The sequence below is a fragment of the Siniperca chuatsi genome, linkage group LG12 (genome assembly GCF_020085105.1).
Source record: "Siniperca chuatsi isolate FFG_IHB_CAS linkage group LG12, ASM2008510v1, whole genome shotgun sequence".
NCBI lineage: Eukaryota > Metazoa > Chordata > Actinopteri > Centrarchiformes > Sinipercidae > Siniperca > Siniperca chuatsi.
In genome coordinates, this window is record NC_058053.1 from 10,336,706 (window position 1) to 10,408,794 (window position 72,089).

General features: G+C 39.4%; 1 protein-coding gene across 1 annotated transcript; it reads left to right on the forward strand.

Moving 5' to 3' along the window:
* The first annotated feature begins 31,971 nt into the window (after positions 1 to 31,971).
* stx19 (syntaxin 19) lies at positions 31,972 to 38,841 on the forward strand. Its single transcript, XM_044217870.1, has 5 exons — positions 31,972 to 32,187; positions 35,319 to 35,627; positions 35,975 to 36,211; positions 36,558 to 36,770; positions 37,677 to 38,841. The coding sequence occupies exons 2-5, from the start codon at positions 35,406 to 35,408 to the stop codon at positions 37,911 to 37,913; spliced, it is 909 nt and encodes a 302-aa protein (XP_044073805.1). The 5' UTR covers positions 31,972 to 32,187; positions 35,319 to 35,405; the 3' UTR covers positions 37,914 to 38,841.
* The last annotated feature ends 33,248 nt before the right edge of the window (positions 38,842 to 72,089 follow it).

Genomic DNA, 72,089 nt, shown 5'->3' on the forward strand with positions numbered 1-72,089 from the left:
GTTAGATGGCTGGCATTTTCCTCTTTCTTGCCCTCAAAGCACAAATTGTAACATATTACATTTCTGCACATTTAAATTGAGTTATTTTCATGTAATTGTCATAACAGACCACATACAATTCTGTGCGGCCATCCATTTATTATACCCTCTTATTCCTGCGCGAGGTTAGTAGCAGATGTAAAAGGCTGGGTACACCCCAGACAGGCTGCCAGGATATAAGGCAAATACGTAAGATACACAATCACATTTACACCTGTGGAGAATTCCTCCAGTTTACCTGAGTTGTATGTCCTCAGACTGTGGAAGGAAATACATACAAACACAGGGGAGGAGAACATGCAAGCTCCATACAGAAAAGGTTCAAGATTCAAAACAGCTGCAGGAGTGAAGCAATAAACTTCTTGTTGTGAGGCAAGAGTACAAACCACTATAAGCTCTCAAGTCACCTCCATCCTTTCTAAAATGAATAATTAAAATATATACCCCCAGTAAAGTCATTTCTCTGGAGAAGTGCATTTAAGTACATGCAAACTGGTTGAAGTATTCCTCAGATTTTGAAATTCCGTTCTCCTGGGTGTAAACGGCATGCACTGGACTGAAACTTGAGAGGTAATTGGATAGCAGAGGGTTCCTAAAGGAGCTTGGGTATAATTTCTAATCAGCAGCAGACTCTCAAAAGATGGTCTCAAAAGAATCCAGGTGGACTCTTGAAAGCACATTTTCATGAGACCAACACAAATAATCTACTGAGCTTTTGCTTTTGAATGTAAGATTTTCAGATCATTTTGCCCTACGAGATGTTGTGAGTTGCTTCCACAAATCTGAGAATCTTATTTTTCATCTTCTTACCAATCACCACACAAGGTACCAATCATCTTACGATCTTATTAATGTGCCAGTATAATGTTCAGTGTATGCATAGCCCTAGCTTCTTTTCAGCTCTTAGTGGGCACCCCTATTTGTGTTTCTTAGTACTCCTTTTCAACCTCTTCTGTTTTCCTGGCCTGCTTTAATTTTGGAGTTTTAGGGCACAAAACAGAAAATAACAAAAGGCATCCCTTGAGCGAGAATGCTGAATTAGCAAGTTCCTCTACCTATGGCAAAGAGCTGTAAATGACTGTGTAAACTCTTGTGGAGTGCCTGTTTACCTGCCATTGTCTCAGGGGCACTGTCAAATCTAATCCAGCTTGAGCTTCGCCTGTCGTGTTCCTGCTTCAAGTTGGCTGAATGCAAATGAGTTCTGCTTCAAAGCTCATAGAAAGGGTGAATGTATGTAGAAACAAGTGCAGAGACAAATGCACAAGCCAGCCAACAATTAGCATACGTAAACGTGGTTGCTGGTTTTATATTTGTGATGTTGAGAAATGTTTGATCGGTTTTGACTGTCCGAGATGCCTCTTTTTCCTGCCTTGCAGCCTGTTTGGAGAGGCTGCCTAAGACTGTATGGTGCAGTATTGTCTCTTGAGTGGTAAAGAAGCTAAAAATGATGGATTCCCACATACAGAACTGAATGTGCTTTGCCCAGAGCAAAACTTATTTACTTAATCTACAATCTAATTTGTAAGAAGCAACGTTACCAAAGTAGCATTCAATATCATATTGAATATCCCCTGTCCCAGTGCAGACTCAATTGCTTCATTTGCAACCTAATTCACAGCAAGTATTGTTACTTTACTGCTGCTAGAAGTAATATTTTCATAGCCAAACACGTTTTCCACCGGGGAAATAGTGTGGAATTGGATGTTGCAAGTGGGAGAGAAGACTAATCAAGAAATGGATGTTTATCGACAAGCTCTCAGTGTTGGAGAAGAGCATCTGCTGCCAACCACAGAATCCACACATACAGTACATTGCTGGCCACGCTTGTCTCACACACATACACAAACCTGCGTACGCATTCAAGGCTGTTCCCCAGCTGTCGTATGCCCGAACATGCGCCAATTTATCATCGAGATAAATGCGAGTTTTCCTGGACAGTCATCAACCCGTCACCCCAACAAGACAGAGCCCATGGAAGTGACATCATTATTGAGTATCGGCTTGACTCACAGCAGAAGTGTTCACTGCAGGGGGACTGGAGCCTTTGCTGTCCTCTGTCATGCCTGTGGAAAAGTAGAGATCAGAGCGAAAACAGGAGTTTGATGGACAGTTTGATGAAGTAGCCCAGCCAGGGGGTTCCTAATGGAGATGTCCATCTGCTGCTTTATGCAAAGTGTTCCCTGAAAAAGCAGCAGGAGAGGGGGTGTGAATTATTGGAAAAGGACTGTTCAGGGAACATAATAGGGAGATATTGGGTTGGAAGCTTGTTTGTCAGACTGATGTTATGCCATTTTCAAATTGTTTCAAAGAGAGGGTTACAGTCTTTTCATTTTAACAATCTGCAATGTTCTGTAGTATAAATGTAACTTATTGTAATTTACTTTTTATCAACTTCATAAAGCTTTTCAATTCAAGTCAATGTTGAGGCAGTAGTAGGTATATTCCTATAGAAAACATTCTTCCTGTCCATGCAAAGTTTAAGTGATGTATGGTACACAGTTATGCATGAAAGACGAAAATGAATTCAAGTGTAAAAATGCCAGACCCTCTATAGACACATACCATGACTGAATATAAATAAAGACAGGCAGGTCCATAAATCTCTTTAGCAGAGAACCTCAGCCCTGTCCCTTTTATTTCCCACAGCCTTGACGAACAGCAATAATAGCTGCAAGACAGTGATCAATCTGCATTACATTTACAAACTACTAAAACAACACTCACCTTTTCTCCTTGCCGAACAGCTATTGCACTGTGGCTGAGCCGAGCATAGAAGGCATTAAACTAAAAGGTCAGCCCTCAGTTATTAGGCATGGCACTGTTTGCTAATAGCTCTGCCCGGAGAGGCAGCTATTGATCAGGACCCGTCCCTGCTCCAACAGTGAGGAATACACACATTTTGTTTGTTCTTCCTAATTGAGCAGGGTTCACCTTGCGGGTAGATCTCTTGTATCTTTACAGACACACATTTTGAAACGCAGCTGCATCCCCAATTAAATCCTTTACATGTGCACACATTTATGTGCAATAAAAGTACCATGGTGCAAGCACACATAAACACACAAATTGACACTGAACTCAAATGTAACATATGTAATCATGGAGTTCTGTGTGTATTGGACCTTAGGAGGACTTAAATAAATGCCATCATCTTATCAAAATATGTTGTATGTACGTGTGTGGCTCTTGTTGTGATTCAATTTTTGTTTAACATTTAAGGTGATAAACCCCATCCACAAAAAAGAAAATATATGATTAAGCTATTAGTACAATGTGCTCCTAAAGCTCTATAAATCAGAGAGAAATGCAAGACAGATGACAAGAGAAATTACAAGACTGACAGAGGCAGGCATATGTTTGTAAGGGACAAAGGCAGTTGGGAAGGTATCCAATCAGCAAACCTGCAAGTATGATTCGCCTCCAGCGTGCCGTGTGCTCCAAGTCTACATTTTTGCTGGAGAAAGTTGTCTCTGTGCCTGACAAAGAAGTTATGGGAGGGAGAGTAGACTTGTATGTGCACTCACAGCAGGGACATCAATCACATGTCAATCAGTCCAGCTAGTCCACCAGTCCACCAAATGGGCTTGTATGCAAGCAAGGTGGTCACACTTAGGAACCTTGCTGAACTGGACTTTACTCTCTCACAATCCTTGTGAATCAGTTTAATTTAATAGCTACAGAGGGAGTAGTTCATATGTGTAGGCTACTTGTGGAAGTGGAAACTACATTTAAAATTGACGTAATATACAATATATATATATATATATATATATATATATATATATATATATATATAAATAAATAAATAAATAAATAAGAGTTGAGAAAGCGGAAAATGGAAGCTTGAGTTTCCTTTAATTTCTGAAAGTCTTACGGGAAGCCTTTTATCTCCAGCCATGAGGCATGTGATGAATTGCTGCAGTTCCACTAAAGCCTTTGTTCTGTGGGAGGTCAATAACTCATCTATGATCACTGAGTGTGACCATCGTGATGCACTCTGATCAAGAGAGTAAGACTCTCTCGGTGATCAACTGCAAATCTGTCATCGCTATGCCGAATGACACAACCTTAAACAAATCTTCAACAGCGTGATGCCTTTCACACAGTTTCATCACCAATACTGTGCCTCGGCAAGGAAAGTTCTACAGGGTAGTTGCTCCACACATAAATCATTTTATAATTATGCATTGTATGCAAGGCCCTGGCATGTTGACAAATTAAGCAATCTGGAGAGGCAACGGTATGCAAGGGGTTTAAACGAACCACTAACAGATAACTTGGACCACAGCATGTTGTATGTTACCGTCAAAGGCCTGGGGATTATAAACAAGGCTTTTGATCATGAGGATACACTGACTACATCAAGTTCACAGTTTGGGATAACGTAATTATTTACTGCTAACTTTCACTCATTTGCATAGAAGGTTCAAGAAGACAATCATTAAACTGGGCTGGAGAGAGTTTGCACTTTGGGGTGAGCAAGAATTTAGTTGAATGTGGCAGTGACACACAAAACATTAGTTAAATTTGAGCAGTTTTGCACATTTTCCACTTCACAGTAGTCTATAGAGGTAATCAAATAGAAAAATAAATCCACCATCCAAGGTTTTCCTCATTAATGTTTTCAACAAGGTAATAAAGACTGCAGTGCTCAGATGTGTAAAAGATAACTCTCACCTTCTCATTGAAAAGAGTTAAAAGGAATAACAAATTATTACATTTATTCTTGACCTTTAAGAACAGTATATAACAGTAAGGGCTCACCCTTTCAGACAGGCTCTCCTGGAAGACATTCATAGTGTTGCACTCGTTTGTACAGATGGAAAGTGATAGAAATAGGTGTGCAAAGAATGACAAAGAGAGCTTGAGAAGGAGGTTCAAACTCTGCTTACTTTATCACCTCCGCTGAAATTGTCAGATGCAGCCCCCCTAATTCCAATGTTGGAAAGATGTGGGGAAAGAGGGGTTCAAAAGCTGTTTTGGATTACTGGACCCTTTACAGCATTGACTGGGAAGAGGCCAAAGTCATCGACTAGGAGCCCCCTCCGGTCCCCCCCTGACCATTTCGGTCACTTGAGTACACTTGAAAAAGACTGTGAAATGTCGTGGAAAGCAAGTAAGTGGACCTTTGAGGTTAGATTATTTTGGAAACAGTAAATTGTTTGTTTACAATTCAACCCTAATCAGGGCCCTTTTTATTATCAAGTTCTCTGATGCTATTTGCAATATAAATTATGGAAAGAAATAAGACCTTTGCTAAAGCCATAAGTGAATCTGTAGTCTTCACTGAACTAAAATTGTGTGTACATGTTATGATGTGCCGTTTTTGCTGTGGTCACTCTCCACGTCTCCACCATCAGTAAGATAGTGGAGATAAATGGGATTAGCATAGTATAAATCACTGTGCATCAAGACAAACTTCAACACCCCTTTCAAATTTGTCAAAAAGCATCTGAATGACGCTCAGGGTTTCAGCAGCAATATTTGATTCACAGAAGCATCAAGTCTTTTAATTTCATATATGCCTCATTACATCTAGTTAAAATCAAACCCTGCATGTCTTATTCTACATGTCAAAAAATATTTTGCTCTAGCAGGGCCTGAAAGACAGTGGAAGCCATCAAAAGAACCAGTCTGACTGTAACCAAGAATTCTAGCTGAAATACTAGAAATGTAAGTTTTGGAAAGTCTGACATTTTTAATGCACAACCTGTCTGTGTTTATGATATGAATCACTGAAATAATGAAAGAAACAAAATTGAATTGATTATTTACAGAAACTATCAAACGTGGTTGCATGTTTAGTTCTGATATCTATCCAGGGTTAGGGTTAATTTGACATTCAGGCATGGAGAACATCACACCAGGGATAAATATACTTCTTCACAGTTCTTTCATGGCACACACATGGAGGAGAGACAGAGGTGAGAGTTTGGAAAGAGAGTGTACGTGACAAAGAGTGATAGCCTAAAAAGGAAATGAGAGAGAGAGTACACAGAGAGAGAGCAGAGGCAGCACTGTGGAGCTTATTAGGATTGACTCCCCCACACTGCAGACACTTTAATAACTGTTCTTTATGTTATAATAACACAGGGCTGCCCTGCCATGGACGGTTTCAATTTCTCTGTCAGTGTCCATCATGTGCTAGGCAGACTAAGGGCCTTGTGCGGCCTAATCTCAGACAGAGTCAGATTGCCCTCAGCATGGCTTCGTTGGCTGTTAATGAGGCCATTTTCCTGAAGTGAGCACCACTCAGGGGGAACTAATCTCTGAGTGGTGTGAAGTGCAGGGTGCAGAGGGGGCAGAGAAAGGCACTGAGCATGAAAATAACTGCAAGACCACTTGTTTTTTAAGCTTTTTTATTTGCTGTCTTTTAGGGGATCTGAGGAAGGCAGATAACACCGAATCTCGAATGTTGCACACCAGCAGCCTGAAGCCACAGGCTGGTGTCATCATTAATGATGTACATAAAACCTCACAGGAATTCTTGACCACAAGAAACAAGGCAAATGGCTGGCTGAAGACGAGAAGAGTATGTTCATATATGATATATGTCACTGTGTCACAGCCTGTTATGGCCTCACCAGCCTGTAATCACCCACACCTGCTCCCAGTTACACTCCTGCTCTCAATTAGCCCCAATCACAGCCAGTATATAAGCACACCACTCACCTCATTCAGTGTCTGACTTCATTTGCGTATAGGACTTTGTGTACCATATAACAAAAGTGCTCTTTGTGTTAGTTTCCAGTGCTTTTCCCCTGTTTCCAGTGTGTCTCTGGTTTCCTGTGGCTTCTCCAGTCCTCATTGGTTCCTTCAGTCTCCTGTGGCTTCTCCAGTGGTTCCCCCAGTCTCAGTTTACTTCAGTGACCTCCCTACATCCACTACCCCTTTCCTAACACTCTCCTGGCTGTCATTAAATAAAGTTCATTCCTGTCACCCTCGGTGTCTCCCTCCTGTCTGTAAATCGTAACACACTGTGACAGGTTCTTATTTGTCCTATTGATTGGTTGCTGAACAACAAGAGGGTGGGTTTTATCTAATATGAGCCTGTCAGAGGCTCCTCTCCTTCTCCTCTATTGCCAAACAAAACAAAAAGTAAACAAAAGTTATGTTTCAGTGTTACTCGCCAACAGTTGACAATTGCATAAACACTGTTGCATGTTATGGCATTCAAGCCCAGTATTCTTACTTCTTCTATACATTCAGTGCCAATTCTGGAAGAAGCAGTATGCCCTACTGTACGTGTAGCAAGGCGGAGAGTAAGGGTGTGGAGTTTGCCGTGGTGGTGAATGAGACTTTCATGCAGGATATTGGAGTTTGCTTCCTATCACAAACCTACAATTAACATTAGCTTTTTTAATTAACCATAACCAAGATCTTTCCCCAGCGTTAGGGTTAACATTAGTGTTTTAGTTGCATAACCCTCACCGTACCTTAACCATACTGTAGTTACCATGTGCAGATATTGTAGAAAGCAAAAATGTAAAAACTTTGGCACGAGAATGTAATCTGAGGTTTTGCAGCATCATCCAATATCAATTGTTGTTTGGTGACATAGTTGGGCATTCTCTAACAGGTTTTGTTTGAATGTGGTATAAAAGTGGTGGCAGCACAATGACTTGAATTTCACATAACATTTCATTGAACATCTTCTAATAACCTTTAAGGTTTCTTTATTCCACTTTCTCACTGTAACTTATTTTCACTTGCACTCACACACACCACACACACATGCATATTCCCTCGCCTTTAACTCTAACCTCTACCTCTCCACAACTACATGCTTAACCCCAGCCCTTACCCTGACTTTGACCTAAACCTAATTCTAACTGTAACCCTGAAACCAATTACCTTCAAACAGCCCTTTGAAAAATTGAGGACTAGCCAAAATGTGCCCACTCTACAAAAACGTCCTCACTATCAAGGTCTAAATTGGTCCCCACAAAGTCAGAACTACAAGAGCACACACAAAGATTCACTCCCTGTATACCCCGCTACCCTAAATAATCTAAAACATTAAAAGCTTATTTCACTCTGCTCCCTGTCAATAGACATATTGGCAAATGAGTCTAATTTATTGGATTCACTTATGCTCTGAAATAATTTGGCTGTCTGCTGATGATTAATAGGCACTTTTAAGCATCTAGATTTCCTTTATTAAATTTACACCAAATTCATCTCCAGCAGCCTGAGCCCAATGTGGCTTTGTCAAATAATGTATTGACTGCAATATATAACACCATACACAAGTCTGAATATTAAAGACTGTAAATTGGTGAGTGGGAAGGAACATTAGAAAGACTTCCTGGAATGAGGATTTTATGTCCACACATTCACAGATAACAGTTTCATTGCAGATAAACTCACGGTAAAGTCTGGTGTTGTTTCTGACTCACTGCTTCACAAAACATAGACATGAATGATCTTGTTTAACTCCAGAAATGTTGCAGATGACTGAGGAATGTCAATGTTAAGAAGAGAAAATGACTCATTTTACCTAGAGATAATGTGATTTTGTCTTTTTGGAACTGTTATAAAGCTAAAGATAGAAGTCACAGCTAGTATTTAGAAATTTTGCCATTTCAATCATAAAAACCATCTAAAGGATTCATTGTTTTCTACTGACTTTTTTGTGAGGGTGGGGAATTCTGTAGACATTGTGGGAAAGTGTTGAACCATATAATTTAAAAATATCTCAGGTGCTAAAATAAGGCGTAATTAGGTGTCATCCTCTGGAAGCCATGAATATCTAAAAAAAAAAAAAAAAAGTGCCAATCTCTCCAGGAGATGTTGAGATATTTCACAGAATAAGTAAAAGCTCTGACTTGCTGGTGATGCTAGAGGAAGTAAGGGAATCATCAAAGTCAGAAACCTTCATCTTCTGAATGTATGTACAACATGTTATGGCAATCCTCTATCCAATATTTGTTGAGATATATCAGTTTGGACCAAAGTGGTGCAGACAGACATTGCCATCCCTTAAACCATTTTGCTAGCAGGGCTAAAAATAATAAAATCACATTAATTTATACTTGTTTGTGGAGTTCGATCTGAATGCATCAGAATTAAGGTTAGACTGATATGTAAATTGACTTAGATATCCGATAAAAGGCCAGCATCTGCAAACATACAGTCAGTTAGTCCCTCTTCCCTGCCCACACACATACACACACACACATGCTGTGACCCCATCATTAGCATTGTGACCTCTTACCCTCAGAGGGCACTGCAGTGCCCAGTCTCATTATAGCCACAAAATTCATTGGCACGTGTGCCAGGCAGCTTCCAGGACTCAGTTTGTGCAAAGAAGCTGTATACATCTGTAAATTGAAAGGTTTTCAGTCAGCTTTCCCAGGAAAAATATTCAGAAAAGATAGATCAGGGAAAAAAAGAAACAGCAGCTACAAACAGCATAGAGAAAGATAGGACATTAGCAGTGAGACATGATTATATACTGATGACATAGACCTTGGCAGGACAGGATGTGTCTTTGTGTGACAGATGAGAGTTTGTACACATTACTGGCCACTTGCTTCTACTGACCTGCTTCTGTGGTGTATTTTTGGAACTCTCATTTCCTGCCGCTTCCAAAAGGTTACCATCTACATTTAGGAAATGTGATTTTGATGAGGCATTTATTGGTGATGGTAGAGACAGGCTAAAGGGAGGATAGAAGTTGAGTTGAGAGAGTTGGCTGAGAAGATAAAGACTTCACAGTTAATCTCAGGTTATAGGAACAGTTAAAGAAGATAAACCTGAATTATACTTCGTATATGTGTGCAAACTATGGCCCATGTGCGGCTCGACGCATATGGCCCGTGAGTTATTTTAAAGTTAAAATATTTGGGTGCTGACTTTATTAAAATTCAGTTCCTACTGTGAACACTAGGTGTCAGTATCACTATATGTGTAGAGTGCTTGCACGCTTGCTCTATACCAAATAGGCTTTTTCAGATTGCTCAGATTAATAAGTAAATGATAACTATAACCAGAGTTACAATTGATAATTAGTAGGTTGAAGGATTTGGAGTTCAACATAGAAGAGGTTGGCACTCACTCTTGTGAAACATTAAAGAAACCAGCATAAGTATACACAAGCATTTATTTAAAAAGATATACAAAGCAAAAACACAAGAGTAACTCTAAATACACTAAACTACAGAACACAGGGTGTGTATGTGTGTGTGCGCGCAGGTCTGGGTGCGCACCAAAAGAAATGTGTGTATGTTTCTTTGTTCTGCCTCCATATGTCTCGTGTGCACGAGCATGATCCCATGTGGTCAGAAACAAAAGTAAAATGTAAAGCGGGAGCATTGAAGTTTCTCTCTGCCGTGTGTGTGGTTGTGTTCAAGCCAAATTAGAGGTGTACTGTATGTGGTCTGTTTAGGATAACAGGGGCAAGTTAAAAAGCAGTTAATTAGCATGCAAAGACTGTCTGTGTGGAGCATAACATAACTAACATCAAATTAGCGTGTGGCTACCAAATTAACCTAATAGATAAGCATGTCACAACAACAAAACCTCAGAAAAACACATTAGTACATGTACATCATTAACTAAACAGTCCTGTGCTTAGCCAAGTACACTGTTACACTATGCTATGCTCAGTTGTTATGTTACCCGTCCGTAGGAGGGAAAGAGAGCTGGCTTTGGTGCTGCTTTTAGCTGGCGATCAGTCTGTTGTAGATGAGCCAAGCTGGTTAGAATTGTGGTCCTGCCGTGGAAGCGTCTTTCGCTGTGCAGTGGCCGCCTGTAGAGATCAGAGGAGGCCGGTTGCTCCGCCTGTGGTTGTCCTTACAGTTTTGGACAGCAGAAAAGTGTAATGTCCAAATGTCAAAAATAGTAAAAAGCATTGTTTTTCTGTAAAATGATAGGGTCGAGACCTGAGGTATGTAAGGGTGTTACCTTTTTTATTCACGGTATGCTGGATGCAAGTGATGGCGGGTAATAAAGATGTACCTGAGGCTACTGATGATGAGGAATTTGTTTTGGTGCCATTTATGAATCAGAAAATGTAAAAGCAGAGCTGGGGCATGAGAATGATGAAGCTAGCTGAGACGACATGAGCTCTGAATGGGACAGTCAAGATACCGTGCAAGTAGTGGAAGTTAGAGAAGAGAAGTTAGGACAGATGATGGAACCTTATATAGCCTTGTTACCTCCACCCTGCTACTATAAATGCACAAGTAGTTTTCCTGACAGAATTTCCAACTTGGGAAGGCAGAAGATCTCTCAAGCATCGTACTTTTCTGGAAAACAACTATTGTGGCCAAAAGCTGATGGATGCTTTAAAAGTCTTTTCAGAAACAGAACCACTTAAGCTGGAATGCTGGACATTACACATCTGTCCATCCATGCTCAACCGCAAAACAATGGAGTGCGCACTACCGTGTTGCAATGACTGTGATTTGTGATTACTTGTGCTGACTAATTTGGGTTTGGTAGGTGCCAGTCTATGAGAAGTTATAGTAGCCTATGTGTAAGATAGTACAGTATGAACATAAAATATAAAAAGCTATGTTGAAATATATTGAGTGTCGAAAAAAAAATTCTGACATCTATAAATGATTGGAACAATTTCATAAATGAGGCAAAAATATATGCGTGTTTCTTATTGTTAATATTATGCTCCCAAAAGTGTACAAGCAATATGATTTTAAATCTTTGGCTTACTTTGCATTATATAAGTGCTGGATCACTAACAACTTGAGGTAAATATGTTTGTAAAAACAGCTTGCTTGCTCTTTGCTTTGGTCCAAACATTTATTATCATACATAAATGTATGTTCTCCAGAAGATGAAGCCTACTGATTTTGATCCCCTGACTTTTCCTCTAGTGCCACCATGAGGTTGGCATTTTTGGCTTTTAGTGAAATGTCTTGGTAACTATTGGATGGATTGCTATGAAATTTGGTACAGACATCCAAGGAGCCCAGAGGATGAATCCTACTGACTTTGGTAATGTCCTGGCTTTTCCTCTAGCACTCTTACCATAGCGCACATTTGAGGGTACTATATACAGGAGTGCATACATTTCAAACTCATTGAATGAAGGACATTAATTACTATATGTTTAATAGGGAGTGATTTTGGACACAGCCTTAGTCTTGTTACTGTCATTATCTCTCATCTGTTATAGTGGAGCGACTGTGCTTCCTGGTTCCACATTGACCTAACATACTTACAGCTGTTTGAACACAGATTTACATTGCAATAAACAGAGATGCATTTACTTACAGTTTTAACTTCCAATGCATGGTTTATATACTTTGATATTAATAATACTAATACAAATTGTTAATCAAATGAAACATTTACTACAGCCTCTCTCAGACCCTTGTATGTTTCTTGAAGAATCTTTTCACTTTGTTTTATGTGAGCACTCACATAATGGGGGCCTTAAACACACTTACATTCAACCACACCCACACAGTGTGAGATCATTGTTTTGCCCTGTAGGTGAGCGAAGGACAGTGTGCACCGGAGTGAACTTGCAGTTGATGAGAAAATCTGCTCTGGTGGTGGAGGCTTGTCCCAAATGAGCCAGTGCACAAGCAGGTGTGAATGAGTCAATTAAGATTTTTAATGAGACGGAGGCTAAGATGAAGGAAGGCAAGGAGAAGATGGAGAGAGGGGTGCTGGGGAGGGGAGGTGGGAGTGGGTCTGGGTACCTAAGTGAAGGCAGGATTCTGATCTGAGGAGGCTCTCATGTGGATCGGATCTCTGCCAAGCTCCGGCTCTCAGTAGTCTGAGTGCCTGTCTGTCTGCTTCTGCCACTTTGTGCTCGACCTGTCTGTGGCGTCTCCATTACAACTCAGCTGAAGAGAGGGTGAAGATACAGACAGACTTCTTTAGTGGGGAACTTTGCTGCAGCATGAAGCTTCTAATGTACTTTTCAACATCATCTGAAAAAAAGCACATCTGGTGTTGTTTCTTATGCAGCACACTGCTTTTGCATTTCCTAAAGTAGCTGCTGTTGTCGAAGTGTCCTTGGGCAAGACACTGAACCCCAAATTGCTCTCGAGGGCTGTTCCTTCGGTGTGTGTGTGAATGATTAATTAGTGTCTTTGTACTGATTAGCAGTGTATGAATGGGGTAAATATGATATTTAGTGTGTGAAGCGATTTCAGTGATTGGAAGGCTAGAAAGGTGTTATACAAGTACAGTCCATTTACCTGCTGTTTTGATTGTTCACTAAACTTATGAAAATAATCTATTGGACTGGGGCTATTTATGTCCAATAAAATGTCAGACCTTGACTTTACTGACTTGTATCTGTGCAAAGTTTGTCACTAGAGAGGTGTTTTTACATTCCTCTATTGAAGACAGAGATGTCTGTACACTTGCCTAAAATCTGAGATTCAAACGTAATCTGGGCAAGCAAGATTTAGTATGTCACAAATTTGAAGGCCAATCCCAATGCCAACGGCAAAAACACCTGAAACCTCCAGCGCAGAACGGACTTGTCAGTACAGAGAGCAAAAGTTAGCTTAGTTAGTTATAGCATGTTAGCATGTTTTGACAAACATGGCAGAGTGTGCAGTTTTTGTAAGTAAACCGGGGCTTCCTTCCCCTATCTACTAACGTTACGTAATAACAAAGTGAACACACCAGACTGTCCTCACCAGAAAAACATCTATATACGTTGTTTGTGCAAGCAGCTTCTTATGACCCATGTTTATGTTGTAGGGTGTGACCTCTAGTAGTCGTAGTAATTATGACGAGAGCAAACCAGGAAGTCGGGTGATGTAGTATAAAGAGCTAGAAAGTCAGCTCATGGAGGTGGTGGGGTGGATGGCACAAACAAACAAAAGGACTTTCACCCAGGAGACCGGGATTTGTGTCCCGTGTGAAACCAAAAGTCAACGTTACATAACGTTACGTATGTGACTTACATAACTTAACTTATGTTAGTTATGTGACTTACGCAACATACTTATTTCAACCCAAAAAATGATCTTTTCCTAAACCTAACCAAACTGTAACCATTTCACAACGTTAACTATGTGTTTAATGTCACATGACTTATGTCACATGATTTACGTAACATATGCTTGCAGCCCATCCTCACTTTACAGCCCGTCCTCAATTGCTACCGGTAGGGGCACAAATTTAGGAAAGGCTCTTGTCGATCGTATTAGAGGGTAAGAACAAACGACCTATGTGGTTGTATGGGTTGGAGGACTTGTTGGAACACACTGTAACATCGTAGCCGATATTATGTATGTTTCAGAACCACTAACGCTGTGTCAGCCACTACCAGTTACAAGCTAACAAGCTAACAAACAATATAAACAAATAAAAGATGCTAATTAAACTTACCATTCTGATACATCTATTAGTCGTCGATTTTGGTGCACAACAGACTCCTCATCTGGGTCTGACTGAGGCTCAAACATGTATGGCAGAATCTCTCCGATGTTTTCTCAACCTTGATCCAGCTTCATGCGCACCGCTCTCTTACCATGGATGTATGTCTCTCACCCACATCCGTGCTCTCACTGGCACCGGTCAACCTTACACTGGTCAACCTAACGCAGAGTAGATGTGCTTCCAGCCCCTTGTCAGAGGTTTTTATTTTTTTTAAACTTTTTTGTGGGATAACCATGTTAACAAACAAAAATATAAATCATAGCAGAGTATTTTTAAATAGTTAAAAACATGTCTGGTGGGGAACAAAGTGGGGTTTTGCAAATTAATTCATAAGTTCTAGTCAAAATATTATCAACACAACATGACTGCTTGGGTTTTAATGATGACACAGGCAACACCAGTCTATTGTGCAGCTTTATTTATATTTATATTTTTCTTTGTGTCTGTATGCTGTTATGCTACAGGTATAATTAATCAACTGTAGCCAAAAGAAGTGGGTCTTTAAATACTCTAAAAATTGCATGGCAGTTTGCAGTTGCGGTTGTAGTTTCCTAATTGTCTGGGTCAGTAATTTTTGGACATCATTTTGTCACTCTCCCAAAAATGGATGGAGCTGTAGAAACAAGTGACCCAGTTGTGAAGAACTCAGTGTATTCTTTATATTTTGTCCTCTCCGTCTTTCTCTGCAGATCTACTGGCTTTTGTCCGTTCCATTTTCATCTGCTACCAGCTTCTTTCTCTTGCTCATTGAGTGGGCCCTGTCCCCAGGCCAGTAGGGATAATTAGATTTGGGAATGCAGAGAATAAGTCAATGCTCATCCCAATACGCATGCACACATGCAGTACATTCTGGATTATGCAAATCAGTGGCTCATGCTGCCTTTGAAATGTACAGAATTAGGATGGTGGTGGTGGTGGTGGTGGTGTGTGTGTGTGTGTGGGGGGGGGTGTTGCAGAGATAAACACGGGGTTCAGATGGAGGACGCAGAGAACGAGTTGAACTTCACATGATGTAAACACATTGCTAAAATGTGCTGTGCTTAAACAGAGGTGTAACCTGCAGCAAAGAGCCTGTCAACACACTGAGTGATTTTTTTTTTCCTATTACATTTTATGGGAGCAATTTTAGTGTTTTAACAATCGATTACCAATTAAATTGAGTAGTTATAAGGGAATTCTGCCAGCATTAGCAGTGTATGAATGCTAACAATTATACCAATACAGCTTGAGTTGGTGTGATCAAGATGGAAAAGCTGATAAAAATATACCTTTCCCCCTCTTGTTATATATTGCATACATATTGTTGATATATTATTAATTATTATTTTACAATGACCTATCAAAAATAAATACTAATAATAACTTCATGTAATAATCTTTTTTTTTTTTTTTACAGATGCTTGTTACATTATATATCTATATGCATATTGTAGGCTTGTGTTCTCCTAAGAAATACATTCTGACACAAGCATTTAAAAGGCTGAGGAGATGCCTGTGGAAGCTGCTGAAGGTGACATGGAGGAAGATCTGCTTTCCGGAGACCTGGCTTGTTGCAGAAGACTTGATTATAATAAACACACAAAAACACACAAAAACATGCAAAAACATGTTCTTGTCTGCTTGCCATGGATCACAGTGTACTTCTTAAATTCAACAATGCACTTCTGTTGTGCAGCCTGTTTGTGTGGACCACTCTCACTGATCATCTCTTCATGTGAAGAGTCTCGTCAATGAGTATCCCTTCTGAGTGCCTCACAGCTTCTTGGTAAAGCATAATATGTTTATCCATATCATATATTCATACTATTTAAAGTTGTTTTGTTTTCACAGCTAGTGAAATTTCATGAAAATTACTTTTGAACACAGTTATTGGTGTAAATAAATAAAGTATTATTGTTACTCATGTTATAAGATACTGTTAAAGTTACTATCTGAAGATATTTAATCACGAAGTGTAGATACATGAATCACAACTAAGTAATTTTTGAGTCAAACTCTATAATATTTTGTAAATTCTAATGGTATTGCCTTCTTTTTCCAAAATACTATTCATTCTTGGGGATATAAAAAATGCACATTTCTGCTAACCTGTTTGCTGATGCTGTACAATGAAATGGATCTGTGGATCCTGCAGGCAATGAAACGTCCATGGAGACCAAAGAGAAACCACAGACCTGGCAATGCAGAGCCTATTGTTGCCATGAAATGACCCATATCAGAATAATAGCAGTTTAAGTATGCATGAATTCCAAAGAATACTGGTAGAGAGAAACAATGAATTAGCACAGCGTGTAATTATTATTCATATGTTTGACAAATAGGAAAAGAAGCTGCTGAAATGCAGCCAGCCGAAAGAGAGAAAGAGAAAGAGCGAGGCAGAGAAAAAGAGAGAGAGAGAGCGTTATTAATCTGTGTGTCAGCACCTCTCTTCCTACACCTCCAGGGTGGAAATCCAGGGTTATCTAAACTCTAGTTTCTTAGCCTAAAACAAATTTATCTGTCTACACTGAAGGATGTAGGAATACAAGGCAGATATAGAGATATAAAAAAGCAAGAGTAGAGAACAAGATGACAACATGTAATCTGTCAATCACAAATTAACTTTTTATGTTTCCAAATTGATGATAGCTTAGGTAACTTAACTTGAATCAAACTGATTCTAAGAATAAGTATTTGTATTAAATGCCATTATGTGCTAAAACGGGTATGATACATTTCAACAAGACACTCAGATGCTCTTTTGTACCCAACAAAAGTGGCCAGGAGGTCTTGTAAATGGAAGACTGCAATTCAAGTCCCTGGCCTGGGGAAGTGGTAAGACACACTCTTACGTTCCTAAACAACTCCTGACAAAATGCCCTTGAGCTGAGCCCACAAGTGTTTCAAAAAAGCTTATCAGGGGTTGAGAATATAAAGCTATGGTTGCAATGTGCAGCTCCCAGTGCAAAAGTATTATAGAAATATGGTGCCCAGTGTTTTTGGAAAGGAACATGGCATTCTGCTGACTGACCCTGGAATAACAAAGATAAACAAACAATATATTTATAACCTACAATGGAATTTTGAATGTCAAGGTCGGTGCATCCTGGCCCTGGTCCTGTATGCCGGCAGGAGAGAACAAGATTCTTGGCAAAATGTGTTGGCCAATGTAGGTTGTGCTACTTAGTAGCTGATAATGGCCTGGCCTTTGTCATCTATTAGGCAATCCTATTAACTGAAACTCAAACATCATGCTTCATCATTAAGCCATTACAACTCCGATGTAATCTTAGCTTGTGAATTAAATTACCTGTGTCCTACATGACTTTAATAGACTCTGAGCAGGGTTTATGCCAGCAGTGGGGCTAACGTTGATAGGAAATGAGTAATTCCTCTGGGATTGCAAATGAAACAGCCTTAATGTTTAAAGTCATATAGCAGGCATGGTAGGACATTTTGTCCTTTAATGAAAGGAAGGTAAGGTTTGATGACTACGGACTGCAGACTTGATCATAAGGTGTTGCTATATATTTTCCAAAGAAAATCCTAATTGCCTTGTCAATGGACGTCATTCAGGACATCGTTAACACACCACATTAAAGTGTAAAGGGCTTAACATACACATATATTTTAGTTTAGGACACTGAGATTTGAGTTTTTACTCTACATTTCTATATAGAAGAATCCCACCGAGAGTTATTTGTCTCTTACAGGAACGGTGTTCAACACCGTAGACATTGAGCAACAAAAGTCAATCCCTCAACAAATTATTTTCTCCAGCTGACATTACCAAGAGTTCATGTAGAGGGCATCACAACTTACCCTGACAAAACAACATATCAAACTATCAGAGAGCTGCAGCAACACTGAAGACATTTTGCTGCCAAACATAGAGGAGGTATAAACAGCCTTAAGGCAGCAGTTGATGAGCCTTTTTACCTGGGTTAAACGAGGCCTGGTACACAACATTTGTTTTTCACCTGCTCTCTGTTTGGGAACCTGCAGACATCTGTCTTGGCATGAAGACGGATGTCTGTAGGGTTTATAAGATGGTAAATGCTGTACAGCTTCTGGAGCTGCTGTTTTGATAGTATAGAAGATTTTGATCATTCTCCAAAAGCATTGATAGCTGTGGTACAAAATATTCAAAGCAGGAGACAACAAGAGACACACAAAACTTTGAGAAAGTACATGATTTATAGACATACTGTATGCATAATCAAAATTATGGTAAACAGAATTATTCAGTGAGTTGTGGGATGGATGAGCAACCTGACACTATAGTGATGCAAGTGTACTTATGATCATACTGTGTTTATATTCAGGTATTTATAGGTAGTTGAGTAATGGAGTTATTTATCTTGTTTTGAATTTTTTGAATATTTATTCCAAAGTTTAACTTTTGGACATTGCTGTTAACAAAAATACAGCAATAAAACATAAGACAGGGAAACATGGAGGCATCTTATGCTTCTGCTAAGATACACATCTCTGCGGAGCTTCGCAAAGAAGAGTGTTATGAGTAAACCTTAGGTTGCAGAGGCTAGCAGAGGAATCAATGCACACACCTCTCAAATCTCAACAAGGTGTCGTGTGGACCTGCGTGCCAAGCAAGCTGATTGATTGATCCAACTTCAATGGGGAGCTGGGCGCAGAAAAGTGCAGAGAGGAAAGAAACAACCATGCAAACGACTCCTGTGCATGTTCACCTACATGCAGCCCAGAGAAGCATGTTCCATACTACTCCCTAAAAGAGAGTCTATTCTTCAGTATAACACTAAAACTATACTTCCTTTTGAAATTGCTCTGGATAAAGTGACTCAACTAAATGCCTAATATGAAAAAGTAGTGGAGAAAAAGTGACACATTTTGACCAAAGACAGAAGGCCACCTGAGAGAGAGGAAGACATACAGAGCAGTATTTCTATGCGAGGTAGATAGCCTGTTGAGGTAGACACTGAGATAATGTGAGAAAGAAATAGATGACTAATTTTTATGTCATTTACCGGCCTTCTGATGAAAAATGAATAGTTGACATGAATGCCATCAGGTCCATTTAGCTTCTAACCTTTTAAATACACAGTCATCTCTCTCTCTGTCTCAAAATTGATATTCCATAGAAAGCTAATACTGAAGAGGGATGAATAGAAAAATCTATTTTGTACTATGCATGGTGTGGTTGAATAAGCTGTCTTTACTAATGAAAGATACTCCACTTAAGCTTTTGGCTTCTCTCTGCTTAGTACCAAGGCCACCATTTCACTAAAATGTCTCCATGCACTGACAAAAGGTGGAACACTTCAATTGCCTTTGCAAGGTGAGATTCATAACTGTTTATTTGAAACTGAACTTGTCTCACAGTGACAGTCTGACAACAGTTCAGTTCTTTGTGTGTTCAGTGGGGAGCAGTGATGTGGCACCTGTTTGTCACAGACCTGTAAGAACTATCATTTAAACAGGCATCGGTACACACCAGCGCACATACTCATGCAGGGTCAGTTTGTTGTGTGTATGCACTATGCGTGCAGTGATTCGTTTATAGAGGTCACGCCACATCTGTGTTTTGATCACTGAGTTGTGACAATTCCCAGTAAATAACTCCACTGTCCCTCTCTGTTTTATCTACACCACTCTGTGCATGGAGATTAACCTGAGACTCAAATGACACAATATCTGTCTCACTGTGGAGCTCAGACAGAAAACACATGGCTAGTGTTAAGTGGGGCATCAGAAAAAAGGCACCCATCAACTGCACCCATCACTTAAGGCTGGGGAAATGCAGGGGAGGATTGTTGGACCAGTTAATGTCAGGTTTGTCCATAACAGCAATAATCTTGATTGGACTCCATAATGATGATCTGCAAAGAGTATGTGGTGTTACGGTTTTACAGTCTCTGCATTAACCTTAACAAATGACTCGCCCACTGAGGTAAGCTCCCTCAATAAAACCAAATTTGTTTTATATTTAAGGTATGACCAGTATGAGTACCAAACAAGTCATGTTAGCATGGATCAACAGGTTCATTTGAAAAAAATGGAGACTCGTGTTTTCATTTATTCTGGCCTTTGAGATGTCTTTTTGGTTGAAGTTGTGCAGACCTTTGCTGGTAGTTTGCAGTGGTCACTTAATTCTTAATACTTACAGAATAAAGGTGTAAATAGACTTCTGCCCCAGCAGATGCGAACAAAACTAAAAGTTGAGTCAGGGAGCTGTCAATCAAGCACAGTCTGCCCACACCCACACAATCCTGAGAAAAGGCTGAGGGCTGCAATAAGTGCTCCTGACATTTGGGGACTTATCAAGCTGGAACTTTGCATCTGTGAAGATACATGTGAATGTATATGCGAAGCTATGCAGAGAAGGGTGTTATGGTAAATGGACTGCATATATACACACTACCTCTTAAAAGTCTGGAGTCACCTGATACAAAAGCTTGATTTGGTACAGTCAGATGGCTGAGAGGAATACTCCATATTTTTGAATGGTCTTTCATGCTTTTAGGTTGTAGAAAGTGCTCTTTACAAATAGATGTTATTTTGTTTTATTTTGTATTTGCAAAAAAATAATGTTTTGCACATGGAGATCAAAACGCTGTACAAAACAGACTGACAATTGAAAGGGCAGAAAGAGACAAAGATACCTCTGAGCAACAGTTAAATAAGAATATAAGAAATCAGCAGCATTAAAATCTGTGCAGATTGAAATAGGAACAGGTTCCTGTTTAAATGTCAAGTGCACAATAATGCCAATAACAAGCTGGAATTAGCAGGCGTGTTGCTTTAGCAAAGCTATTAAAACTTCAAAATAGAAATAGTAGGTTAGTTTAGGATTAGCACTATTGGAACTGGATCACGGGATAGCAGCTAAACATACTATGGACTGACAAATCACAGTTTAAACCTATTCCATCTAACCACTGAGGGCCCAAAGAAAAATGGGTTTCCAAAATATTTAGAGTCAAATTGCACAGTTGTGGTTCAAAAATGATCCAGGGTCACTTACGCTGTTCTGGACCGGAAAAACAAATTAAACATCGAAGAGTATTTGGAGGAAAAAATGGCTACAACAGTATTCTCCCTGTCATGCAACACTGTGAGGACATCAACTAAACAGACGTTTTAATCATTGAATTATTCTAAAACTCTTTCAAATGTAAATAATACATTTGTTGTATAATTATACTGTTTCTATCTATGTTAAAATAGCCATCATTAAAGGAAAGGGGAAAATGTTCAATATAACAGGTGATTCCAAACTTGTGAGCGGTACTGTATATATAGAACTCCTCTCAAATCTTAGCAATGCGTTGTGCGGACATGGCCTTCACGTGAGCTGATTGGTTGATCCAACTCCTGTGGGGAGGCAGGTTCGAAACGAAAAAGAAAAAAAAACAAAAACAAAATGTTACACAAGTTGTATAAACAAGTATTAACAAATCAGCCACACAAACATCTTAGAATGACCCCCATGCATGATCGCCTACGTGCAGCCCGGAGAAGCAAGTTTCAGTGCAGGATTATCACAGTTACAAGGTTTACTGTGTGAAATATATGAGTGTGAACAAACTTACAACTGAAAGACAACAAAATCTGAAAGAAATATGACACAACAGGTTTTAAATAAAGTATTTCTGTTTCTGAAAAATGGGATTATCTAATTTATTCAATGTAAAGTTTTCGTTGCTTCAGTGACTTTTGCTTAATAGTTTCCATTTATATTATATTTGGTCAGTTCAACAGATTCTGCATGTGCATCAATAAGGAAAAGTCCTGGACACTGGGCCATTACAGGATAAATTGTCAGGAAAGATATATATTGTCTTTTGGAGAAGCCATTTGTTAATCTGTGGTTTTCTAACCAAGTGTCCCCTTACAATAAATGGCAATGCTACGACATGGCCCTGTGTGGGTGGGTGGGTGGGGGGATTGCTGCTTGAATGATGCACATATCAGAGACAAGGGTGTATGGAGAGAGAGGCAGATTTTTCTACCTAAGTGCCTTCAGAGGTGCAGAAGGGGATATGAAGGCCCTTGGCATTGGCTGGCGCGTCTAACGGACTGGAAACAAGGCTTTATATTCAGCAATTTATGATCTCAATGTGGGGAAAGGAGTGTAAGGGAGGGGTAGAACCGGGAGAGACCTTGGGAGGTGAAATGAAGGACATCGTCCAAGACAAACTCTCATCAGCAGATGTCGATGAGAGATGCCCAGCTAACAGGAACAAATGGGATTGCTTCGATCTCAATTTGACATGTTGTTTTAGAAAGCCTTCTTTCATTTTCATTCACTCTTTCGTTCTCTCTCTTTGACATCCAATCCCTATGTACAATATGGAGCAAACCCACAAGCCTGTCTCACTGACAGGTATCAAGACAGATGGAAAATATATTGGGCTATAAAAACAATACCTTCCCTGATTTTTTGGGACATTCTCATAATAAGTTCAAAACATATATTTCTGTTGACGTTGAGGTCTCAAATTTGTGCTGAGAGTTGCATGGAAATTCTAGAAATTCAATGTGTAATTTTCTGTGTCTTAACATTACATTTAACCACCATTTCTCCATCACTAAAACCAGTACAACAGTATGTTCTGTTTACTTGGTTAAATGGGTATAAAACACATACCAGAACCATCTCTACTGAGACAAGAAAGAAACAGACAGACAAACCGAGTGGCAGACAGTAACAAAAATATGTTGTGGTAGAATGACAAAATGCATGTGGCTAATTTCTTTCCTCCAATCTCTCTGTGTTTCCTCTGCTGTCTCCCAGGTTTGCTGTTGGCAGAGTCTCTCTATCTCTAGGATGATTATTTTGGCAGGTACTGTAGTTATGAGACCAGGTGATTAATCCTCCAGGGAGGGGAAACAACATTTACCTGCCTCTCAGCATTTGTCACCACATCACCTTAGAAAAAACACACCAGTCCAACAGCCCACAATATATTATCCAATAAAGGTTGGTTCATATGCACTGTGGCATTTTCCACAGAATCCTTAAACTAATTAAAACATTAGCCCTCTACTTTAACTGGGCTGCCAGTGATGATGAAACTAGCATGAGTGAGTGACACCTCCCATATTCCTCAAAATGTGGGTCATGCAGTTTAATTGGAATTAATTTCATACAAATTCTAAGATAACTATTTTCTTCACCGTCTCTCTCACTCTGTACATGATGTGGATATGCAATTGCCGAAATAGGCAGTTTTTTATTTTTGATCAGTGTATCGTTTGGCCTGTAAGCAAACTTCTGACTATGAATGATCTCTCCTGCCACTGTAGTACAGTACAGTATTCCTCTCATGGGAATGTCTTATACTATGGCCTTATCTGGTGCTTGAGCCCAGCTAAAGAAGGAAAAGGATTGTTAAGAACGTGGTCCAGATCTCCTAACAGTAATAGGAGATCACTGAACTGTAAAAGACTGCTAAGGATAGAAAGGGCTCACTAGTGCAGTCTGTGTAAGTAGATATAGGGTAACCTCCACAGTAAGTATGCCTTCCAGCACCTACAGCACTTTAGATAGGAATGGCCTTTGCAGTGATATGTTCAATGTTAATTCCTTGCAGGAATCCTGGGTCCAGTATCGCTAACAAATCATCAACAATGAAGAAAACAACTGAAATACTTGAAAGAAAAAGAAAGAAAAGGCACTATGTGCTTATCACTGACAACTACAGTTTTCATGTGTTAAAGAAATTCATCTTCAAGCCTTTAAAGGTGTGCATGCCACCTGCAGAGCTGATCCACGCGCCTGGTGAAAATCATAACCAAATGTACTCACCAGCTAAAGGCAAGGTAGCCCCCATTTGGCACTGTCTCATTCACTGTGTGGGAGACAGTCCCAATGCTTCCGATTGAAAAGCTTAGGAAAGCAGCTGTGCGCTGCTCTTTATTTGAGATGGGACAGTTAACCAGAAATACATTTGTTTAACCCACCAGTTAGTCCTCATCCTTGAAGTCTTCTCTCTTGTAAAACTGAGACATTGTGTTAGAAAACGAAAACCTACGATAAAGAATGAGTCTCGTCTTTGATACGCTTGTCGAAAGCGGCATTTTCTTCTCTTCCTTCTGGTTTGCAAAGCACATTAGTGGCCCCTGATGCCGGAAAGCAGAACACACTCTATGCCATTAGCCAATTCCTCACTGCAAAACAAACTTGGACTAGCCACATAAAAGTGCGATTTATTCTTTATCAAGCACTATGTTTTGGTTTTACAAGACAGAAGTCTTCAAGGATGAAGACTAGCTGTTTGGTATGGCAAATGAAATTCCCCACCTACGAAAAGAGCAGTGCACAGCTGCTTTCCTAAAGTTTTCTATGGAAAGCATCTGGGACAGTCCCAAATGAGGCTAAATTTAAGGGAAATGGCAATATGACAAACTTCCAATTCAGCATGGTAGTTCTGAAGAGGTGAAGTCAAACATTCCACATTAAATGTTTTAACTGAAAATCTTAAGTATTCCTCTCGGTATTGTGGCTCTACCCAATTGTAGCAGCCACCTTGCGTGCCACTCAGTGGTAGTGAGGGAGGTGGCATGATGGGAAAAACTGACATCAGTGCATACCTTCAATAGCAAAGTGGGATATTGCTAGGTTTAGGCTTGATTTGGATGCGTGAAAGTACATGCTGTGAGACGTGGCACTTCCAGTGCACTGGCTTACTATGTGTCAACTACAACACATGACCCAACAATCCACTCAACTTTTTTCAATAGTGAGTATAGTGTATGAGTCTCCAGGCACAGAAAATATGTGTTTACTCCACCAAACAGATACATAAATTATTTATTTATTAAAAAAAATTACAATTTTCATTTAATGTCATTTCATTTCATTACTGTCTGTCTTCTCCTACCTGTCTGCCTGTACCACCCAGCCTTCTGCCATGGAATCCATCTGTCTTCCTCTCTGTTCGGTGCAGATGGAGCAACATGACAAGGGCACGGGAGCCAATCCATTCCCACCTTGTCATCTGCAGGCATTTCGATCTGCCACAGCGCTCTTCCATCTCGATTAGGGGTGGCCTGCTGGCGGGAAACGAGGCTGTGTATGTGTTACCTGCACACATGTGTGTGTCTGTGTGTGTGTGTGTTGGGGAAGTGGGGGCGTGTGGTCTAAGGCTGAACTAGCCTTTACTGCAACATTCCCTTCTTCCTCCTCCCGGTCATGCACCTGTCAAAGACAAAGCCATTGTCATGGTGAGAATCTGAAGAACATCGCCACTTTGCGTCTACAATGACAATTACTGTCCCCTGGAGACGGAAAATGGCAGCTATCTCAGATCTGGCATTTCTGATAATTGATGAAATGGTGTGACTCTTTTTTTTTTTAATCGATGTTCGAGACTCGAGAAATTAATGCAGTATGTGCACACACACACACACATACACACACATACACACACACGTGACCCATGTGTCAATATTGTCCACCTTTGAAATGATGGATATGATGCTGTTTGTAGACTTGATCGATACTACGCTAGTTGTCTATGGCAGCTTTTCACTTGCACATGTATACAAAAATACTTTTTCAACCTGTGAGATATACTGAATACTTCTGCTGCATTTTTAATCCCTTCAAACCCTACTTTTTCCAGTTCAATCTTACTCTTCTCTGATGTAGAAATGAAGCTAAATCAAACTTTTCATGTCAACAAAAAATGTGCAGTAAATATTTCTTAATGTCTAAATTTACTAAATGAATCCAGTCATCCAGTCATGACAGAATTTGCATCTTCCATTGGAATGTTTGGAAGTTCCTCATTTACAAGAAGCTCAAAAATCTCTGCAGCTGTGTATTTTAAAAGTGAAATGTTAAGGATTTAGCTTGAATATTATTATTGTAATTGATGGTGAAAAGGTGAAAAAGCTTACTCAAATCAAATTTGAAAACAGCGCAGTCTCATTTGTTAGAACAAATAAGTTTTTGATGTTCATCACAATGGAAAGAAGGTCTAAAAGGGTTTAATTATGAAAATATTTAAATTAATTCGATAATATACATTTTGGGCAAACCCTTGCATACACTAACATACAAACATAATGCACATTGAGCAAACATACAAAGATTACACAAGCTACAATCACCAGAATAAAGACTCTACATCACTTTGCACATACCGTCATCTTAACTGTGCTTTATCAAGGCTTAGGTCTACCATAGCCAAGTGGATAAATGTTTATTTACAGAAATGAGCCTGTTTCTGTAGCTGATGTTTGCTTAATTCATTCTGTTAAATCCCTGTTGGAGCAAACAGGGAGAGTATTATAGGGGACCACACACACACACACTGTGAGCTGGCCTCCACTGTCTGTTTGTCCAGACTAAATGTGTTTGCTTCTCTCTTCAGGTAGACACAAAGCTCACCAGTCCATCCAGGATCTATCACCATCTAGTTTACTGTCATACTGGTGTCCTTCAAAATGCACTGGCTGCACTAGAGTAACTGTTATCGAGGCTCTAGACTGGAAAGGTGTGTGTGTTTGTAGGGACAGTTTGGCTGATTTGACAAGTTTTTAATCTTTGTAACCTTGCACAAAACATAATTTAATTGCATTTTGGATACTGCAGACAATCTAGTACAATAAGATGTCTATATTTTCATATATATGGAACGTTAACATGAAAGCATAAACTCAACGATTTGGGGCTAATATCACCTGTTATTCCTGGGTCCCTGCTTTGGTCAGAAAGAAGTATTAGAAAAAAGAAAACAACAACAGTCTGTGGGTGGTACACTCTGGATGTAGAGTGATTGAAAGAAACAAACACCAACAGTCGAGAAAGTAAGTTAACTGGGTTATGTGTCATTCTGTCCGATCTGCTGTAAACAGGATAACTATGCTTATATTCCTGCAGTGTTGCTTCTAGTCAGTGTACCCTCCCTTTTTCTTAGGCCAGAGGGTGATAGAACAGTCGCATGCCACTAGGGGGTGAAATGACCCACGCTCGAAGTGCTTGCTTAAAAAGAAGAGGGGAGTCCAAAGCTACACACTGCTGATTGTATGGAGCAGCGGATCTCTATCCTGGCTCTCAGGAGAGGATAAACGCCTGCTGCTTTTCATTCCTGCCATTTAACAAAAGTATGGATGGATTTAAATGTGGGATACAAGACAAATACAATTAATTAGCTGCAGGGATTGTAAACTAGCAGACCTTTGGCCCCCAATGCCCAAGTCCATAATGACAATAATACTAATAATCATTTGTAATGAAACCAGTATCTGGGCTAACATTTATAGTCAAATTTCCATTAAAGTTCTTTTTCTTATTCAGAGCCAGCAGGGACACTTTGTGACTAGAATGCACATCTGAAGACAGCTAGTTGACAGTGTTTGGTGGTGACTGGCAGCGTGTTATGGCCTCTGCTCTAAGGCCACACACGGCCACCTGTATCCCATCATTCTCGTCTCCCACCAGTCTTGTTATGGCAGTTAAACAAAAGTCTTTTCCCTTGAAGAGCTTCGTGTTTCTTTTTACAAACATTTGTCCTCGATTGTTCTGGCGTCTGTCCAGTTTACACTCGCAACCACCATTGCCGTTGGGAGCAGGACTTTGTTGACAATAGCACTGTTGACTTACTTGTTTGAATCAACGCCCCTGAAGCCAGTGGTTGGCAGGACACGGCTGCCCCGATTTCATAGTTCTTTACACTGGTTTCAAACATGGTTTACCAATTGTTTGCTCTGTTTATGTCTGGCCTGTGATTCAGTAGATATACTGTAGGTAAAAAGGTGAACAGCCTGAGACATGTAATGCTTGTGTAACACAGGGAATGTTGGCAGGGTTAGCAATTAAAGTCTATGCTGCTCAACTGTAAATTAAAACCTAAATGACCCAAGGCACAATCTCATACAGTGCCCAAAAGGAAAATTTAATATCCAGATCTCTGATTGCCTCATTTTAGTAGGCAAGGCCATCGACCTCAGCATCAATCTTTCTGAACGGCTTAATGACGATAGTTTTGACCTCATTATCCTTGCCCCTCTGACCGTCTCTCTCCCCTCACTCATTTATCTCCCCTTTCTCTTTTCTTTCTTTTTCCCGGTGTAAGACCCGTATATCAGGCTGATACTGGTCTTTTGTTAAAAGTCAGATATTGCCCTGCCATGTCATCCTCGTATGGTATGATGGAGGTTCCTCTGTGACTGCAGATAGTTCAAGTTTATACTGTGGATAACTTTAACAGCAAATCCTCTCGTTCTGGATGCATACAGATGTATTTTATAATCATTAATTTGATATCAGATGTTTAATATTTTAAGTGTTTTTGAATAATTTTGCTCTGCAGCTTTAGGGGTGTCCCTGCATTGAGATCTGCCTTAATTAATGCAACACTTTTATTGTGTCATCATTGTGACATTAAAATGGTCATCTTCAAACATTTTGAACATACTGTTAAGTCTAACAGTATCACTATGTCAGTATTAGTACTGGCCTCCAATGCCATATCAGTTCCATCTAATGCATACATTTCCCCCCCTTGGAGAGAAAACACTGCATATTTTCTCTGGAAATGTTTAAATATCACTCTCAAGGTTGAGGCTTTTTGTGAGTTGTTGTCTTACCTCCCTCTCTCTCTCTCTCACTGGCATTTCGCCCACAACTCTCTCTCTCTCTCTCTCTCTCTCTCTCTCTCTGGACCCTACAGTGAAGAATATCAAAGCACTGCTTCTGACATCCCTTAAATTACAGTTAATACCCAGAGAGCTCTCCAACAACTTTATTGTGAGACAAACTCTACTTGATACAGTGACCAAGAAAATCTTACATGCTCTTTCATATCGAGTGTATTTGAGGTGAAACACCACATCACTAAACTTCTCCTTGTTCATGTTGAAGTACTGTCTGTTCTTTGTACTGCTTTCTTTTATACTACTGTACCCCTTAACCAGTCATTTCTATGCAGCTGTTTTTTTTTTCTGCTCTGTATGGTAATACAGTATGCCTCTGCAGTATATACAGCACTAGAAATCACAATATATAGTGTTCTCAAAACATGTATCTTATACTTTGGGACAAAAACTTTGTGATACTGTAATACAACAAGTTTCCTTGCTTGTGTAGCAAGCTGACAATTGTGTGTAATGTAACAATTATTTTGTTCAGAGCATGATAGAGATAAGGTAAAAAAGAAGCATTTATTCATTTATTTCCACTTAGGGGCAGTGGAAAAAGCTGTAAACAGTCATTGTAAAAATATTAAGCCCTTATAAAGATGTTACAGTATGGCGACCATATTAGCAAACAATTGCCTTTTTAAACATGTACTAAGTAGAATCTATAACATACATTTGGAGTTGTGTTTTCGCTCACCTGACAAATATAAGTCCAATATTCACTCTCCTTTTAGCTCTGTTTTATGTTCACCAACTATGCCCCATTGTACTAACTAGCTAGCTGCTAACTTTGACTGTCTGCCATTAGGTGCTGGGCAGGTAGCATTTTATCACAGTTTTTTGGGTGAAAACAGTTCCCCACTGTGGCTGGAAACAAGGTTGATGAGAGTGGTGAGACAGTAAAGTTGTGGGCCATAAAACCAAAACAATGAGCTGAAAGACACTTAAACACTCCACGAAGCTGAGGGGAACCACAGTCAGACAATGATTCTTTTGGGGTTCATCACTGCAAGCAACCCCTTTCACATTACACATAGTCATTTTATCCATTATTAATATAAAAATACTAATTAGTGCAGCTTTAATATTCCTTGACATGGTTACATTAGCATTTTCCACCTTTTTTTCCCCTTTTGGCACAGGAGACTTTGTTTCCTGTGCTGAGCCTCTTAGGCAGAACTTTCTGTCAAGCTGCTTACAAATCCTACCTCCTTCAGTGAAACTGGTAGAGACTATCCGAAAAATATGTAACCTAAGGGCGGGAACACACATTACGACTGTTGAGCTGATTATGAATATGATTTGGGCGTTATGAGTGATCCGATCAAGTTGAACCAGGTCTGTTCCAGTCTGGGTCAGTCAGTGCGGACAGTTGGCAGATAAAATCATATAGTGTGTGATATATGAAGATCCTTCATCTAAAGTCTTCAGATCCAGTTGCTGCCAGTCGATCTCATAAAGGTTTTTTAAAAACCGTGCAAGTTGGTGGAAACACTCTTTATGTGTTATTAGTGCTTGTTGGGGGCCTGAGAGGCTGCCGACCTTGGCTAACAAACACTTCAGCTACTTAGTTGATATTTCTTTTTCAGAGCTGTTGTTCTATCAAAGCCTATCGAAATTCTAAAGATGGAGTAGCAACAATTAAGAAATGCTGAGATGAGATCCACTTCGCCTCAAGGTCTGAAGACATTGTGATTGTGAGAGAGTGTGAGTGTGCATGAGAGAGAGCAAACCCCATTAAACCTCTTCTCCTTAATCAGTGATGCCGAGTAGAGAATCAAGGAAGAAGGATAGATGACTGATCAGGAAACAGGTTCACATCCAGTACAGTTAGCTTGTTCCTGTGATGCTGATGAAGGTGAATTCTGACACTCAGAAAACCGGTTTTGCTTTGTTGTCATTATATCTTGCCATTAGGGATAGATGACTCACAGTAACACACCGCTGCAGCATTATTACAGACATAGAGTAGCATCTGGTACAACAGAGATAAAACTTTACCGACAGCATTCTGCATAGTCATCATATGGTTAATGTGCTTTTCATTTTTTATTGAAGTAACACACCGCCACCCACTGGAAATTATTTGTTGCTAGTGACATTGCTGTTGTCATGAGGAAACCTCATCATTGGTGATTTCCAAACTTTAGTTAATAGATTAAATTGCCCTCTTTGGGTTGAAAAAAAGGAACCTTAGGCCATGAAACTGTTTTAAACTGATGAACTCAAAAATACACTTTGGAGAGAGACTGAAAATGATCATAAAACCTAAAGGTTTTTACCCCACAGCTGGGGGAAAAAATGACAGAAATTCTGCAACCAGCCTCCAAAGTTTCAAGTGACGAAGCCTGAACTCTTGTCCACACTAAACTCCTCTCATCCTCAAAACTTGTCTCCCCTCTCTCCCTCTGACGCTGTACTTCAAACAGCTTTGCACAGTGTGTTATGCTGCATAGCAAAGAGTGACTGTGTCCCTTCCCGTGTTGAAACGGCGCCTGGGCTTTAGAGAACTTGTCAGTAGAAATCTGTCAAAAGTACTCAGCGGAGTTACTGGGGCCTAAGGAGTACAATACCCCCGGACTAAGAGGGTTTAGCCTGCGAACCCAGACACTTCACATAGAAATTAACTTTGCAGATCAGAGACCCAACGTCCTGGTTGACACCCTTACCGCAGTCCTCATTGTTTGGCCTTAGCAAAGTACACAATACCCTTCTATTTGCTCTGCTCTGTTTTCCTGTTCAGGAATAGGGTAGGGTTTATGAGCTCCCTGTGCTCTCCATGCTGTCTCTCCCTGCTCATTTACTGATTCACGTCACCTCTCATTTCTTTAGATAAGCAAAAAGGCCCCCAGTCTGCTCCTTTCCTATTGGCCATATCCAGGCCTGTCTTCAATAGGGAGGGGAGGTGCTTGTGACTGAGTCAACCAGACTTCTTTAAAACTTTCCCTGCTTGTGATTGTAAATGTCCTGACAAACAGCTGGTGGCACAACTGTTACAGAGTATTAAAATCTGTAACTCACAGCCGATGAGCGTCAGGTGAATGTAAGGAGATCCGACACAATGTCATCAAATAATGTGTGAGCTTGTCTTGGGTTATATTCCTGGTTGACTCTGAATGGGAATACTCAGCAGACAGCCCGTGATGGATTAACAACATTAAGGTAAAATCCTCATTTTAGACTGAATGTTTGCTACAGCTTTGGACTGTAAATGTATGCTGTGATTTGAGATTGCAGAGCAATGTGGAAATAAATCCTACACTCATGTAGCCTTTATCTTTGGGTAGTTTTTCCATCTTGTATGCTATTCGCTTATTAATATAAAGTCTAGCTTGGACATAAAAAAGTGATTAATGTAGGACCACTTGCTTAACTATCTAAAACTTTTGGAATATTTTAAGTAGAATTCATTCTTTTTGGTAAAGTTAAAAGACACACAGTGCAATTGTTAGACCTGCGATAAAATACAACATTTGATGACTCCTACTGTTCCACCTGCATGGAGATGAGAGAATGTCAACATAACATTTCCTTCAGAAACACAGACAAAGGAGCAGATGTGTGGCAGGAAGAAAATATTGGCTTGTTTTAGAGAACAAAACGTTCAATCACAGCGAGAGAGGCTAGATTCTTTCACGAACCCTGCTCCACTTCTTCCAGGTTTTTAGGCTAAACACAGGAGAATGTGTTCCCAAATCCTTTGAGCAATTATTTTAATCGGCTCTTCTGGGTCGGGCAGGTAGGGAGAGAGAGAGGAAAAGGAGAAGGACATAGTTCAGCCAAGAAAACAGAGGATACCTTTACATTCTTTGAGCTCTGAGAAGTTTGCAATAGTTTTCTCTCTTTCTCACACACACACACTCTCTCTCTCACACACACACACACGCACACACATAATACAGTCTTTCCTGTTTGAAATCTATCCAGAAATGGGATAGTCTGTGATTTGAAATGCTCCATTTCTCAGCAGCCAAACATTCTGTTCCCCCCACACAATCATGTGCTTCCAAAAGATTATGTTTAGGGCCTCTAAACCCCAAATCCTCGTGTTGCTAAGGCACTTTCAAAATGTTGGTATGCCCATTTGAATGTGTAGGAATTTGTGGTTGAATGCACTTTACTTGTCAAAGGCATTCAGGAAATCAGCTTTTAATCATAAGCACCTCACTTGTTTACAATACTTCAGCTTTGACAGACTTAAAAGTGAAATGTGTTCTTTTGTAAAGATGTATATTATTTATTACAAAACAACATGCACTTAGTAAACAGTCAGAACTGACATATTGTGGGCATGCTTGTTTTATGTGGTTTTAGTTAATGTGTTTATCAAGGTCACTTTTTCTAAACTTCCTAAAGAATTTTCTTCTCTTATTTTTGCTGAGTGTGTTGTTGAGCACAAACAACCCACTCAGTTCTCATGGGAAAACGAACTTGAGTCAATTTGACTGATGCCACAGATAAACTTTCTACTCGTTCTTCTCATGTTGTTTTTCATAAAGTTAAAAAATACAGTATATCTCAGTGTTCAGCAGCGTGCAGATGTGGCTCATCAGTTATGTTCATATCAGGACAGATGAACTTATAATGATGTAAACAAACACTGATCAGGCTTTGACTCACACTGGACACACCAGAGTACACAGTTAACTGCAGGTGCATTTGTTTGAACTACAGGAGCTGTATTTTGCCAAGGAATTGTGTCCACAGGGTGGACGGGGTTTTTAGTACAGTCCCCGTCAATAGTGAGGTACACCACGTGGCTTTATGTGCTACATGAAGAGGTCTACAACCAACGCTGTCTCCTAGAAATTGAGTTTATATACCGCTAACTTTAAAATGATGTCTTTTGTAGCAACGTGATGAGAAAACCTAAAGTAACATATCCAGCAAGTCGCAAAATGTTGATACTGAACGTTTCAGTAAAACATTCACTGACAACGTGTTTAATTTGTTTTCCTATAATATCTGCTCTTGCAACACAATATCTACTCGTTATTAAACTTTTCTATGGTTATACTTTAGGCACTCACAGCACTCAGTTACGGATAGGGAAACATCAAGGTCCACTTCGTTCCCTGGAAAATATGTTTCCCACCTAATAAAATCCTGGCAGCAATTACGTTTCCCTCAGGGCGTAACTGGAACAACAAATTAGTAGTATGTAAATTAAATGTCTAGCTGCGCACTACATGCATAATGCTGATTTATTATTTCTGCATGTTGTAGTTACATGTACTTGAGTGTCTACATGTGTTGTTCATGTGTCATTTTGATACTATTTTGAATAGTACATGCTCTGTATTTATTTCTTATTTTAGTTAAATGGAATAATTCGTTTTGGGGGGAATCATACCTACTGTTTTAATTTCTTTCTCCCACTTTGCTACAAACTCATGGATGCCTTAATTCAGACTGTATGTAGTTTGAACGCATATTGAAGAGTGAGAATCTGGGTATGGCTGCAACTCTTCTCAAAAAATACTGAAAGACATTTTCCAACATTTTCCAACCATACAATGTACTCATTGTATTGTATACCCAAGTATTACAAGTTGTTATGTTTTCACCAGAAGTGTTCGATTTACTTACTTTACTTAAATAATCAATTACTCTTAGTAAGCACTGAAAAAGTAATGCCATTGTTTAAAGCAAAATTAACTAATAAGTCTTGCTAGTCCCATCCTCACAGTCAAGAATCAGAGTTCACTTAAAAAACAACTAGACCCAGGTTATTCCTGAATGTAGACTTACCAGTGGAGCCCCATAATGTTGAAGTAATGGAGCATTACTGGAATTTGTAACTGTAATTTAATTACTGAATTTCAAATTGTAATCTCTGAAACTACTTGTTACAGGGGGAAAAAATCACATTACTGTATGTTACTAAGTAATGAGGGACTTCCCAACACTGTTCACCGGTACATACAAAATGTCAACAATTTATTGTGAACTTTTATTGAATTATTTACTATTGTTAATGGTGAAATTATCAACTTGACACAAATGTGTTTTACATATTTATAAAGCCACTAATTGCATAAACAAAGCCAATCTCACCATTTCCATCCTTTCAAACTTCATGCAGACAGAAAAAGAGGCAACCATGCCACGTCTCACACTATGTTGTCCTTGTTTAAGTTAATAATACTGCCATCCACATCCATTAATGTATTCCTTTTTATTGTCTACTTCAATGTCAATATTTTCTGGTTTCCCTGCTTTATACTTTAATGATTCCTGTCGACGAACTGGGTTGTTGCAGAAGATAAAGTTTCATGTTATTTATTTTTCAGCGTCCTCTCGTCAGCACTGACAAGAACTTTACATACAATAATAAGTTTGTGTCCTGAGGAGCGAGCTTTGGTGAGGGCTCTTCCACAATGAGAGACCGTTTGGAGGAGCTGCAAGAGAGGGCTCAATACTTTCCTGAGGCAGCAAGTGAAAATACCAACCCTTTTTCAGCGGAGGGTGATAATGATGACTCTGTGGTGGTCGGGGTCATAACGCCACAGGCTGTGGTGTTCGAGGAGGAGCCAGTCATTGAGAATTTCCTGTCTGAGGCTCAGAAAATCCGTGATGATATCACAGTGCTGGAGACAGAGGTAACAAATGTTTGTAGGGTGTATGCATTTATTTTTCTGTATAATTATTGCATTGCATTTATATCTTTTAAACTTGGTTGCATTGCTTTTGATGTTGATTTTTATAATTTTTTGGAGGTGCTTTTAAAGAGCTATACTGTACCTACACAAATATTCAGTTATTTTTGTTTGTCTTTAATTCTTCTTTTTTTTGTTCACCTTCTTACTTTCATCATTATAAAACTACAAACTTGACTAAAACAATAGAAGATTAAGACTGTATGATCATGTAGTTTCTGGTTAAATTTTTCACTTGTGGTCAGAAGTGATACTGAACACAAATTTTGTCTCATCTCAACTACAAACAGGTCCTTAAGTTCAGCCAGCAGCAAAAGACCCTGGTGGCGACCATGCGTCGTTTCAGTGTGATGAAGAAAGAGAGCAGTATAACCCGGGACATCAAGCTAAAGGCTGAAAGCCTCCACCGACGGTTAGATGCCCTTTCAAAACAGGCCCAAAGGACTGAGGACCAGCAGGGACCTACTGCTGTTACAACCAGAATACAACGCTCCCAGCATGCAGCACTGTACCACAAATTCCAGCAGGTTGGGAGCATGAGCCTACTCTGCTATGGAAACTTTATATAACACTTATAAGACAAAGAGAAAGAAAATGAAGTAGCATACTAATAGATAAAAATACGTGAAATTACAGTATAGCAGTGCCAGAACCAGTAAGGTGGAAGCGCTTAATTGTTTGATCAGTTAATTTCATCATATCTCTCTTTCCATGCTAAACTTTTTGATAAAATGCTTTTGAGCATTGTGTCAAGGAACCAAACATAAATGACACGTAAGTCAAAAAATTATGGGACTCAAATGTCCTCTCATTTTTCATTTCCCCCTCACCGACTTACTTCTTATTCTCTCTTTTTGCCTTAATTATGTCCAGGTAATGCTGCAGTATAATGAAGGTCTGCTGACCAAGCAGGAGCGCTGTAAGCACTTCATTATCCGGCAGCTGGAGGTATCAGGAAGGGATGTTACGGAGGAGGAGGTGAATGAGATGGTGGCCGCAGGAAAATGGGAGGTCTTCAATGAGAACCTGCTGAATGATGCCAGAATCACACGGTCACAACTATCTGAGATTGAACAGCGACACAAGGTGAGGACGACTCCCTAAACCCAAGGCTATGATAAATATTTGGTAATGCAATGCATTTGTTATATATATATATATATACGTAGGTTTCCAAGCTATAACTTTAGAGGGAATAATTGTTTTGTCCTTTGTGTATATTGTGGCTTCCAAACAGATTTTGGGGGATTGTGTCTTGATTTTTGTATTATAATTCAAGTGCAAATGTGATGCTGTGTTACTGTCACAGTGGTTAGTGTATTAACATCTTTTTTTTTCTTTTTTACATCAGCATTATAGTGGTAGCAATAGCTGGGAATCCCATGTCTGAAATCTCCAATACAGTACGTCCAACTAGGCACCACATAAAATAACAACCTTCAGTGCCACAAGTCAGCTAAAATGCCTCATTCAAGCTAAATAACCCCAATGCTTATTTGGTAAATGCACACATTTTTATCATAAAACTGTAGCGTATTGCTAATAACTATTCATTCCGTTTGTAAATTGCACTCGTAACACAGGCAGACATCGTCTTGAGTTGTCTGTTAGCATGAATGCTTGCAAGTCATTAGCAAGAGAATCTTTCCCACATCACAGAAACCTGCCATTATAGCATGTCTCACACGTCAGTATATCTAACTGACACAAATGGCTAATGGGAAGGAAATAAATGGAAGTGGAAATTGGAAATTAACCCGTGATCTAACTGAAGATAGACAGATAATAATACAAAATATCCAAGTGAACCAGCACAAGTATAAAAAGATGATGTTTGTGTATTTTCAGTACTCAGGCCATGTTGTATAAAGAGCTGGATCTGTTCTCTCATTGTATCTTAAGTCTTCTGGTTCTCTCTTCCACCACCTCCAGCCTCTGACTGATGTTCCTCATATCTACAGTATTAATCCCATTATCCTTCTACACCAACAGGAGTTGTTGAGCCTGGAGAGCAATATGAAGGAGCTGAGGGACCTGTTCATGGACATTTTCATGCTGGTGGAGGAGCAAGGAGCCTACATCGAACACATCCAGACCAATGTAGAGAGGACACAGGATTATGTGGCTGCATCTAATGAGAAGTTCAAGTTGGCCGCCAGGTACAAGAAGAAGAACCCACTTCGACAGCTGTGCTGCTGCTGCTGCCCTCCCTGGAGATGCTGCTTATAGAACATATGCATTTTTACTTCAACGGTCATTCCAAGAAACATTTTATTTCAAAAACCTCACTTACCTGTTGGGATTCAAGTACCATTAAAGTGAAGGTTTTGGTACTGCAGTTTTTACTGTTGAACAGAGCGACGGTGAAGACAGATTCAGCAGAGCATAGAAAACAATTAGGGGGAAAGGCCAGAATTGGTATTTGAGGCACTTGTTTCTTTTAAGAGGATGTGAGGCGACTACTATTGGAAGAGACAGTTCAGTGAGTGCTACTCACCAACACTGCTACTTATTGGAGACCTTCACTGTCATCTGACAGAGGTCACAAACAAGGGGAGACCACTGCCTCTGCCACTGCTAGATCAGCAAGACTGATATTTCACAATTTTTTTTAAAAAGAGCCCCTGATCTTTTTTTCTGCCACAGGAGCACCAGTTAATGACCATTTATTTTTTAATACAGTATGCGCACTTTAAGACTTATCTATATTGTTTCTCTTTTCTTTTCAGCACAAACTAGACTTTAACATATGTGGAGAAAGATTCTCTTTTGAGAGATTTTGAGCCATTACATATTCATTTCATTTTTGGTCCACATGCTGATGAAAAAAATAGCTAGACGTCATTCTTCTCATTTGCATTTCAAAGTATAATCATTTTTTGGTGAAAACAAATATTCGTTTATTCGGTTTCACAGAGGCAGGGATTCAAGTAACACTTTGAATAACAAGCTCTGATCAAAGTCGTGGTGACAAAACTGCAGAAAATAAATGAAGTCATTTGTTTAAAAACAAGATGGAAGATTTGAATTTAATTTCTGTAGATGTTTTGTATTTTGGAGTGGAACTTCAGTTGATGATTATGTTAGAGCTGTTACACACAAAAACTCTGGCATCTGTATGTATCATTATTATTAAAATTATTATGTCACACAAAAAGGGAGCAGTGGCTCTAAACCGGGTTGAAAGCTCTCGTCTGAGGGAGTACCTGCAGTACGAACTGATGAAGTGATTCACACCTGTGGACAGGTAATCCTCTCCCGATTCACCTTTTCCCTGCTGGGATCATGACTGAGATATAATAAATCAGTAATTCATTTCAGGAGATACAGTCACTTCATACTTGATCTCACTTACTGGCAGAACGGCTCTAAACTAGCCTCTCATCAACAGTGACAGTGATGTTCTTTAGTGAATCAGTGACCCATAGTGTCTGGTGTCCGGGACAAAATACAGGTAAACTGGGTGTGCCAGAGCCAGACAGGAAAATCTGGTTTGTCTCCTATTCCATGTTAGCTTCCAACCAGCTACAGTACTGTATGTTCCTGTAGGGAACAGTGTGTAAACAGAACCGTTAAAGATCCCCTCTAGACATGTATTAAAACATACACAAATAGTCTGCTTGGAACAACAATGTGTGGCTTCCTGCTGGACAGAAGATGTCTCCTACCTCACTGTAAAGTCCATTCTCAGTGTATGTGCACTGGCAGCTTCAAGTTTCTACATCATGCATGTATAAGTTGCGAATTGGACAAGGATTGGCTTCCAAACTATTTGTGATGTCACAAATCATGTTCGTAGGCCCGACCATTTACAATCAGATTTTCACTGAGCACAGAGAAACTTTCCACTTTCAGTAGATGAACGTGAAAACAGCCTTCTAGTGTCAAACTCTGCACATACATCATTCTACACAGTAAAGCTCAAACATCCAACTGTAGGAACAAGAAGAAAAACATATTTGAGTGGAGGGAGACTCTTACTTCTAGCAGATGGTAAGAGGACCCACCTCAGTTAAATAAGTCTTCCTAAGCTTTCAAAAAAAAAGTAAAGCATGTGAGCATTTTGATTGCATCTTGACATAAAGAGTAAAATGGCTGACAGACAAATCAAAAAGTGCCCAAAAAAATCACGTTTTGTAAGTCAATTTAGTTGCCTCTCCTGGAATTGACAACTCACGTGACACCTAAAGAAACACAACCTGATAATGCTTTATTTAGGTTGCCTATTATGTACACGGCTCCCCCTCAGGTCTAGCAGAGGAACCATGTGTGGCGTGTGTGAGGTGAGGTGTTTGATGACTTCTGCCATCTGAATGGAAAAGTATTTCCCTGATCTTCTGTGTTGTATATCAGTCTCACTCTGATTAGAATGACATTTTGAAACAAAGACATAAATACATCAAATATGCAAATCTGAATATGCAAATCAAAAACCAATACATTGTAATGCAGCACAGCATAGCTTCTGCCTCCTCCCAGACATAGTGAGGAAGTACTGCTGCAAATTGCGGGATTCTTGAACAGCAACAATGCCATCCAGTGTTCACTGAGATAATTGCCAGTTAAAAAATCTGTTTAAATTGTTGAACGGCATATTACCACATAAATATGTAATTATGTAAGTGCCATACTTAGAAAACATAATTACATGGCAGTAATTTCATTACCAAAAGTTCTTAGAATGAAAATATAGATATTGTTGTGGTTTTGTTGAGCCATTATAAACAGCTTATGGAGGTCAATAATCATTAAACAAGAGAATAATACCAATTTAAGAATATAGCCTCTAGTACTTGTCAACATAAACAGCTTTCAGCAAAAACCAAGAAAAGAAGATTTCATTTTAACTTTGATCTCTTACACTGGTTACTGGTTCTACCTGTTCCATAGACAATGAAGTTATTTTTTTGTCTGCTCCACAAAATTAGCAGGAAAACAATATAAAACAAAAAAACAGCATATTCATAGCCATCATCTCAAAGAAAAGTGTGAATAAATGGAAAAGGAAAATCTATAACATGAAATTAAGTGGAATTTCTCCAAATACACAAACAGCAGAGCAGCAGGGATCTAGGAGTATCTGCAGACCGGAGAGAAAGCTTCCGGGGTTTATATCAGCCGTCCTTGAGAACACCAGGCCATGGGAGACTGCACAATGGTCAGTTTAGAAACCTCTGGGCATCTGACCCCCAGGCAGGTCAGCCAAAGTCACTGGCATTTCGCCCACAACTCTCTCTCTCTCTCTCTCTCTCTCTCTCTCTCTCTCTACGGCAGGGTGAGTGGACTGCTTTTCCCAGCAACACCCTGCTTCACATACAGTAACACCTGTACAACAACAGCTTTCTAATGTTTATAGGTTCCACTGTGGATTCATCTTGTTTACCCCCAGCTCCAAAGTTGTTATCCAGTATATCATCTGAAACCACCTAGCCTGGGGCCAATCAGGAGTTTGTTCCTGTTCCTAGCCGAATCAGATTTAACCTCCGACTCTCAGACCATCATTGGTAGCTGCATTACCACCTGTGCACATACAGAACACCTGCTCCCAAGTGATGACCTGAAGGCAACCAGGCATTCCTATCTACTTTGCATCCAGAGACGGTCATATTTTTCACAGGTTTTGTATAATATTGGCATATCCAGCAGCATTGTCGTTTTTCTAGTCGTTTTAATAGACTATGCTGCCTTTATTTTCAAATGTCAAGACTTCACAACAGAATCATGCTAATGCGGATAGGCAATAAGGAATAAAGATTACTGTAATGCAGTGATGGCTTTGTATTAGATAAGCAACTCATGTACGTGCTCCACATTCTATACAGCACCCACATATTCATTGTGAGTGCTTCTGCCCACTTTCCCAACGAAGCCCATCAATCACTTCTGACTTAACGATAATGTGAACATCTTAGACACACGAGAGTTTACGACGCTGATCATGGCTGACAGAGATGCAGTGACGTCTGTATGTGACTATGTATTGTAGGTATTTCTTCTATCTGCCCTGTCAGTCACAATGTGGATCCCAAAGGCACTCTCCAAATGTCTGAACAACATCAAAGCAGCCCTCCTGTGAGTAACACCAGCTGTGGTTATAGAGAGCTGACATTACTTTACTGCCTGGTTTTATCACTCCCATCAAAATCTGAACAGAGAGATATCAGGACCCTCAGAAAGTAATAAATCACAAAGAAACTGTACAGTGAGCCTTGCAGCAGCAGTAGAAGCTAGAACCGGCAATGATACAATGGGTACACTGATTTAGTCTTGAATATGAAAAATGTAAATATTATTTCAAACCTGAATGAAACATTTCAAAAAGTTGAAATAGGAATGTTCTATCATTGGCTTTTCTTGTTAGAAATGGTCCAATTAATCAATAACTAATCAATATATTTAATGGGAAGCACTAGGTATTTTGCTGTACAGAGTTTACCTCAGTTTCTCTGATTCTGATTCTCCAAGTTTTGGTTAAAAATCACCAAGAGACTATTTGCCTTGCTATACCTGATCGTATGATTCTGAACAACTGACCTCTAAGACTAGCATTCCCACTGTTGGAGGATGGCGCTGTTGCTAGTGGGGCTAAAAAAAACTTTTGTGACAGTATAAAGTAAGTTCAAACTATATATATTCTTCAATATATATATATATATATATATATATATATATATATATATATACACGGCACAAAAATGCCACAAAATAAATTTTAAGAGAAGAAATTGGACTATTTGAGGGGGTGTTTTTTTCACATATATTTCCCAATGTGATGGTAAGTAATGATCAAATATTGGTTAAACCAATACAGATATGAAAAAAGAAAAAAAAATCTGAATGAGAATCAGCTTTATCGGCCCATTGTTTCAAAGAATTTGACTGGTTTCTAGTGGCTCTCAATGCACTTACACACAGTTCCAAGAACAAAGTTCAGCTAAACAAGGACAACAAAGCAGAACAAAAATAAATTAACATAAACATTTAACTATCATTTAACTGTGCATACAAGTACAACAAATTGGACAACAACATATAATGTATATATACAGGTTTCTGTAAACTATAAACATGAATGCAAATATTGCAAGAATGTGTAAGAGTGCAAGGAGTGCTTGAATAAATATTGAAAGGGTAATGTGATAGGTTAGTTTATATTCATACAGTTGGTGGTCATGTACAGTATATGCATGTATTCATGTCTATATACAATATATACAATATATGCAGCCTGCTTAGATTTACATTTGACAGTGATGGATGCTATGTATGTGTTACTGCACAATTTGTATATTCAACTGTAATGTATATAATTTGTAGGTACAGTGGATGTTTTAGTGTAAACTGTTTTTCATATTATTATACTTAAGACTGGAAACCTCGTAAGTCCTACCTCCAAACCTGTGTATTCTGCAGACTTTTTAAAAAGTAATGTTCATCAAAGTAATTTCCAAGGAGATTTAGTGAAAGACACAATAAAGCCTAGATTATGGCCACAGGAATGTAAAAAAAAGCAGTAAGGCACTGACCTTTACTCTCCTTGTAACTAATTGTAACTTTTACACTTCTTGCAACTCTGACTGTTATTCATTTCAAGAAGCTCTCAGTGGCAGCCTGCTTGAGATGTAAAGGTAAACTATTATAGCCCCAGTTTTGTAAACCAGCTAATGACAAGTTGACTGTTATTAATTACCTATCGAAGGATAAATGTTCAAACTTAAATATTCTGTCAGAGTGATATATGAGCTTCAGTAATAAGAGCTCTGGGAAGTAAATCCCATGCAGATAGAGTGAATGGTAATAGACACATGTGTGTAGCTGCTACATTAACTTAAAATATGTTCTCATCTTCTTTTGACAGGTGGGTGGATGAATAAACACTGGGTTTAATGCTCAGCACATGTGAAATTGGTGTAAAACAAAGGGGAGTATTTTAAGTTTTTAAGTGTATGTCAGCTCACTGTCACACATTATTGTTGTAATGGCCACTATTCTGTTTTATGCAGTGATGGAAGGAAAATAGACCTGAATATTATTACTGTACAGCATATCCACACTGTGACACTGGCCTTGTATCAGTTCTTCAAGAAAAACATAATGATTTTTAAATGTTGACCAGGGCAATTTAGCAGGATTTATTTAACATTCAGGTTGATCTTGGTTTATTTTCACCTACTTTACAGTCATTCAGCGCACATGAGACTCTCCCCTTGGCTCAGCTTCAAACAAGCTGTTTCCTTCAGAATTTCTCTGCCAAATCATATTGTGATACTGACACATGTAAAACATGACATGAGAAGATATGGGAACACTTTCAGCGGAGATGATGCATGCTGCCACAGCTGCAGCTGTGAACAGAACCTACAATCATCCTGTCAATCAGATCTAATGAATGGAGGTGATACTCAGTGTGCATTGTGCTGTGCTTTTTTCCTGAAAATTAAACATGAATTAGATTTTTCAGATGATCCTCTGAGTTTCTGAAAAGATAAGTGTAAATGAAAGAAATCTGTTGTCACATCTTTTCATCATTGTGACATACAACAACAGCATGCAATAGATTTGAATGGAATGCAGATAATTCCCCGATTTAGACTTAACATTTGAAGAATCAAATCCCTAAAAACCATCAATCTTTCAGATGAATAGTTTAATTTCTGACTTGTTTTTCATTGCTTGTAACTTCTTGATGATTATGGATTAAATGTTCTATTCCACTCCTATGTTCAATGCAATTGCTCTGCATGAGAGTGCAATTTTAATGACTAAACTATTAATCCATTTCCTGTTAGACCCTCAGGGAAGTGGGAAGGGGCCAGCAGAGGGAGCCGACATCCAAGAATTATGATACCTCAAATTCAGTCCCTGTTGGTGTGTTATCCTGCCGACGATATTTCTGCAAAGTAATAAAACAGTTCTCCTTGGGCTTTGCACTCCAGTTTTGAATATTTCTGTTGTTAATGGTCTTACAAACAGTACCTGTATTCAGTGCCCCATCAATAACATCCCCTTCTGTTCTACAGTGTTTAATATTGATTTAAGTGCTCAACAATAAAAGGTGAACAGTGGGAGGGCCATCCAGGGCACAGCTGACATACACATCAGGACAGAGGAGAGGTGAAAATGAACGAATGAATGAAACGTGGGTGAACAAAACATGTCTCTGAGGACATTGCCTCGTTTTACCGCCCTCTGGCCTCGGATGGAACTGTGAGGCTCCCTGATGGTTAATCCTCTCTGTAATGAGAGGGCAAACATGTTCAGCCTCACAGGCACACACACACACACACACACTTAGGCAGGTACACAACGTAGTCATAAGCAGACACACAAGATGCACACAAAAATGTACACAATGTTGTACAGCTGTACCCTCAATGCTTACTCTGCCTTCTGCTTTGTGCATGCAGTACATGAGCAAAACTGTTTCCTCAGTTGATATGTGAATACATTTTTTCAACAGGGCGGTTCTCTATGTGATGCTGTCACCTAATGATTAAATTATTGCAGTTTTGAACGTGTTACCAATCAAACTCTCCGAAAGCGGAAAACATCTAAGCATGTATATTAATTCAACAGTTCAACATAATTTTGTATATACTGTATATATATATTATCTTTGCAGGACATTCTTTTGACCTTGTGATATAGCACACAAGCTATTAAGACCAATTGAGCTGATGTTGTCTCGATCCAGTCAAGTCTGTGTAAGTAATATGATCCTGACTCCATGCTCTACTCTACCTTGTCATCAAACTCTGCAGAAATTGATTAGATGGCTCCCTAAGCTTCATAATGTTATTTACTCTATTGGATAACTGTGTGGGGAAACAGTTGTGCGGTCCAGTACAGAAGCGGTAATTGCATTCAGCACAATTTCTGCTATCATAATCAAAAGAGGAAAGTTGTGTGTAGTCTACAAGCAAGACTGAAGTGGTCTGCTGACATTAAGATATATCGTTAACTGTGTGCATGCACATGTGTGTATTAAGAGAGTCTAGACAGCAACCAAAATGACGGAACTTTTTTTGTGATATAACAAATGATTATAGCTTTTCACTGTAACACCAGGCTCAGATTGTTTGTAGAAAAGTGCTGGTCAACGAGTGGAAAGTCAGGCCAAAGTTGGTCTATGATGACCTTTGATTTGACAAGAAAAAAGATTTTGATGATTTAAATATACTGACAGCACATTTTTAGGATTACTAGGAATTCTGCCTTTCTATCAACTAAGCTTGATTACTCAAGGCCAATGAAATGTCTGTAAATGATCAAAAAAGCATCTCTATTTGCTTTCTTAAGTGAAAATTCACAAGACATTTTTCCTCTTAAATAGCATTATTTTATAACGGGAAGTAACATGTGGGATTTCATTTGAAGTGAACAACAATAAATGTCACAGAACGTCAACGTATCTGCATTCAGAGTCACATTCCTCTGTTGAACTGGGCAAAGAAAACATCTGTGTTTTCAGTAATTTCTGCATCTGTCGTATCTGATCATCCATCAATCCCCTTCACAGACAGGATGTATTGTCTAGGTTTCGAATCTTCATTTTTTTTTACATTCTAACCAGAAAAAAAGCAACAGGAGCACTTTACTGGATAAAAATACAACGGAACATGCAACAGCAAAATTCATTTAATAATATTATTACAGCATAATACAATATTGTACTGTATAATAAAATGTGTTTGCCTCTAGCCCATTGACTATTAAGTTTTCAATGGACGCTTTAAGGAAAAAAGGTTGGGTCCATTAGAGTTAGAAACCATGTATGTAAGAAATATGATGGGACTACATGTAAAATAACTTTTTATAAAACCACCTCTTTCATTTAATTTTGGTTTAATTATTATTTTAACAAATCAGAAACTCGTTGTGGCTCAACATATAAACACCACACCTAGCCAAATAACCCCTGAAAAGCCCTCCATTTTTTGAATGTATGTCCTCATGCGTGTGTGTGTGCATGTATACAGTATAGAGAACACATTTTTTTTCTGGTGCTTATCCTCCATCTGTCTCTTCATCCAGCTATCCATTACTTCCACTGTCTCACTGATATCATCCCAGTTCTCCATGACATCAGTCTGTCTTTATACACTGCACCTGAGGGGACGCAGAGAAGCTTTTCCATTGGCCAGTAAAAGATAATGAGACAACACTCAAACTCGTCCGCAAAATTGTGCCTCAAATTAAAAGGGATGAATTGGCAACTCCTTAAAAACAAATCATGAAACACTCTCTATACAAAAAATGATTAATACGACTATAATCTCCTCAGTGTTTTTTTTTTTCTTTTTTGTTCCCTCTGATGAAATATGCACTACAGCTCCAGTGAGAGTGTTGTGCGGCCAGCAATCATAAGTGTCATCGGGTTATGGATTGCAGTGGTTTTGTCCCAGTCCAGGACTCACCTCAGGGTCTTCATAAAGCTCCTGACTTCTGGCCAGGCACTCATTAGGCCCACACATCCCTTTGCCCTCTATCTGACAGCCCTTGGCAAGTGTCTTAGTAAATGTGTGTGCGTTGAATGTCTATATTTGAAAGGCCAAACCATGTGCATCGCAGCTCAGTGATGACGACACAAACACACACACACACATTGAGACACAGTGCGGTGCTTGGGATGATTTACAGCAGTGAGGACAGTCTCTGTGTGAAACATGTCAGTTCAGAAGCATAATCTTCTCGAATTCTGCCAATTATTTATTTATCGCCACTCCTCGTTAGGGCAACGAGGCTCCTGGGAGCACAGGATATATACAGTATGGTGAAACAATGAGATGAGAGACAGAGTGAGACTAAAGGCCTAGGCGCCTTCTGATTATTTTCCCAGACACAGAAACAGACGTTTCTTCCACAGTATACAAGTTGATTATTATCGTTTTTACAGTTATTCTTCCCAATTTATTTTTTGAATGCTCTAACCCCACCATCAAAAATCAAACCACAGTATTTTAACCTACTGTCACTCTTAAACTGACTGACAGATTTGAACCTAGAAAACAATTTTAAATAAGTTATTAATGTTGCTGTTAAAGGTTTGTTTACATTAGTGAGATTTGTAAACACAACAGGAATATTAAAGCATTTTTAAGCATTGTTGACAAACTGAACACAAATTCACTATCTATATCTCAAACTATTTAATTAGTATATGCAATTATGTATTTAATTGCACATGTAAAATATATCATATTTATATGGTCAAAAGTATTGCAGGCTGCTCTTTAAATTGCACTAAAACAGATCAAAATATACCCAACATTTCAGCCTATAAATCAAAAAGTGGGGCTGTGACAGATTTCAAAATAATGCAGCTTCTCCTGTTTTCCCACTCGAGATATTGTAAATTATTCCATTTATGACAAAAAACCTTACAACCTCAGGAGGCTCTACTAAAAAGCTGCTAACAAGCACTATACTTCCAAAGAAAGCTATACTGTATAGGCATTTTGCCTTCATACTCTGACTAGGCTGACTAAGACCTTACATGATTTCTGAATTTTCAGCCAAACAAATATTTGATATCTGAAGCTGCAGCTTTAAAAAAAGAAGTTAAAATGTATACCAAATTAATTAATCTTTGTCCACTGTTATATAGTATCCCTTAAATTTACCCAATTTATGAGATTTATAGCTAAACTATTTCTCCTCCATGCTTGTCAGAGTGGATGTCAGTTGAGAAGCAATGTCATTCACTTCCCCTTTTCATTATGCATTCCATTTTTCTCTGTCTGTGAACAGCCTCTTGTGTCTGTTTAAATGGAGTGTATTTAGAGGAGATACTGGGTTTCACCCTGAAAATGACTGCTGACACTTTACAGACATTCACTAAACTCGGCTCTGGGAATGGAAGTGGGGAAAAGAAATAATAAAATGAATAATTTTTCCCCATCCCTTATCCATGTGGCCAAGATATTCTATTTACAACACATTTCTTTGGGTCTTTATATCCAGTTAATGAGATTTCAAATAAATGTGAAGTGAACGGCATTTAAATTGCTATTCAGTCTGGACGCATGGCACTGGAAAAGGGAGGGATTCCACCAGATGACAGAAGAGCTATTACTGGATCCGCTGCGTTCGGTGAACAAAGCGGTTCAGGGAAATGCAATAAGTGCTGGTGAGGACTGTTTGAGGGTTTGAAACATTTAAACTGGTGAAGGTATGGTGTGGAAAAGAAAAGAGGAGAAGTGTGAAAGGATGCCAATATTAAAGGAGATGAAGAGCTGTGTTCAAGAGTGAGCATCCTAGTGTTTTTAATCATTCTGTCACATAAACCTACAGAGTCAATTTTAATCCTTTTAACTTTGCTTTCTCGTGTAAATGTCCTATTAAATTAAGTGAGAACAAAAACCTTCTGCCACACAGTATAACACTCACACACACACACACACACACACACACACACACACACACACACATATATACATACAGTAGTGGGACAAGCTAACAGACAGACCCTCAGACCCTCATAAAATCAAACTGGGTCAAGCATAACAAAATAATGACAAAAGCATAATGTTGTAATGAATTGCAAATCTAAAAAAAGTTGAAATACATCTTGAATCTGTCTTGACAATTTTCTTTCATTTATTTCAAGTCTCTTATTCCTTTTATATGGAATACAGGATATTCCAGTGTGTATTTGGGCATAAACTGTCTGCATACTGTACATTTGTAATGTAATGTATGTTGTGCAATGATAGAACATGAGCTAACACCAAAACGATACATTTGATGGTAACCCCTCCTTTAAAATAACTTTAATCATTACTTTACGCTGACTGTGACTGATACATGTTTTACTTGAACACCAATCCCAAACCTTAAGCCTGGACTAAACACTTTATAGTGAGAAGTAGCAATATGGATTTTTCTCATCTTTCTATCCATGAGAAGACATTTAGTCCTCAAAAAAAGTACAAGAAGACACAAACATGCGCCCTGATTTGACCTCTCTCTCAGCTGGGTGACAGAGACCACTAGAGGAATGAATAGTGATGAGACTGAGAGGACATCAAGGTTTCTGGAGGCTGCACAGACTCTGCGAGCAAGAGACCTAGTGCGAGTAAGAGGTGAGTGAGAGACAGACAGAAAGAGAGAGAGAGAGAGAGAGAGAGAAGGATCAACTGTATGTGAGATCTGAAGGGCCAGGGTCTTCAGGGCCCATCCACAGGGGACCTGCCAAGCACTGACAGCATCCTCCATGACACCCCATTAGATTTCAAAGGGGACTGCAAGACTCGAAAAGTCAGAGAGGATTTCTGAATTCAGTGTCACAGGCGACAATTTGTATCCAGCATTATGTACATTTAAGAAGGGATCAATGTTCAATATGTTTGCTATTCTACTAGAGCAAGCGGTCCAGACTGTTGTGGTATCCATAACACAATGATGTTGCTTGTCTCTGTAATTTAAATAAATAATAAAGGCAATGTTTATTCCATTGTCTACATTTTTAGAGGAAAACTTAAGCAATAATACATGAATAAGTATATTAATATATTAAAAAAATGGAAGAGGGTGTCTATTTAAAAAAATAAAATAAAATTATATTATAATGTGGACACTTACCACAGGTTAAAAAGAAGCTTTGCTAAAATTGTTAATTATTTCCAAGTTTGTCAGCATGTTTAACCTATGGTTCCTGTGACAGACGGAGCACTCCCAAGGCTTGGATGTTCAATCATCAGTACACTGCATTGCAAATTATCTACTTATTTGATAAAAGGTAAAGTCAAGTCTGTATACATACAAATCTACACCTACACCTCCCAAGGAGCGTTTCAGTAAGAAACATCCAGTCACCCTATATTTCTGTTCTGTTAATAGCAGGTGAAAGCGAAATATTAGGCTTTACTGAAACCAGATAATACGTTTAGATTCAGATTTCATATCATATTTAGTCTTATGCCATACCAAACTGAAATGAAATGAAGTTGCAATGATCATTAAAAGAAAACGTTCAAACTTTTATATCAAGAAAAACCTCAGAAATTCAAAAATCTGTATCTCCCACATCAGGTGCTGTCACCATGGTTACTTGCAGTTTAATATACTTTAAGCAATAATTTAAACCTACCAGCCAATAAGATCCAAGTACTTTTCATGGCCATGGTGTATTTGACATGTAGCATTTAGCCTATCTGGAATAACAAGCCAATATATTGTAAAATATGTCGTAATTTTTCATGATGTGAGTTATAGTGCATCTGGATACAGCCTGTCATCCCATGCTACACTGTACTTATTGTTCTGCCCTTCCTCTTCCTCTGGATGTCTCAGCTAGCACACCACTCTGTCCCTCCTCAGTGAGGCTGTCATGTCATATCCAGGTTCCACTGATGCCGGATGAAACCAATACCTATGGATTCCATGCAAGAAAATGTATGCAGACATCAGCCCATGACATCAAAATGACACAGCTGCCACAGTTGTGCTTCTAAAATTTCCTATCTGGATAGCACTCATAAATACTCACTAGACATTTTGACTTTCGGACAGCTGGTTTTCTAATGCAGCAACATTCTTCAGATAATGGTTTTAAGGGCTTTTGGAGTGGCTTTTCTTCACAATGGACATCAGGAACCAGGTAGTGGTCTAATCCATCTTGTCAGGAATCCCACAGTGAAGGGAAAAACCTACTCAGATAGGACATTTATCATAATCATTGCTATTAGGCTGTGTTTGTTGTGATTGTGAGTCAACAGTTACTGTTGGGACACTTTTCAACAGGTTAGCAGAGTCTGTATAGGGATATTCACAGTTTATATTGACCCACAGAAATTCTGTCAATGGTCTTATTGTGTATTCTCATGGTTTGGCAGAATGCCCAACTTTTACATAGAATGCGGATCCCTGTCCCCTACCAACAATCAGTTAGCACCTCATTAGAAGTCAATAAGGTTCCTTCTAAAAAATATATATCTTGGCTTTAGATAATTTAGACTAAGAGTTTACAGCTACACAAGCAGCTCTGTAAGGCTGTACTTAGGCACAGTGGTGCTTTAGTTTAAATGCTAATACTGACATGCTAACATGCTCACAATGACAATGGTAACATGCTGATGTTTAGCAGGTGTAATATTTTCCATGTTAACCAATGTAGTTTAGCATGTTAGCATGCTAACATTTGCTCAATAGCACTGAGCACAAGATACAGCTGAGGCTGATGGGAATGTGATTAGTTTTGCAGGTATTTGGTCAAAAACCAAAGTACTGGACACATTTAAATCTTGACCTGATGATGGCAAGTCATTGTTATTTCAACTAACGGGACCATGAATGTCTGTACAAAAGTTTGTGCCAATCCATCCAGTAGCTGTTGCCATATTTCACTGGATAAGTGAAAACTTTTACCTGTTGGAGGCACTAGATGAAAAGTTATTAGAAATCATCATGTGGGAACCACCAATGTTAGTGCAAAATTTCATGACAATCCATCAAATAGTTGTTGAGATGTTTCAGTCTGGAAAGTGGTGGACTGACCAACATTACCAAACATGAAGTCACACTGCTAGTGTAACTAAAAATACGGGATATGGACATTCAATTTAATTTGATCTTGCCTTATCATCTCGTCTTACATGGAGTAATACTGTAGTATCATTGTAGGATGAAGACTCTGTGTGTGTACATTTAGAGATGAATATCCCTATCTTCTGAACAAATCACACTAGGTAGGAAGACACTTAAAATGATAGGTTAACAGAGCTAGAGCGCATTTATTATTATTACTTCTGGCAGGGGTATTTGTGCATGTGTATGGTGAAGCGAGATAGTAACTAATGATGCATTAACCCCTGCTTCTCATCTTTCACCATCACCGAGCATTAGTTGGGTGAAGGACAGGTGATAGACACCTGAGTGTGCACGTGTGTGCATGTGATAATAGTGTTAACACTTCAATTAACTGTTCCATTACCAGCTTTTCACGGAAACACCTGTACACCACTTACCCCGTGTGTCACGATGTAGCATGTGGTGACCTGGGCTTGGATTGATGCAAGCTATGACCTTGAATGCGATGAAAGAAAAAATTGAGAAAACTTCTGTCCCCCTTTATTCCTTCTCATTTTTTATTTTGTTCATTTATTCTGTCTTTTTCCCTCCTCTCCTCGCCTCTCCTCTCTTCTCCTCCAGCCTCATGGGTTTTCCTGACAGCTGGTTTCACTGACACGTGTTTGCCAACAACAGGCCGGCAAACACTGATCACTCAATCCTCCGCTGTCCAAATATTTCAGACTGTTTCCATATCAGAACTGAATCATTGGAAACTCCACAGCATCTCTTATTCATGGTAGCCATAAATTATTCTCCCTGATATGAGCTCCAGTCACGTAAGACAAAGCTGGAGACTGTGGCACACTTTGACAGAGAGATAAAGATGGCTAGAGACATACAGAAAGAGAAAGAGAGAGAAATTAATAGACGGACAGTGAGAGTCAAAGAAAAAGATTGCTTCCAATGGACTGTGTACACACTGTGTTGCTTGTCTCGATATAAATATACATGTCACAGAGCTGAAGTCCATGGGGCTAGAGGGAGGGTCTAGACTCTCCCAGCACTTCAGGCACTTGGATCGACACTCTGTGTGTTGACGGTCCATACAGTGTTATGTTTTACTTTTAATCAAAAGTCCTGGTGTTACTTAAAATGTTACTTTTTTGGTTATATACAGTATATGTTGTTTTTTATATGTTACAGTTTTAATGGAATGCAAATTTTAAGATTTAACGCAAAAACTGTAACTTGTAACAAAATGTACCCCAGATAGTACAAAAAAGAAAGAAAACCTAATTACATTTACATTTTTTTTTTACATGTGCAATTTATAATCTACAGTCAAAAGGAAAACCAGAATCATGCCAGGTATCGCTGTACCCCCACTCTCAAAAACAAACAAACAAAACAAATCTGACCCATACAAAAGACTCTGACCTACATTTGTTGCTTTTTCAGGAAAATATATTTTGTTCTTACAAAATGCTACACAATAGCATCTCTAGTTAGCATTTTTAAGTTTCTATAATTGCAAGATTTATATGAATTGGTTTTCTGGCCAAAGAAAACTTAAGTCACTTCCAACACTGCAAATATTTTTTAGATTAACTCTAACTGCATATTTCCCATGGAAATAATTTACTCCTCACAGACAATGATGGTGTTTTGTGTCTGAGCAGCAGGGAAACATTATATGACTTCTTTATGACACAGAGATCCTTTGATATGGTGGCACTGGTTTGCCTGATCTTTTATGATCAATTAGAATGGCAAACAAAACTGCTGCATTTTAGAAATGTCCTTTCCTTACTTCTTGTTTTTCCTAAAACAGACAGAGACGTGGGTACAAGTGAGTCACTGAAAAGAAATCCTGTGAATAAGACTTTAGTCTGCACTAAACTTGTATTCCTCTTGATCGGGAAAAAGTTGCAAATGCATCCATTACATTTGACTTTGAGCTATTTGCTAGGCACTTTCAGTAACTTGTCCAAGATAGATTGTGTTACACTTAGTTTGTGTTTACACTGCAAATGCTATGGTCAGGACAGGAGCAAGTGGAAGCTGGTACAGTCACACCTCTGTATAGTCCTATTCATCAGAACTATCATTGTATGAGGAAATGCCATTACATTTCATTACCACTTCTATTCAGAGAAGATCACACACACATACTGTAAACACATTCAAGGTTATGTTCCTACAAACAGCGTGGGGGCAGATGGATAATAAATCAGCTCCCTGGTTGGTGTTGTATTGTGTATTATTGTTGAACCCACCATAGCTCAGCACTTAAAGCCTCTGATCCATGAAGAGTGCCTGTGTGTGTCACGGTGATGGATATAGTCATTACCATGCCCTCCTTGTCTGTGTATCTGTCCTTCTGTTCTGTGGCTTGTTGTACTTTCACTTCACATATTCCTCAAAACTTCCTCTGTGTCACAAATAAAGAAGGTATGGAGGCTGGCTCAGGTGGTGTAACATTGATTGTAGTAATACATTGAATGAAGGCAGAATCTTTCATTTGTGTGTGTGTGTGTGTGTGTGTGTGTGTGTGTGTGTGTGTGTTCACAGGCTTGGAATAATGTGAATATGTGATCATGCAAAAGAAGAGGGAGAGAGTAAAAGGTTTAACAAAGGTGTCAAATTACTAACATTCTGTTCTACAAATGATAAGGCTGGCATATTCTATATTTTTCTTATTCTCAACAAATCCTATATGAAACAACGTATTAGTCCATCTCTCATTACTTTGTGTTTGTTTTTACTGAAGATGTAAATTGTTAAAAATGAGTCACAAATATTTTCTTTTAAAAACAATTTTATTTTAATAATAATAATAATTTCTAAAGCAGCTGGGCACTGCAGATTTAAGCAAATGTAACTCAAACAGGAGTAAATAGTGCATTGGTTGAGAACTATTTTAATGTGGATTAATACACATTTTGTCTGCTATTGAGTATTTACATTTATTTATTATTATCTATTTATTTTAAGTGTTGGTATCAGCTTTCACATTTCATTCACAGCTCATGTGTGTCTGTAGATTGTCAGCCTCTTACCCTACAACAGACTGCTGTTTGAACTTTTACACCACAGCGAGTAGGAACACCACATCAGAAGGTATAAAAGCACCTCAATTCACCCCCTGAAGGCCTTCAAGTGATCTCACACTTTCCTCGGTGTTGTGGTACATTTATTGTCTAACACATTTGGGAGTCCTGTGAATTAGTTTCATCTCTATTACACAGACAAGGTGTAGACTGTCTACTAGGCCCCTGCCTAGTGCATTGAGGAGTAGTATTGACCAAGAGGCACACCACTGCTAATGATCTCTATAGGGAGACAGAGGCCACACACACACACACACACACACACACACACACACACACACACACACACACACACACACACACACACACCTCAATCCGGGGAGTCTTCTAGTAGCGAAAGATTATGATTGATCTCAAAAACCTCGATCATATATATCAGGTCCACTGTCTCCAGCAGAAATATCACTGCTCCCTTTAAGGCTGTATGATGCATCTGTTAAAATCAATGTGAATGACTATTTTTAGGAAAGCAGAAAAGGGGTTACAATAGCTCACAGAGGCTCTCAGACGAGCTGGTGTGCACCCCAAAAATTCTCTCCTACATGCATCAAACAAAGGCTGAGAAGCTGAGCAGGGAGAGATATCTGGTAGTGCTGGAGCTGAGCCAATGCCAAACATGGAACTAAAACAAAGAACCAAACATAGAAAGCACACAGACAATTTGTTTTATGCATTTTTCAGGATATATTTTGTAAATTAAATTGGGTTTTCTCAGTTACGTCGGGATAACTATTGGGGGACTTTTTTTACAAACTTGTGTCACAACTTGCAATCTTAATGCTATTTTGCAGTTATTGTAGTAATGTTTAAAATTGTAAGGGAATAAAAAAAATCTTCAAATGGTGAAATGCATCATTATGTTTATCTCAATGCGAAATTCCAAGTCCATTTTTTGCAAAAAATATTGTGGAGACAGGACAATATTGCAAGCTCTCGCAAATAATGCTGAAATTGGTTGAATTTGCATTAAACTATTTTAAAATCGGAACTTGCTGGGACCACTGTTGTCTGGGGTTGAACATGGGTTTCCTTTCCAGCTTTCATTCTGGATGTGATTAATTGTCTACAGACGTGAAAGCATTAGGCTTCAGTTAACATTAGATGACAAAAAATGATAACGGATACCAGGAAACAGCAAATAAGAGTGCATTTCCTCAAAACAATTAAATGGTATGGCATATCAAAATGTGAGTATCTGCATGAAATGGAGTTTCAATCCAAAATCCAATGCTGCTTTACCATTACACGTGGAATCCCAGCATTGCTGTTTTGGACATATGATATTATGTAGCACAGAGCAAAATACACAGAAGTGAGAGAGTAATATATTTTATTCCATTTTATAATAAAGTGGGCCTCATTCATACATACATTTGCGGTGGAGTTTTTAATTGAAAATGGAAATTTCTCTATTTAAGTCCTGATTATCATAGCAGGTGGAGAGCAATTAAAATAAATGAATGGTGATGTGTCTTTGTCCGTGCGTTACAAAACGCTGGGGGCGTCTTAACACACATTCATACACACCTACATCTTAGATTCTCTCATCACAGATTTCATTTAACATTTGGCCTACATTCCAAGGCAAAAGAAGGAGGTAATCACGCTGGACTTGAGAGTGTGTGTGTGTGTGTGTGTGTGTGTGTGTGTGTGTGTGTGTGTGTGTGTGCACGTCTGTGTGTGTCCTGGGTAAGAAAAGATGGTTTACATTTGGCTTTTGAGCATTGAACAGCTGAGAATGCAGGAAACCCAGAACAAGTGCTGTGTAGAGCTTCTGTCATCTGCCGCACAGAAAACTGAAACACTCACATTGTACATCATCATCATCATCATCATCATCATACAGACACATAAGCACACACCCACACACACACACTAAGAGGATGACAGGATGTAGGAGAGTCCCAGCAGGGAGGAGGAAACATCTGAGAGTTTTACAGAAAAAAAATATTTTTCACTTATAAAAGCCTTGAAAATGAAAATTTTACTTCCACTGAATTAACACAGAAGTAGTGTGAAGTCAAATGAAGGGTTGACTATAACTTTATGAAGCGTTCAACAATATGAACCAATCACCAATATGAACATACATCATTAAAAAAGCATGCTTTTCTAATTCAGTTTTCATCAGTAGCCCAGTCTATATGCCATTTTCATTTTAACTTTAAATTTACAATTTTCTATGAGTTTAAGATGTATCGTGTCCTCAAAAATATGTTAAAGTCTATTCTGCGGATGAAAAGAATGGTCAGCTTGGTTAAATCTACCCTACATCAATGAATACTTGTGGAAATGTCTAAATTCTCTAAATTGTATGATATGTGCTGTAAAATCTTAAATTGCAGGTAGGTGTACAGAAAATCTGGTCGCGGTTTGCAGCAGATACTGGTGTAAAGTATCGCTTTACCACAAAAAGGGAAGCATGGGAGGCCTGTTTCATAGACGATGGAGTCAGTAACATAAGGGTTGGTTGTCTTCTGATTGGAGCATGTCTTGTTGATATCATTATACCCCTTCAAGTAGATGCCAGCTGCTTAGGTTTAACTTAAAATGATTCTCTAAAAATAGCTAAAACGCATCACTGCTTCATGTCTTTACAAAATGTCTAATCAGATAAGTTGATTTAGATTTTACATGAAAAATGTACAAGTGCCAAAATGTGCTATAAGTGGTGTTTTGTCATGAAAATCAGACTGGTTGGGATCAGGAGGAAAAAAAGATGGAGGCAGAGGATGAGATAACATAAAGGAAGTTGCTAAAGAAAGAGGGGCCAAATGACAAAGAGTCACAAGAGAACAAGACTAAGAGCAAAGCAATGATGCACAGAAATCTAGTGGAGTTAGAAAGAGATCTCAGAGGTGTGTTTGACAGGAAACACAGCCGTGGTGTCATGCTATGCCCCAGTTGGGTATGGTCTTCAACCGCAGCCCTGATGGATGATGAGACACCAGTGGGAGCCGACCGACGAGGCAGGGGTGGGGAATTGGAACCAATGTCTGGAGCAGCCTCCTTTGCCATAAATTAAAACAGGACGGCAAGGATTGAATAGCACAAGTAACTGTGTGTGTGTGTTTTTATACTTCTATCTTTGTGAGAACCAATGTGAGATTTAGATGTTAAGAGTGGAAACATTTTTGTGATGTGAGATCATTTTTGTTGAAAGAGTTTGGAGTTTATGGAAGGCTAAAGGTTAAAAATTATATTATTTTAACTAATTTTTGAATGTTTTTTATTCAGATTTTGGTTCTTTTTTCTAAATATCACATATCAAGCAGTTAGTGTAGTCTGTATTGTGGCATCTTATCGTTTGGATTTTCAATTTTAGCCAGATTTTTTGGGGGCCGAATTTTCTTTGTCTGTTCTGTAAAATCTTACCTTAACTGGATATCGGTGAAGTTACTGCTGTGCTAAACTGTGTGTAACTTAATGTTTTTTTTAAACATTTGATTTAGGTAATGTAAGTAGTATTATGCACATAGTAGTGAAGAATTATAGTGTAGATGATAGACGGTCCTCACAAGTAAGGAAACACAAATGTGCGTGTCAATGTGTGTGTGTGAGGTATAGCGTAGCCGTGTGAACGATAACAGTCCATGTGTATGCATTTGTGCATGCTTGTCCATGCATGACTATCCAAGTGCATTGACTAGCATGTGTTTGGAATCTCATATTGCGTCCAGATGTCACGGCAAATCAATTCATGCCAAAGACAGCCGAACGTGTTTCATAAGGCTCACAAACCCGCGGCAGGTGCAGCCCCTTACACAGCTTTCAACAATGTGCTGGTGGTTGGTAAGATGAGTGGAAAAATGAAAGGAGACAATGATGGTTGGAGTTTCAATATAATTTTTACGCTTAATGTTTATACTTAAAAGTCTTAACATCTATTGCATAATACATAACACCAACAGCCAATAGGATATCATTGAAGCTTTCCATGTATCCTGCCTGGCAAATGCAGCCGCCTCCCACTGATTACCTCCACTCACAAAAAAAAAACATGTGGTAAATTAACCTCTGACTTTGCACTGCTTGACTTTGCACTGCACAGTTAAATTTTACAGTCATGATTGCATTTTCTCAGGAACAATTCCACAAGTTAATGAAGGTTGCATATGAATTTAACATTAAAACAAACAAATTCACAGTAGCTGCCATTTTAGTGTAGTTTTAATCTTATCAAATTATTGAATCACCAGAAACATCCTGTGAATTCCAAGCCAAGCCTGACGCATCTGTCTTAGATTAGTGTTTAAATGCAGCATGGTCCCTGGAAGTAGTCAATCTCATAATATGCACATTTAATTGATAAAACAACTTAAAATGTAGTGATTAACTATAAAGAGTGATCAGCTATAGCCTATCATAGTGAAAAAAATGTATTAGACATAACACAAGAGACACAAGAGATACAGTATACTGTGAATTGTTATTACAATAATTGTAGTGGTACTTAAAACAAATTATATTTAAATTGTGTGACCATTAATTTATTTAATAAATAATTATATATAGATTCAATATTATAGTTTATATAATCCATTTCAATACAAACATCCAAATCTCAAATGACACCATTTTATATCTAAATTCCTGCTTTTTCAATCACTTGGACAAATATAGGTCTTAAATAACGACACAACCGTTTCCTTTGAAGAAGTTCATGGGAAAGTCTCATAAAGAAGTTATATATGATAGGAGAAGTTTGATGTATTGGTGATTTATGTTCCATGTTCTTGTCTACCTCTCAATCAAACTCATGTGTAACAATTGCACTCCCCAGGGTCCTCGTTACCAGCATGATCCTATGACCCACATACAAACTGGACACACTTGCGCACACATATACTCGCTCACGGAGGTATACTGTACAATCCATGTATGACATATTTATGAAAAATATCTGCAACAGTAATAGTTTTGACATGCCAACTATTTCTCATACCTCCAGTGTTGAATCATCAGTCATTCCAGCACAACATGATCCATTATCCCAAATTTATATGACAAATAGTCTTTAGCGAAGGGAGTAGAGTGAGAAGTGAGAGGAGAAAGATCTCTGCAGGAGAGAGGAAGAGAGACAGAGAGAGATACTCTGTCATCTGTCTGGATTGGATCATGCTGGAGAGAAAATGGGGTGCACAAAGAAAACAACAAATTACTCTCTGTGCTCCTCATTCATAACCCAGGATTATCATCCCCGACCCATACATCACATAGAGTCGTTTGCATTTTGCACACATGCACAGCCATAGTGAAATAGGCAGAACTAAGGAAACACACATTCACACAGACACACAAAGTCAGCAAAAAGCCATTAATCCACTTTGCGACTGGGAACTGGTCCAAATGGGCTTGTGTTTGTGTGTGCCTAGGTGTCTGATGTTTTGATATGATGCATATAGCAATCAATCCCCCATGTATGCTTATGATTATTACTCTGTCATCTGTAAATGCACCTCTGAGGGCTATAACAGTATAGCAAAGAGCTGAAATAAAGGTAAATGCAGCATATGTTTTTTATATAAAAAAAACATGTTTGATTTTGCTCTACAAATATTTGTAACCCCCCCCCCCCAAGTAAAACATAGCAAATTTAAAATGTTCATCCATGTGAAAAAGTGGATGGAAACTAAATGCTGCCCACTAGCAACCAAGCTAGCAACATAGAGGTGGTTGGCTAACCAATATGGTATACTGTAGCTGTGCCACCAAGAGCACACAGTCCCTCCTCCAAACCTCTTCTACTGTATGATGATAAAACACCCTCCCACAATTCCTAACAGAAAAAAAGAAGAGACTCCAACCTAGCCCCGGGTTTTGCTACTGATACATTATTATTACCATTGAGTCACGGAACTTTTTGGAAAAATAAATACCTGGTCATCTCTGAAAATCTTGAGGGTTGTCTAACAACACTTACAGCTGTTCTGAAGAAATTTCCAGAATCTATTTCCTATTTCTCTATGAAGTTTTACAATCAATTATATGCAGTATGTCTTTATTGCTGTTCCTTTCAATTTTTTTAGATTTTCATGCAAACTAATGGTTACATTTTCCTTGTGTTGTATCGGAGATATTCTGGCTACCTGGCAGCTGAGGGAATATTTTTTTCATCCACATGGCTAGTGAGTCTTTGAGGATATGCCGGCGATATGCCGAGTGGCATGGAGAGTCCTAGATTCAAACGAGGTTGGACACACACTGAGGTGAGTGCAGGGCTTATATACTGGCTGTGATTGGGATCTAATGGGGAGCAGGAGTGTAATTGGGAGCAGGTGTGGGTGATTAGTGGGTAGTGGAGCCTGGAGTATCCCTGACAGTAAACCCCCCCCCCACGGCCAGCTCCCGAGGGCCGAAAAACCCCGCCAACGTGGTGGTCGTTCTCCACCACGGGGAGCGGGTTGATCCGGGCGACCGGCTGGAACCTGGGCAGGTGTGGAGCTGGGCAGCCTCGGATGGACGACCGGAGCTTGGACCGGTGTGGATTGGGGAGTCTCGGGCTGACAACCAGGAGGTTGGACCAGGGTGGAGCTGTGGACCTCCGGCAGACGACCCAGGGACTGGAAAGGCACGGAGCACGGGACCTCGGGCGGACAGCCCGGGGACTGGACAAGGAGCAGGGGCTTGACAGGTTCAGAGCTGAACTCGGTCTGTGATGATGTTCGACCCCATCTGGAGGCCTGGTGGAATGCTTGTGGTACAGTTGGGAGGTCACCGGAGACCGGCGATGAAGACTGAGACCTTCCGGAGGCCGATGGCGAAGACGAAGGCTGGGACCCTCTGGAGGCCGGCGGCAAAGGCAGGGACCCTCGGGGACCTGGTTGCAAAGGCGGGGACCCTCTGGAGGTCTGCAGCGAAAGCGGGAACCCCCTGTAGGTCTGCGGCGAAAGCAAGAGCTATCTGGAGGCTGGTGAACCAGATCAAGGGCCGGCGACGGGACAGCAGGACAGGGATCTGGTGCCAGTGGCTGAACCTCAGGACTGGGAACCAGTGGCTGGACATCAGGACGGGGAGCCGGCATCGGGACATCAGGACTGGGCGCAAGGAGCTGCTGCGATCCAGCCGGGAGAGGAGTAGACTGCGATCCAGCATGGAGTCTGGGAGCGGGGAGCTGCTGCCATCCTGCAGGAAGTGATGACTGCTGCGATCCAACAGGGGGTGCGGCCTGCTGCCAGTCTTCAGGGACTGGAGGAGGCTGCTGCAATCCAGCTGGGACTGGAGGCGGCGGCGCTGGGACTGGAGGCGGCCGCGGCACTGAAGGCGGTGGCGGCGAGCAGCTGGGAGGCGGAGCAGGCGAGCAGCTGGGAGGCTGAGCTTCGGTGCGGGCAGGTAGTGGGTTGGTAGAATGGAGAGTGGTCGGTAGAGGTGTGGGCTGAGGACTAGCTGACGACTTGACGTTTGGCGGGCCAAACTCCTTCCTGCGGAGCGATTTGAACCTGCCCAACGAGTTAAGGATTGCCTCGTCTTGTGTCCATAGGGATCCCGCCCATCTAAGTGCCGGGCCGACTAGCTGGAGAACTAAGAAGGCTACCCTGGATCGTTCTGTAGGAAAATGGTGTGGATATAGTTTGAAAACCAGGTAACACCTCACCAAAAATTCCTCGCACTACCCCGCTGAGCCCGAGAAGGTCCCTGGCTGCACCATCTCGCTAGCCGCCAGAGGTGGTGAAGGATGGCTGAGAAGATACCACTGGACTAGACTCTCCAGGTCCAGGAAAGGGCCATCGGGACTGAGGGCTGTCATCCTTACGGTGTGGTCCGACCTTCTGTTATGGAACAGACAGGCTAGGGAGACTGAGATGGACAAAGAATGTTCTTTATTGAATAACAGCCAGATATAGTGGGTTTGGAGAGAGGGAAGTCTGTAGGAGGGAGATAGCTGGAGACAGGCAGGGAGATAGCTGGAGACAGGCAGGGTGACCGCTGGAGACAGGCAGGGTGACCGCTGGAGACTGGAGAAACGCTGGAGAAGAGCGATACAGGCGATATGCCGAGTGGCACGGAGAGTCCTAGATTCAAACGAGGTCGGACACATACTGAGGTGAGTGCAGGGCTTATATACTGGCTGTGACTGGGATCTAATGGGGAGCAGGAGTGTAATTGGGAGCAGGTGTGGGTGATTAGTGGGTAGTGGAGCCTGGAGTATCCCTGACAGTAGATGACCTGGGTTTTTCAAGAATCGCTAGCCATTAATTTCTCAGAAAACAGAAACTCCAGCCAGGGCTAAGCTACAAACCTCAACAATGCTGAATCACAGTGTAGGATTTCTTTCCGCTCATCAAGCCCAACAAGGCCTCCAAATTTAAACAACAAAATATGTCATTCATCCATGCCTTCTAGAACGACACATATGACGCTCCTATTAGCAGGCTCTCTGCATAATTTTTCTGTGCCTTACTAAACCATCTTTCAATCCTTATGAGGACATGGTCTTTTTAAGGCCACATTAATATGCCTGCGTGCACAGATGCAAACCCACAGTCACTGACGAGTTAGATAAGCCATGCAAATGCCATTCATCTAGTCTTTATCTGGGAACAGATCCAAATTAATGTGTTTCAGTGTGTCTTAATAGGTGAGAGTTATGTTCCAATGTGAGATGTTTAGTGTTCAGTGTTGAACGCACAATAATACATACACTTTCATCTGTGAATACATCTCAGAGAAGTCTAATGGAATAGAAAATAATAGCAAATAGATTAAATATAAAGTTCATGTTCATACAATTAGTATTTCCCTGTTTTCTAGTTCTGCATCATGTATCTGATGCATGCACCAGTCTTGTTATTTCGTTGTTTATGTCCAGCATGTTTAATTAAATGAACTCTCCTTTCCTTGTTACAACTTTCCATTGAAGTCATGGCCAGCACAAGTGTTCCATATCTAACTTAAACGAACAAATTTGCACTAAGTGGACACAATATATCAGCAGGAGCTGCAATTGTTTTTAGTCAGTGCCAAGTCAGTACATTGTTGGCTTAATGGCTGTTGGCTGCAGAGACAGTTTTGATCAAAATGCACACCCCCAGCCATTCCACACACATACTCACCCATGTTCCATGTCCAAAATGAGGAACTTATTACATTAACAGCTTTCACAGAATATTTGGGGTTAAATGTCATCAACCAACCAGGTAACATGAACTGGTTGTTAATGGATGGTGATTAAAGCAGCATTATTTTTTGGGGGCAGCAGAGCAAGTTGTAAACACAAAATTGACAAATTATGACCTAATAAGTGTTAGCAAACAATTTCCTATCTACACATTCAGTAGACACAAAGCAACAATACCATTCATTTAAAGTTGTGTATCTGTCCACCTGTCAGATAAAAGTCTAAAATTCACTCTCCTTTTAGCTCTGTTTTTGGTCTCCACCAGCTCCTGAGGGAAATATTGGGCTATTTAGTTGCTAAATGTTCTACTGTGATCACCAGCTAGTCGCTAACATTGTCTGCCTGCTGTTTGGTGTTGGGCAGGTAGAGTAGGATTATCGCTGAAAACAGCTGCCTGCTGTTGCTGAAAATGAGGCTGATGAAAGCAGTGAAACTAAACCAAACAACAACGTTCTGGGCAGTAAAAACAAAACAATGATTTGAAAGATTCTAAAATACTGTGTAAAGCTCAGGGAAACTGCAGAGTCAGATGAGAATTCTCTGTCAGTCCATCCTTACGAGTAACTTCTTTCACATTACACAGTCATTTGATCCATTGTTAATATAGAAATATTGATTAGAGCAGCTTTAAATGACATATAGATGGCAGTGCCACAGTCAAACTGACAGGAGTGACATAAAAAACAGTCAACAGTTTTCAGTTGTTGTTTTTTTTTTCATTAGCAGAGTCAGAGTCAGAGCAGAGTTGTAATACTGTCAATGTAGTCGTTCCTTTAAGTAAAAACACATTGAGTGCCATGGTTTTGGGTTTGTGTTCTATTATTTCTTGTTTTATTTTGGATAGTGTCCTACCTCATTTGTGTTATGTATTTTGCTTCCTGTCTTTTGTTTGCTTTCCCACAGGTTTTGATTGTGTGCCCTGCCCTAATTAGTTTCACCTGTGTCTAGTTGTCTCCCCTCACCTGAGTGCATTTAGTCTGTATCATTCCCGTGTCAAGCGTTCCAGCCGTTGTTTCTTGTTTGTTCACCTGGGTCTTACCTGCTTTTCTGGTTGTTGGACTTACTGCATGTTTCTTTGGATTTTTTGCCTGTGTTTATGGACTGCCATTTCATGGTTTTGCACTCTGCCTGTAAGCCTTTCTTTGTTTTTATTAAATCATTGATCTGTACCTGCATGTTGGGTCCAACCCTTGCTTGACAACACAACACTGAGGGCTTTGGCTGACCAAATAACTTGATGACAACAATCTGATAAGAAGCACACAGCCTATTAAACAGTACACATGTATTTTGCATGTGAGACATGCATGTCCTTTGTCATATTCAACATAAAATACACCTGAAATAACTTTGTTTTGTTATGTTTAAGTTTTAGAGCAGCTTTTTCATTTAGAACCCACAGCGAGAGAAAAACAAGCTGACAGTCATGTTCATTGCTAAAAATTGTCACTGCAAATTATGGGCTGAATAAAGTAGACAAAAGACAATATGATTATCTTTGATTCTGAAACAAAGACCTTGCAACTCCAATTTGACCGAACTGGACAAAGATTGAGCATTTGAAAGTGTTAACATACAGGAAGCAACAAACTCAGACATGAAGCAGTTTCAAGCATTGCATAGAAGGCCAGGTCCATGATCACTGTATTAATCCACCTGTAGATAACTCCTTCACTTCCAATGTTTACTTCACTCTGTGATACCATTGGGAATGAAAGTGTAATTTTCAAACACTTCTTACCTCTTCCTGTGGCCCCTTTCATGGACATAGGATGTGTCAACAGAAGATGGTGCCATATCATCTCATGAACTGATAATGATGACAGCACATCATGCAGTTAAACACCTGTAACACATCATTCTCAGCTTGCCATCTGACCACCTGCTCCCACACTAATTTACCCCACACGTTCCCCTTGCCACCACCCACAATTCACACAGAGAGAAACTCATTCAAACCTCTGTCAGTGGATGAGTTAAGGTGAGAGGAGACGGTCACATGTGGCTTGGGGCTGAAGTGACTGCAGCAGACAAAGAGTCTGATGTGGATAATGGCTACTTTCACACAGAAGATTAGTAAAAAAAAACAATGACCGGATGGTGTGAGACACAAGATCATAAATGAGTTTGCCTCAGAGCTCTTTTAAAACAAGAGTATTTGCTCAACAAAAGCCAGTCCACTTTCTCTTTTCACATACTTTTCCACCCTGCCCTCTTCCACTCTCCAGTCTTTCTTTTCTATCTGTGGGATGGCCTCATCTTTTCATCTGTACACTATATCTGAGAATTGTACACTAGCTACTGGAGCAGCACTTCAGATACACCTGTTGTTGCTGTGTGTTGATTAATGTATCAATGTATTTTCAGTACAGCCACTCTTGCCATCTCTCTCTATCTCCATGAGTGTACATTTGATGTAGAACTTTGATCCCTCTCCATCTTTTTGCTATTCTCTCTCATGGAACAAATCCATCTGTATGTTCCATCTGTGTTTATATCTACGTGTGATAGTTTGCTTGCTGTTGATGCAGACAATACAGGCATTTTCTTCTTCTGTTTGTTTTTTTTATTTTTATTGTCATCCAGTGACTTACTACTGAGCAGTTACACACACACAATGTCATTGTGTAATACGTTTTTGCTGTATTTTGGATTTTTGTTTTTATTAATCAGCAAAAAGAGATGGATCACCACATTTCACTGCCTGAAGTGTCCTTGTGTAAGCCACTGAATCCCTATCTTACAGGGGATCTGTTCTGTGTATAACTTTGATCTCTGATCTAACACAGCAAGACATATTTCCTACAGCCCTCAGGTGCGGAGTATATACAAGTATAGCTACTTCTTTTTCACATGGGATTTAGTGGTCCTTACTTCTTAAGGACCACTGACGCAAACATTCCAACCTTAAGAGTGACATAAAAAATATTAATTGTACGGCTACAGTTACCACAACACCACTGTGTGACAGACATAAACTAGCACCTTATTGCTTTGGATCTGCCACAGTGCAGTGCTGAATTGGGATTAAAGGCTATCAGTAAGGGGCGCTGTAAAGCTACAATCCAGGTCTATTAACCCTAATGAATGTTTTGATGATGATATCCAGGTAAAGTGTTGCAGTCTAAAACAAAGGGATGTTTCTGTGTAAAATTCCTACTTATGGTATTCAGAGCAAATGAGATGTAGAACAAACTTCACAGGTACTGGATAGTATGACAAGGCATCTGAACCAGTCCAGTTGGTGTTGGTGGTTACATGGCAGGGACTTGGGTATGACTATGTATGGCGCTTGTTAAAACCCCTACGTGACACAAATTTGGATCTCGATTCCTTGATGGTCAGAAATAAGTCAGATGCTGCTGTTATAAGCTTTCCATATTTTATTTGGACGCCAATTCATAAAACTCTGTCAGTCTCAGCAAACCAACTAAGACCAATGCTCCCTCTAAGGAGCCTGTTCTCATTCACTTTTCGCAGTTATACCTATCTTGAAACCAAAAGTCAGTGTTCAGTTATATTAAGTTCTGCTTACTTTTTTAAGTTACGTTACATACGTAAATTAAGTCACGTGAGTTACATCATGTGGCTTACTGTGAGTTTCTAACATAATTTACTTATTTTAACCGTGAAGTTTTCCTAAACCTAACAAAGTAGTTTTGGTGCCTAAACCTAACCAAACTACAACCGTTTCACAACTTAACCACGTGTGTATTGTTAACATGACGACGAAGGTCCGGTATGCCTGTTGCTGGACATTCATAGGATTATGCACGAAAAATGGTGCATTACTTTTCGTAAGATATCTACGAACCATTGTATGAGGATACATTGCTCTAAGCCTCCATCAAATGTTTGACCAAATTATAATAATGTCTCAATCATTGACATTGCACCACATTTCCTAAGAAGTTTAGTGATTTAAGCTAGTTTGGGTGATCTGAATGATAAGATGCAGGCGAACTTCCACACATTTGCATTTATTAAAGGCTCTGGTTTACAAACAAAATAACATTTGCTTTCATGAGCTATCAGCCATCTACCGTTGTCTACATGCTACATCTTCTTTTGTCTTGCCTTCTCTTGTTCTTCTTTTCTCCAATGAACAGACAAGAGAGTTTCAGTAGATGAGATTAATAGTCTGGGACAGTAATATAGATGGTGGCTTTGACCTGTACAGACTCCTCAAACTCGTTCCAAATCAATCTACCGTTCCATCACTGTGACCCAGATGTCCATCCTTCTTCCCTGTCTCTGTCTCCCTCCCTATCTCTTGCCAATCTCCATTCATCAGTCTTTCTATCTCCATTCTCTCCTCATCTTTTCTTCCAATATTACTGAAGTCAGTCTTTCTTGGCAGTGAGAAAAAGTTTGTCTGTCCTTGTGCGCAGTACTTTAGAGAAGAAAGGAATACATGAGACTCAATTGGACTTTCAGAAGAAGTTTGCCCTGAAACCTTTTGTTCTGTGGCTCTCATGCAGTATTCATATTCTCAATGAACTCTCCCTGGCTTTGCTTTCGTTTTCTCCTGACTAATCAGGGACAGAGTTAATGACCTTAAGGCATTAGCAAAACAGTGTGACTCATACCTGCTGCTTTGTGTGTGGAAAGGGGAAACAGAAAAACATATTCTTTTTGTTCCTCTATTGCAATGCATTATCAAAAACTGTAAAAGCTGCAGTTATACAGACATAGGGCCCATTCTTATAATTGGAATCTGTGAATACCCAAATGTTTGTCAGTTTTGAAATAAATGTTTTTAAACATGTAAACACTTTAAAAGATAAGGCTGATAATATTCTATATGTATCATATTGTCAACAATTCTTGAAAAGACCAAAAGCAAATATTGCCTGTGTTGTCAAAGCGTTTGCTAAAAACTACAATGTTCAGCTGTTTTAGGAAATCAAGATGTAGTTGTAATCCATTTTTACAAATGCATATCTCCAGTAGGAACCAATGGGCTTGGACCTGAGAGCCACAGACAGGTTGGAGAAGTCAGGAAGTATTGAAAAACAGACTATCACACTGCTGGTCTGGGGATTTGTTAACAATAAGAAAAATAGAATAAGCCAGCCTTACCCTTTGATGCAAAAATTTGAGAACTTAAATAAATGTATAATGCAAAAGTATTGCAGTTATGTTTCTGTCATTAATGTGTTTTTGCTGGAGTTGAAAACATTCTAAAATGTACCTTAATTTACCTTTTTAAAGGCTTTACTGTGTGTTCAGACAAAACACAGTGCAAATTTTAGAGGCGACTCCATTGTGTACAAAATCAATGGAAAGAAGCGATTAGATGCAAATTCGCCTGGAGCTGTGCAATCATCAGCATTTGAAAATGTTTTGACTTGAGTTAAAAATATACGCATGATGAAATATCAAGATCTGCCCATCCACTATATTTATTAGAAGTAGTATTACTGCTGTTTGTGATTGTTTTTTAAATTAGTACTTATTCCACATATCACACAAGGCGATCCTTTTATCTTCATTGTTGCAGAAGAAGTGACGCCCCCGCAGAAACACATACAAAGTTATAAATTCATGAGGTCATTATAAAGATCAGCTCTTTATTATGATTAGAAAAGAGCAGAGGAGCAGAACCGCTTGTTGACTGGCACGAAGTAATGTGCTTCTGGTGTGAACAGCCAGGCTACTGCTCGCAGGAAAAATGACCTAGGGTGGCTTCCGCCTCCTGTGTGTCCCTGGCGAAACGTTCCTCGGATGAATTCATGAAACAAACAAATACAATATTTCTATCGCATTTTCCACACCGTTTGTTCATTTGAGGTTTTACTGGTGTTCTGCAAATTCCTTCTGACTGGAGAATTATTTCCATGCACCCAACTACAAATATTCTCATAACAGTATTGGATGGAAACTTTCATTAATTAGCATTGTCTTTTGCTAGTTTTTTGGAAATTCAAAATTTGCAGAAAGTTTTTAATGGAAACTTGACTACAGACACACTCCCACTCTAACTAGCTTACAGCAAACGTCTGTACAGTCGATCCATTGTCTGTTTGGGGCGAATGAACACGGACTGCACAGTCCAGCTGTAAAATTTGCTTTGCTTTCTGTCTGATCACACCTTTAAATTATGGAACATAAAAACTCACTATTGGAAGCAATACTGATGAAACTCTCAGGAGAGAAACAGCTACTTCAATGTCTTATTGACTCATTTTATTTTGGCAGACTTTGCCTTTCACAGGATAAGTTGAATCTAGATTCTCTAGGAACCTAGACAAGAGTAACAAGCTGGTATTTGATTTTTTTTATTAAAGGACCTCACTGACCATATAATGTATAACAGCATCTCAATATGTGAGTCTGTCCCCAGTAACAGTAGTGACTTTTATGTCAACACTTCTTTGTAATTATTATAACCATACTTCCAGTAATACGGTAGCTTGACATGTCATTGTGGTATTTTGTCAGGAGCAGAATGAGATTGGAGTAAATCCCTTCTTGTTCCTTTTGTAATCTTGTGTCTGCTTTCCGACAGGGCATTGGAGCCTTAGCAGAGATGTGAATCGATGATGGTATTTGCACAGTTCTTATCACGCTGCCTATCTACTGTCATAGAAACCCTGGGATTACATTCACCTCCGGCTTATCGTTTATGGAAGCAATGGAAGTAGGGGTTAGCTACTATGATTTGTTTTCTTTCTTTCTTTCTTTCTTTCTTTCTTTCTTTCTTTCTTTCTTTCTTTCTTTCTTTCTTTCTTTCTTTCTTTCTTTCTTTCTTTCTTTCTTTCTTTCTTTCTTTCTTTCTTTCTTTCTTTCTATCCAAGAATACATTTAAGAGGAGCATAACAAGTGTTTACCATAATGAAGGATCTCTTTTGGTTCCTACGTATGAGGATAATGTGTTTCTCTCTTCTGACAGAATAAACTGATGAAAGTTTCAGTTCAGTCATCTGATCACAGAACAGCAAGATTAGGTAAGGATGTGAACATAATGAGACATCAGAAAAGAACAGAGCCCAAGGATTACATGGGGTTCACAACATGCAACAAAGACCAAGACACAAAAGAAATGGAAGGGCAGGACACAAACTGAGAGGGATACAAAGCAAGTGAAAGGGGAAGAAATATGTTTTAAGAATCTCAATTAAAAGAGGTATTCTGCATGAAAATAAGTAGCCATTGTAGATTTGTTTCTGACTTTGATGAGTACTAAACTCCTTTGCTTCTTTGATGTTTTTTAGAGTGTGTGTAGCGTAAGCAGTGCACAACCAGAACAAAGAGCAGCAACACACATCTGTCCTCTCTCCTCTGCATGCAGGAGACCACCTCCAGCTGTCTGCATAATAAACACACACACATACACACACTCACCAAAAACAAGCAAATATGCAACCCTGCATGTGCGCACTCACACACACACTCATGCAGCCTCAGCCTCATTGTTGTGAGCGTGAACATTAAGATGTTGTAATTTTTGGGATAATTAGTTGGCCTGTCAGTTTTATGGCTGTACCTTGCTAGCTCTGAGATTAGGCCTCTGAGACCTCCTGCTCTGCTGCACACGCAGGTGTGTGTGTGAGAGAGATACATGGGGAGAGGGAAAGAGGGAGGCAGAATGAATGCCAGAGAGAGGGGATTATAATGCCGCTATTTAATTAGCAAAACCTCATTCAACTTCATCTCTTCCAT

Coding starts and splice junctions, on each gene's coding strand:
- stx19 (XM_044217870.1), top strand. CDS start 35,406: ATGAGAGACCGTTTGGAGGAGCTGCAAGAGAGGGCTCAATACTTTCCT. Junction 35,628..35,974: donor TCACAGTGCTGGAGACAGAG/GTAACAAATGTT, acceptor AACTACAAACAG/GTCCTTAAGTTCAGCCAGCA. Junction 36,771..37,676: donor AGATTGAACAGCGACACAAG/GTGAGGACGACT, acceptor CTACACCAACAG/GAGTTGTTGAGCCTGGAGAG.